Source organism: Temnothorax americanus, unplaced genomic scaffold (genome assembly GCF_048541705.1).
Source record: "Temnothorax americanus isolate GAGA-0224 unplaced genomic scaffold, ASM4854170v1 Scaffold232, whole genome shotgun sequence".
NCBI classification, from domain to species: Eukaryota; Metazoa; Arthropoda; class Insecta; order Hymenoptera; family Formicidae; genus Temnothorax; species Temnothorax americanus.
The window spans coordinates 274-71,731 of NW_027509374.1; the positions used below are offsets into that span (position 1 = coordinate 274).

A 71,458-nucleotide genomic window follows, 5' to 3' on the forward strand; every position below is an offset into this window, starting at 1 on the left:
GCAAAAGTTGAATTGATGCGACGCGTTGTTCAGATTCGATTTGCTCGTCGGATAACTCCATCCAGCGTTCTGCAGTTTTCTGGCTCGTTTGACGGTCAGCGACACGTAGTTCTTTATCGTACTGGTTATGCCAACGTTTCTACACCGGTCGATCTCCACGCCGTCGAGCTCGTATCGAATTTCGTCAAACATAAACGCGACGCAGTTATTGACTAATTTCGCGTATTGTTCCTCATTTGTCGCGCCGTCGTCGTTGAGTCGTCCCTCGACGTACAGGAAACTGTCGCACGGCAGCGTATACAGATCCTGCTGCTGTATGGGTATTCGTATCTCGTCGTTGTGTCCGAACGTCGTGTTGACGTACGGGTTATACGTGTGAATCTCGATTCCGACGATGCGCTCGTCGAAGATCGGCTCACCGCCGATACTCAGGATGTCGGCCATGATTTTTTCTCTCGAGGTAGAAACGGCTCGACGGTGACGCGTTTTTTACGGCGAGACCCAGCGATCGTAGGAACCTGACGTTGGCGTCGCTGAGAACGGCTCTCCTTCCTCCCCCGCCTCTTCTCTTCCCCGCGCTATCGATCTCGTCGTACAACGGGCTAGCTCGCTCGTTCGCACAATTCGCGCTAGATCCGTTCAGAACGAGCATCCCTCCTCTCGCTCTCTCTTCGGGGATACGCGCGCGCGCATACACACACACACACACACACACACACGCACACGCACACGCACACGCACACGCACACGCACACGCACACGCACACGCACACGCACACGCACACGCACACGCACACGCACACGCACACGCACACGCACACGCACACGCACACGCACACGCACACGCACACGCACACGCACACGCACACGCACACGCACACGCACACGCACACGCACACGCACACGCACACGCACACGCACACGCACACGCACACGCACACGCACACGCACACGCACACGCACACGCACACGCACACGCACACGCACACGCACACACACACACACACACACACACTAACCGTGACGACGACGTACGTGCAGTCTGATCGTTATCTCCTCGCCGCGAAAGTCGATCAAATGATCCTTCTGATCCACGACTCGCACCGTGATATCGGTAACGTTTTGCGCGACGATCGGAAGGTAAATGATCTGCGTCGGGGTCTCCGACAGTTTATATCCCGGTGGAACTTTCGGCGCGAATTCGTGTATCGCGTGCACCGAGCGTTCGTTGCTGTACGCTCCCGCGGTGATGCTGCACTCGATGCGAATTATGTTCACGCTCATGACGTCGACGGGTTTGTCGGAAACGTACCATTTGTTCGGTTTTAAAATACGATCTCTCGAGAAACCCAAGAAAGAATTGATGTTGTTCGGTTTTGTAAAATTCACTCGGTAGGCGCACTTTATCTCGCTCCTCATGGTATTCTCGTTGGCGCGAAGAGCGAGTACTCTGTCGCCACCGTCGTCGTTCTCGTACACGTCATAACCGTCACCGTTGTCGTCTTCGTTCTCGTATACGCTATAAACTTCGTCGTCGTCGTCTTCGTCCTTCTCCGTTCGGTTTTTTTCTATCGCCCGTCCGGCGTCGTCGGTCCTTGGTTTTCCTCCTTTTTCTTTAATTTTTTCCTTCTCGCGACGTTCGCGATAGAGAAGAGCGGCGCGCAGATATCTGCTTACGGCTCGCAGCTCGTACGATCCTTCCGGAACGACGATTCTCCGGTCGTCCTCGCCGAAGTAGAAGCGATTGTTCGCGGACGTAACGTTTAGTATCGAATTGTACGTCTCAAAAGTCGCCAAACCCAGCTCGTAATCGCCGTCGCTCAGATCCAAAGCGAAAAAGTGACTCGTTGTGAGAACGCTGCTGGTCCCGGTCAACGTGAAAGTCAGCAACATCGCGGGAGAACGTCGATCTTCCGCCGCTCCCCCAATCGATCTCGCGGAGAAATCGCAGGCACAGCTGCCCGCAGATTCTCTGATCGAACGTTTGAAACGCGCGACGATTGTACGTCACGATCGCGCTCTCGCCGCCACCGTCGTCGAGATACCGCGCGAGATCCCTCGGCGGACGGAGATTTCTAAAAGCGTCGAAGTAGATCGCCGAGTTCCTTTTTTCGCGTAAGCGACCCAGTGCGCGCCTGGGCCCACCGCGTCGTCAAGGTTCACGATGCCGCACTCCGCGCGTCGCACCCTCGTCGGCAGAGCGTTGCGCATAAACACCCCGCGCAGGCGACGCGCCGCTCGATCGAGCTGCTCGTCAGTCGTGACGCCGTACGGAGGTAGACGCGTTAACCTCGCCTTCTTACGCGAGGTTTTTTTTTGCCGACTTTCCTCGCGCCACCTCCGCGCTTCTTATACGGCGCGAGGTACAACCCGCGACCCTCCATCGCGCGATTGTGTCGCTGCAATTCGTCGAGTTGCTTCTGCGCCGCTTTGTTGGCGCTCACCGCTTTGGCCACGCCGGCCGCGCCACCGATCAAGGAACCAAGAGCGCCCAACATCGGTAGAAAGGGCAAAAAGCCGCCGCGTTTCGCCGTCGGAAGTATCCTCCGCTTCTTCCTCTCGCTCTTTCTTCCGGTTTTCGCTTTTCTCCTCAATCCCGTTCCTTTCCTCGTTTTTCTATTGCGTTCCATACCCATGCCCAGCTTCGTCTTCGCCTTCATAGCCGCCCATACGGCCGCCGTGGCAAGTCTCTCGCCGGTCGTGGAATCCATCGCTATGACGCGCTCGCGCGCCCTCTCGGCGAGCCGTCGATCGGCGACGTGTCGTTCGGCGAGCTCGCCACTTCGCGAATACGCGACGTCGTGCTCCCGACACGCCGCGTCCAACGGATTGATGCCTTTTTCGCCGCGCGCTAGTCTTTTCGCTAGACGCGTACCGGGCCCGCAAAACTGATATCCGGGTATGTGCAGCTCAAAGGGAAGAGCGTTTATCGCACGATTGAACAGACCGGTGCCGCGCATTTGGTCGCGGAGGAGGAGGATTCGCTTCTTTTTAGTTCAAACGGAAAGTCGATGATTCACCATTCACAGGGCGAAAACGATTGCACTCGTGGCAGTCCTTGATGAGCGGCGGCGGACCGTCTATGTGCGTTCGCTGCCACGGACGATTGTAGTGTCGCATGCACGGGCGATATCTCTGCACCTCGGGATCCGCTCGTATATGTTCCGGCAAACGGTCTCACAACAGGTGCACGTATCTCCCAAATTGACGCAACAGAAGGACCTTCGGAACATATTGCAACTCCTCCACTGTTAGATTGAGAATTTCGTAACCGTCCACCAGTATGGGAAACACACTACTGTGAGACATCTCGCCGATGCGCGCGAACGATTCGTTGTTTTTAGAAAATAATTTTTTTTTTCTACGGATACGGCGACACGCTCGCGCTACTTATACTCGCGCGCGAGGCGTTTGCGCACGCGCGACGAAACGAAGCGACGTCCGCGCTTCCCTCTCCTTTTGTTTTCGGCGATCGAGAGAGAGAGAGACTCATCGCGAACAAACCGAGCGGAAAAACCTGAGAGAGAAAGAAAGAGAGGGCAGACATGCGATTCGTGCGACAGACGGCGACGATAGGAGTCTCGAATCTGGATCACAAAACGTCGGCGGGGTCGGGCGCGACCGAGAAAGGAAACGGAGAATCGCGCAGGCACGGTCCTCTCCTTCCGAGCGTCGTCCGTTGCATCATCTGCGGTTCCTCTAATTGCGGCAAGACGAACGTTCTGCTGAGTCTGCTGGAACAACCGCACAGTCTACGTTTCGAGAAGGTATACGTGTACTCGAAATCTCTGCAACAACCGAAGTATCAATACCTCGAACGATTGTTCGAGCCTATGGACGAGATCAGTTATCGAGCGTTTTCCGCGACGTCGTTCCGCCCGACGAGGCGCTTCCCGACTCGGTCTTCGTCTTCGACGACGTGGCCTGCGACAAGCAGGACAGAATAAGGGAGTATTTTTTCATGGGTCGACATTCGAACATCGATTGCTTCTATTTCTGTCAGACGTACGCCAAAATACCGAAGCATCTCGTGCGCGACAACGCAAATCTGTTGATCCTGTTCAGGCAGGACGGCACCAATCTGCGACACGTGTACGACGATCACGTGAACATCGATATGTCGTACGACGAGTTTCGCGCCTTCTGTCGCGAGTGTTGGCGACGCACCTACGGTTCCGCCGTGATAGACAAGGACAGCGCGTTGCGAGGCGGACGGTACAGACGGGGCTTCCACGACTTTGCCGTGCTGTAAAGCCAATCAGTGCGCTTCGTCGAACGACGCGAGTATGAGCGCGATCGCGGAGGAGAGGACCGCGCGAGAAATAGCCAAAACGCGCGCCTCGATTCGCAGGAAGTACGCCGCTCTCAGGGCCGGAAAAATGGAGAGCGAAATCGATCTGGAAAAGAGGTACGAGCCTATCGTCGGACCTCTGAAACGACTCGTCGACGACGTGGAACGCACGAGTAAAGGACCGGGCAAGATCGACGACGACGACGGCGGTGGCTTTGCGTTCGCGATAAAAATGAAAGCGACAAAGAGAGCGAAGAAGGACAGCGAGAACGACGACGACGGTGGCGCCGATCTGGAGCGCGATTACGGGAAGGACGACGACGTTTTCGCCACGCCGATCAGGACGATGACGACCGCGAAAAAAAGAGAGCCGCGTGCGGCGCGGCTGATTTCGGCTCCCGCGACGACCATGACGAGCTCCACGCCGATCCGCGGCGATTCGATCCAGTTTTTACCTAGAGAACGCGAGATCGTCTCGGAGACAACGACTCCGTCTCCCACGTTGGAGAAGTCCGTCAGGAAATCTTTGAGTACGGCGGAAGGTCGCGACGCTCTGAATAGCCAACTAGGACCGTTAGGGCGGGAATACTTGGGCGCTCTTCTGGGCGGCGACAAAAACAAGGAGATCGACATCGTTTACGGAGTGCATTTTGGCAAGAAAGGCACGATGCTGGGCAACAAGCGATTCGACGTGAACCCGGATGACTCCATGGTCATCGACGGTGTACGGTACAAAGGCACGCGCGGCTTGTACGAGTTGATCTTCATGAAAAAACCCGACCCTAAAATCTACACGGAGAAGGACAAACTAACGTACAGGAGTATACTTTTCTCCACCAGCGCTTACAAACGCGTTGGCAAAGCCGACAATTTTGTCAAGGGTAACAAAGGACTGAAGTACAAAAATATAATAGCGCCGCTCGTAAACCCGTCTCACAGAGTTGGGACTACGAAAGGTGCCGGACTACCGTCGGCCATGCGATTGACCGACAACGCTGTCGATTACGTTCACTGGGACGATCCCAACGAACTGGTCGATAGACTTCGACTGCTGGACGCTTCTCGTCGGACCGGCAACGACGCTCACGACAATGAAATCCTGCCGATAATCGAGAAACTTCGCGAGGCCGGCTTCGTCATAAATTGATCGGTCGCGTCGGTCGCGACGTCAGTGCGAGTCGCGCGCCCACCAGCGCGATGTCCGTGAACAAATTCGGCATGTCTCTGACGAATCGGGGCAGCGGCAACGAAGTCGACGGGCGTCCGCGGTGAGATTGCGCTCCTCGATCGAGTCTCTGCGCAATTACGCGCGCAACAACGCGCTCTTCGTGAGCGAGGATTTTTACGACGCGAGGGAGCGCAAGATACGAAGAGTAGCCGCGCCGGAGATCGACACCAACGCGACGAACAGGAGTTACGTCGAGGACGCGATCGAACGGCTCAGGAAAGTCGTGACCGGTGAGATCGAGAAGAAAAACGCGACGCTGAGGAACGACGCGCTCCGTTTGGACGAGGAATCCTACGACGCAAGAGAGCGCAAGATACGGCGCTTAGCCGCGCAGAAGGTCGGCACCGACGCGACGAACAGGAGCTACGTAGGGGGCGCGATTGGGCAACTAAAAAGCGTTTTGATCGAAGAGATTAAAAATAACAACGCGATCCGAGAATTGGGGAACAAAATCGGGGCGCTGGAAAGCGTCGCGCTTCGTTTGAACGCTCAGGATTTCTACGACGCGTCGGGACGCAAGATACGACGCGTAGCCGCGCCGGAGGTCGGCGCCGACGCGGCCAACAGGAGTTTCGTCGCGGAGCTCGGAAAGACTTTGAGTGGCGCAATAAAAGAATTTAAAAAAGAGTTTGTTACTGTGACAGATAAGCTCGAGGTCGATCTTATCGCGATCAAAACCGTTTTACGGATTATCAAACAAAAATGAGCGTGGAAAAACGCAGACTCGTGGAAGAATTGCACGCGCCGGCGCGAAAAAACTTTCCTCGCCGCCGCGTTGTGGTGCGCGGTTACGACGACCTGTGGCAGGCCGACGTGGTCGAGATGCGCCCCTATTCGCGCGCGAACGCGGGTCACAATTACATTCTGACGGTCATCGACGTGCTGAGCAAGTACGCCTGGGCGATCCCGCTCAAGAGCAAGGGTGGAAAGGAGGTCGCGACGGCTCTTTGAAACATCTTTCGCGAGAACGCGCGACACCCCAAGAATCTGCAAACGGACAAAGAAAAGGAATTCTACAACGCCGACGTGCGTAAAATCTTTGACGAGCGCGAGGTGAATCACTATTCCACGTATTCGGTGATGAAGGCGTCGGTGGTGGAGAGATTCAATCGCACGTTGAAGAACGACATGTGGAAGCTCTTCACGTTCCAGGGATCGTACAGATGGATAGACTCGTTGCCGCGCCTCTTGTCGAATTACAATCGCCGCAGACACAGAACGATCCGAATGCGTCCGGCGGACGTGACGCCCACCGTCGCTGAAAAACTGCTGCGCACGGTGTACGGTCGCGCGAAGATCGCCGCGCCTCCGAGATTTCGAGTCGACGATCCGGTGCGCGTGAGCAAATTCAAAACGATCTTCGAAAAAAGCTACACTCCCAATTGGACCACCGAGATCTTTCGCGTAGCCAAAATACAAAAGACGTCGCCAGACCCTCGTCGCGTGCTCGTAGTCGCTCTCGCTCGCGGTCTCGTCGGTCAGGGAGCTGTAAAAGGCCTCGCGCGGCGGAAGCTCGGTCTCCCGCAATTTGTCCACGCTGTCGACGTACTCGTACGGAAATACTCCCTTGCGAGTGAGCAGATCGAGATCCTCCGCGCTCAAATCCGCGTACTCCGAACGCGTGATTCTCAGCTTGTCCTTGTTCAGATAAGATGCCAGGTTTCGATACTCGCCGCTAAAAATTTATACGAGTCGACGAATCAAAGTTTCACGTATCGATACCATCCCCCGTCGGTTTGCGTCTCCTTAACGGTTTTCGAGAAAGATATGTAACTTTCCTTCGTGAGCGGCAGCAGATCGATCCCGCCCTCGAACTCGTTCGCGATTTTCTCGACGACGAAGTGCGCGTCGTAACCCGACAGATTGTGAAAAAACACGGGAATCGCGTAAACGTTTCTGTAATTCAGATTGTAACGAGAATGCGCCGGACCTCTGTAGCGTCTGGTTAGGTGACAGTGATCCCGCACGCGCTTGTCTTCAAGTTGGAACGATTTCCCGCATACGTGACAGCGCGTCGCGAGCCGAAATTCGCGCTTCTCGTCCTCCGTAAGTTCTACCATCGCTAAATTAGTGGAAAATTTATTCTTAGCGCAATGCGCGAGAATGCGAAGCTCGTTCGCGAACCACGAAAGGCAATCCTCGCCACGACGACATCTGTACGCGGACGCGGTATCGTCGTAGGTGCTGCACAGATAGTAGCCCAGGCAGAACGGTACGTGACGCTGATAAGCGTATCTTTCCGTTCTCGCACCCCCTTCGACGTTTTCCCTCTCCCGTCGTTTGAGAACACACTCCAGATCCGCGTACACCACGAAGGGAAGTCGCTCCTTTCTGTAGTGATTGTCGAACGAAAGCCACTTGTCGTTCTCGTTCGGGAGAAGGATGGCGCAGTCGTTCATTTGGCCGCAGTCGACGCTGTGGGCGGCCAACTTTCCCTGCGTATAGAAATAGTGTATACATCTGCGAAATAACGTGCGTGCGATTAGTATGCGTATATAAAATAACACCTCGTCTTTTTTCTTGTTTATCGTGTATTTTTTTTTTATTTCATTTTATTTTATTTTTTTTACCTACCGATCGCAAACGTGCTTCGCGCACCGTTTCGCGGTCAATTGCAAATTCACCAATCGCGACAGATTTTTTATCCAGGCGAAATGGCCCCTGTTGACGCCGCGCAGCGTATCGCGCAGATACAACAGATTTACGTGCCTGTCCCTCTTATCGTCGGTCAACCGCAGAGGCACGATTGCGTTGTCGTCGGCGCCCCGTCCGAACTTAGTTTTTTTTTCAATTTCGTCCCGAGTTGTGAACACGTTAATCGATACGTCGTTCTGACGTTCGAACTTTCTGATTTTTTTCATATCAATGGGAAAATCGATTCCGTCGAGATTCAGCACCGTCGCGTAATCGGGATAAGAGTTGCGTCGTTCCGCGTTCCGCTTGGCAGGATAAAGAGCGGCGACCACCGCGCGGGCGGAACACGCGTCGTTCTCCGACAGCAGGTTGACAACCGCTTGTTTAAGTCTTATACCTCGCGGTATCTTCATCCAACATCCCACGCGCATAGGATTACATTTGTTCACGTTTACCATTAGGTTCAGTATTCGCGACAGCGCCCATCCGCTGTCGCGTTCCTGAAATTCGTCCAACCGCGTTAGAATCGCGTCGCGCACGTGTCTATCGTACCACTCGCCCAGATCGGACCCCGGGAGAAGCTGTTCGTTCCGCGTGGCGATACTCTTCACGTCGGTCTTAACGTCCACTACGAATTCCCCGTTGAATATGACGTTAATCTTCAGACACCAGTGTCTGGTCATATTATCCCGCACTTTTTCAAGCACGGTGCCCTTTGCGTCTTCGAGAAATCGCGCGGGTTCGATGTACGTCGAATTCGTCACAGCGCCGGTCAGTACGCGGCGTCGGAACGCCGTATCGATCTCGATTCACGAAAATCCTTCGCCGCCTCCGCCGTCCAAACCGGCACCCACGGCGCGTTCGAATCGTCGACGCAGATCCTCCCTTGAACCTTCCAATCGCGCTATTGGAGCCGCCGCTCTGGTAACGGCTCCCGTGTTTTCTCGCCTCCCGGAGCGTTTGACTCGACACTCCTCCCGCAGGAGTCGGAGACACTCGTCGCATCGCCGTGTCTACGCGCGGTACCCGTCCGCGTCGCGCAACTCGTCGCACTCGTTCCACCTCGCATCCAGAAGGGTTCGCCCTCGGGAACGTTGAATCTCACTCGAGCGAAGAGACGACGAGACCTGTAGGTTTGAATCCTACGTATCACCTCTCCTCCGTACAACGTCTTGCAATAAAGATAATACTCGACGGGCAAGCAGCGCATATAGTCGTTTGTCCTAGCGGAGTTTGCCACCGTCGTCTCTATCCACTCTCGCTCGCGAATACTTCGCGCTCCGATTTCTCTTCGCAGATGATGGGTAGCCAGATTCTATCGCGCGTCTTCTCTCACCACCAACGCGCGCGCGTTTGACGACGACGACGCGTCGACCCTCGCCGATTCGTCGTCCGATTCGGACGAAAACTTTGGCATGAGCTCGCGACAGAACAGGTCGACGTCCGATTCCGCGGACAAGTGATCGCGGCAATCGTTCATTTCCCAAATACGTGTCGCTGATGCTACCATTGCACCATTAACATGTCGAAATCTAAATACACATCTCCATTTACAGTCCGTCAAAAAAATGTTTCGGCGTAATTATGAGGATCAAAAAAACTCCGTTGAGATCGGAGATCGGCGATTCTGATTTCGCGACGAATCAGATATCTCGTTAAGTCGACGCGCCGCGGACCCCCGTTCCTCGGGGACGGATCCCAGTCCCTCGGGGACGGATCCTCGATCCTCACGAACGGTTCGCTGATTTTCACGATCGGTTTCCTGATTTCAGGATCGAATGTTGGTTTGCAAAGTTCCGCGTACTCGTCGCTCATATTACGTTAAGAGAGAAAAACACATTAACTTAGAATCCCCCGAGCAAATGGGGATACAAATATTGGCGGACCCCGTTTTATTTTATACTTTCCTCCACACTGTAAACAGAGCTCGTTTCCAATAGGCCAACGTCAGTTCTAATGATATGCAATACAAAATGCTTGAGACACCGCGTGTCAGTGCCAGGGAGTACGTTTTGAAATCCGACTTCTCTGCCGCAAAGCAAACGCACCATCGACGAGCAATAGCGTCCGTCCGTTCCCATAACGTATTTTTTTTTTTTACAAATATATTAATTCTTGACCGCGCTCTAGAATCCTCGTAGAAAATGACCGTTCGCCGCGCCGTTCGCGCGCCCGTTCAATTTATACCCCCCCGTTCGTCGTCTCAACGGAGAACGTACCCCTCTGCCGGACGCGCTCTTTCCGGAATGACGACAACCGCTCATCGCATCCTCCGACAAAAAAAATAAAAGAACAAACAAAAGGAGGAAACGACGAAAGCGACCGCGAACGAGTTCGAACGCGCGTTAAAAAAATCGCGAATCGCACGAATCGATCGAACGAAGAGACGATTCATCTCTCTCTCTCTCGATCTCGATACGTTGGGATGGGCGAAAAAACTACAAAACAAAAGAAGGAAAACCGCAAAACAAAAGAAGGAAACAACGAGAGCGACCGCGTTAAAAATAAATCATCGCGAATCGTACGAATCGATCGAACGAACAGATGAGTCATCCCCATCGATCTCGATACGTCGGGATGGGCAGGAAAACCACATCCTGCCCGTCGCGACGCGGATCGAAACGACCTTCGGTCCGAGAGTAAAATAAAAAAAAACACGACGACGACGACGACGACGAAGACGGGCGCGCGAGACCCCCCCGCGAAACAAACCACCTCGAACGCGTCGTTCTCCCTACCCCCCACCCCCCAAAACGTCCAGAGGAACAACCTCGAACGGGTTCGAACGAGTTCGGACGCGCCCGAACGTGCGCGAGCGACAACGCCGAAGAAGCAAAAAACAAAAAAAAAACAAACGAGAAATATATTGGCCCTCCACGATTCTCCAAAACGGTCGGTAACGGCGCGAGCGCCGCTCCGAGCGCCCCCTTGGAAAAAACAAACGCGCGCAAGCGACGACGACGAATAAAATAAACAAACGAACAAAACGTATATTTAGCCCGCGATTCTCCCCCCCCAAAAAACGATCGGTAACGACGCGAGCGCCGCTCCGAACGCCCTCTCGGAAAACGCCCCAAATCCCCGCAACGAACCCCCGTTGGCGGCCCTGCCACACCCAACCTTACGTAAAGTGTTCCCCTCGCGTCGCGCTCCCCCTCTCGCCCAGTTTTCTCTTCCCCCCGCATAGCCCCCCCTTCGGTGACCCTTAACACCGCCCCTCGATCCCCTCGCCCAACGCTTACGGCGCTCCCCCCGCGGCAGCAGAACCCCCCCCCCGACCCCGCTAACCGCAACCCGAGATCCCTGGGCTCGGAGTATCTATTGCTTCCCTACTCCTGCTAACCCAAGAAATTGTTTAATATTTTTCGAAGTTTTTTTGGCCTAGGAAATTGTCTCACGGCTTCTAATTTTTTTGAATCGGGTTTAATTCCATCGCTACTTATTATCTGTCCTAAATATGTTTAAATATGTTACCTCGGTTTTTAAAAATTTGCATTTATCGGACTGTAGTTTTAAATTAGCTTGGCGGAGTCGTTCCACTACTAAATTATACCTTCTTTTGTGTTCTTTTAATGTAAGAGCGGAAATAATAATATCATCCATATAAATGAATACACTTTCTATTCCTGTTAATATTAGATCCATTAGTCGTTGAAAGGTAGCGGGGGCATTCTTTAACCCTAAGGGCATTCTTTCGAATTCATAGTGACCATTAGGAGTCGTAAATGCGGTGTATGGCTATCTGCGGGGTCCATTTCTATTTGGTGAAACCCAAAGGCATGATCACATACTGTGAAATACTTTGCATTGCCTAATTGGTCGATAATTTCGACAATGTTCGGTAATGGGTAGGCATCGCCCACGGTTTTTTCATTTACGCCCCGGAAATCTAGTACCACTCTCCAACGTTTGTTTCCCTTTGAATCTTCTTTTTTTGGCACTATCCAAATGGGTGCATTGTAAGGTGACTGAGAAGGTTTTATGATCCCTGCCTCGAGCAGTTCCTTTACCTGCTTATTTATTTCCTCTTTGTGGATTTGCGGAAATCTATATTGTCGAGTATTTATAGGTCGATCATCTGTTGTCTGGATTTGATGTCGCAGTACATGAGTTGCTGTTAATTTTTCTCCGGGAATATGAAATCGATCTTGACTATTTCTTATAAGTTTCATAACGCTTTTCCTTTCTTCATTACTTAAATGCTCTAATCGTAGCAATTTTGTAATTTCCGTAAGCCTATCTTCCTTAGGTTCTCCGGATGATACGAAACATTTGCGTGAAATAACGTCATTAGTTAATGCTTCTAATATTAGCTGATGTTGCTTTGATTTACGTTGATTCCGGAAATTTTTCATTATTTCTTGGAATCGAGCTTGTGCGCATGCCAAGATTTTTAAAGATGGTTTACTTTTTCTGTAAATTCATAAATTCTTTTCATATTAGGATTATATGACTTTACTCTTCTCATAAGTTCTGCAATAGTAACCTGAGAGGAATTATTTTTATTATTATCACTTTTTATGGGTATTCCAACCCTTGGAGATATTATTTTTTTTACTTGATTTAAGGAGCTCTCACTTTTTGGCTCTCTTAAACAAAATTCTGTCGTATTACGTAGTGAGGTTTGGTTACTTCCCTCCTCGTAATCGACGGGAGTAGAATATACCAGAGGAGTCTGGAAACTTGCTTCTGCAATTCTAGGATTATTTAGATCTTCTGGAGAGGTTTGGTAACTTCCCCCTTCAGAGATTTGGGAATTATTTAATATTTCAGGAGGGGTCTGGTAACTTTCCCCTCCAGGATTTTTATCATTTAATAATTCGGGGGGGGGGGTTTGGTTACTTCCCTCTCCACGAATTTCAGAATCATTTATATCAGGAGGGGTTTGGTAACTTTCCCCTCCAAGGATTTGGGAGTCTAGCATTTCGGGGGAGGTCTGGAAACCTTCCTCTCAAGTATCTAGATCAAGATTTTCATTTAATTTTTTTTTTTTTCATAGCTTTATTTTCAATCTTTTCCTTTATTTCTTCTTTTCTTGCTTTATTTTGATTTTTATTTATAAACTTGTCCTTATTTAACTTTGTATGATTGTTATTTTTTATTCTGTCTTTGTTCGTTCTATTGAATGTTTTGCAATGAGTTTGGTTTTCTGAAAATTGAGGGCTAATTTGCGTAATTCCCTCTTGGGTGTTTTGCGCTTCTATATTCGATTCGTGTTCGTCGAATAATTCATTTAGTGGTTTAAGGAGCAGAGTTGGTACTTGAACTTTTACCTCTTCATCCAGCGTACTTATAACATTTAAATATGCTTTTCCGGAAATATTTTCTACTATAGAGTCTCCCAGATAAATTCTGTGAGATATCTTCAGCCTCGGTATATATCCTATTTTTACTTCCGGGTTTCCTATTCTCACATAAAACAAAGATTCTGCGCGTGGAGATGCCGTAATGGTTTCTGGTGAAAAAAAAGGTATATTAAATCCTGATACTTTTAGACATCTTTTCGCGTAATCTATCATTAAAGAGGTCTGTTTAAAAAAATCGTTACCTAATATCCCGGCTTGTGGAATTGGCAAATCGTTTGATATTACATGAAAAGTTATACTTGTTCTCTGAAAAGAGGCAAAATAATTTCTCCGAGAGTATAGACGGGATATTCATTTATGCCACTTAATTGTAAAATTTTTGTATAATTGACAGTTTTGAAAGAAAAATTTATTTATTTTGTTTTAATTAAATATTTTTATTTTGTACTGTTACTTCTTTAATTCTTTGTAATACGAAGATACCACTTGGGTTTTATTTCTTTAAAGTAGTTGCATAACAATCATCTTTCAAAGCAATATACATATTCTCTTTACATTTGGCACAATTTAATTTAAAAATTTCACATCTTTTTTGAAATACGTGTCACTTGAGTTAAGTTAAATAATATAATTTTGTGAAGAAGAAAATAAAGTTTTAACATATTTTTTTTTTAAGTACATGTCACTTGAGTTAAGTTAGGTAATATAATTTTGTGAAAAAGATATAAAGCTACCACTTAGGTTAGATACATGTCACTTAAGTTAAGTTAGGTAATATAATTTTGTGAAGAAGAAATTAAAGATTGTACATCTTTTTTTTGAAATACATGTCACTTGAGTTAGATAATATAATTTTTTAAAAAATACTTTTTAACTTCGACAAGAATAGGATCTTCAGAAGGAATAATGCTTGTATGTTTCGCAGCCAACTCCAATCGTAATTTTTTAACTCCATGAAGCTCACACGATTTATTAGGATAATCTGCTTATTTATTAGATGCCTATTATGAAAACGTAAAACTAAACATGAAAATCTAATTTATATATATCATAAAAATAATAACCTTATATTTGGTGATTAATATAGAAGCTGTTGCAAATATAAACTATGCACGTAACAAAGTTTTAGTCATAATCGTAGGGCCGTAAGAAAATAGACCAATCACACTCGATTATTCTTCGAGCTCAAGGAGAATAATCGACTGTGATTGGTCTATTTTCTTACGGCCTTACGATAATGACCTAGTTTACATCGTGCATTTGATACACGTATCAGGTACTATATTTGTACCAAAGTACTAAATATTTAGTACGCACGATGTAAACACTGCCGAATCAATTTGGTACGAGCGTATTAAATAGAAGTATCGTACTAAACTGATACGCGTACTAAATGATACAAATGACGATGTAAACGCATAAAACTCAGTTTGGAGGGAATTTAGTATTGAGCATAACCTCAATGCTAAAAACCGGTTACTTGTGACTTGTAGCTCTGTAATTACGTAAAAATGTCTTGTAAAAAAGGATTGAATTGGGGAGAAAAAGAAACCCGAACATTTTTAGAGTTATGTACTGACAGACAAATAATTGCATTAATGGACGGAAAAAAACATAAACATGTAGATATTTTCAACTTATTAGTAGAAGATATGGAAAAAAAAGGTTTTTCTAAAACAGCCCAACAGATGAAATTGAAGCAGGGTTGGCATGTTTTAAACAATTTGTTTAAAACACTGCAATTAAAAACATGTAATTATTTAGAAAAAATTGCAAAAAGAACAACAAAAACTAACCTTTTATTTAGTTTTTTTGTTTTTTTATCTATATTGTGATTGTGTAGCTTGTAGCTTAGCATATAAATATAAGGATTTAAAGATATACTAAAATAAAAATTAAAAATGATAAGATGGGTATAACTCTATTATTTTAGCTTTTAGCAGAATATTTATTTTTCGATATTAAATTAAATAACAGTCATCACAATAAACTAATAAAGTAAATAAAGACTACTTAACTTAGTAGACTAGATTAGATATTGAATGACTTTACATTTTTGATTTTAGTCATTTTTTATTTTTTAGTCATCACAATGCTTTCCTTTTTATCTAAAATCTAAAAGCTACAAACTATAAAAAAGTGAAAAAAGAAGTAACGGTATTCGGTGAACTTTTGAGATGACAAAACGGCAATTACACTGATCTATCTCTGAATTTAATGGCTTTCATGATGACAACGCATAATTAACATTATTGCTGCACAGAACTTGTATTTTAATCCGCAGTATCCGCAATTCCGCACCAAGTGTAATATATAAAATACCTAAACTAAAACAAGTACTGACAATGGAATTTGTAAAATTGTTATTATATAATTATATATTGGCTTAATAAAAAATTCCGTACACAGACGAGGGAGTAGACAGCATATTACTAAACATTTAAGTACAAAAAATGAAAAAATTATTGGTAACGCTTACATATTGCAATTGCATTGCAGTCATTGCATCAAATATAGTTTTATATATACTAATAAAATAAAAATAAAGAATAGAATAGTAGTTTTTTGGTTTTTTCTATTACTGTATTACTCAACTAAAAAATACTTTTTTAAAAGATTAGTTTATAATTATTAATATTAATTGTACTTATACAAACTCAGTCTCAATCTCACGTTCAGTTTGATTAATGTTAACTGTCCTGGACTATTGACTCGCGGTATCTCAACTCGGTCTCGAAACTTTGTCGCGGATGGTTCGTCGGTGGCTCGTAGGAGTTCTCGATTCGGAGATTAATAATCACACGAGGGGTCGGTTTTCCATTTTCGTCTTTAATTAAATCACGCTGAATACACTTATTGGAAATACACTCGTTTCGGGCCTCTGCCCTACGCTCTTAGTTCGCGCTCGCTCGTTAATCTCGCGTTACTCTCTCGTCTTTCACGCACCTTCTTAACTCCCTGACTATCTCTAACTCACTGACCCTCTTACACACACACACACACGCTTACCAACGCTCACGCTCTAATGCCATCTCGGCTCACTCCTTCGCTCGCTCATTGGCTGTCGCCATTACTCCCTATAACGCTCCGTCTCATCGTCTCATTCGCTCGCTTACAATCGCTATCGTTATCATTAACTTCACCTTTTTTGTTGAGTGCCTTCAAAATTGTTACTAATTTTGAAGCTTTTTCTACGCCTAATCTGTTTCTCAGTTTTGTGTGCACTAAACCAAAAGCTGAGAACAGCCTTTCTATGCCAGCAGAAGAAGCAATTGCTGTATGGAGTTGTGTTACCAAGTCAAACGTTACATTATTGACATTATTTTTTAGCGCAAGCCACCATGTTATCGGTTTAACATTATTAATAGATTCCTCAGAAAAAAGATAATTTTTGAACGGAGAAGTTTTTGCTCGATAAGACATTACGTCAGGCATAGCTGCAGGGTGGTACGAATTGACGTATTCCATTGCTTCATCTATTTGTTCTTCGCTTAACTGAAGTCCTCTAAATCGATGATCTAGCAAATTTGCTAAATAATGTGCAGGCGTCATTGCCATTTCGAAACGCTGCAGAACACAATCAAGATCAGACTCAGACAAAAAAATGTTCTGTTTAAAATGGTTTATTATTTCTATCCAAATTTCTGTGGCTTCACCAATTGTACAGCAATCTCGTTGAATTTTGTCTAAAGCAACTGAAATTACTTTTAGTTTTTCCAAATAATCCGTTGCTTTGATTTTTAAATCCATATCGTTAACATTGGATGAAATATCCGAGCTAATTGCTACTCGATTATCAGTGCAAACTTTAGACAAAATATGCCAGTTACTAATATATGACTCCAGACAATCGGCCAAGGTATTCCATCGAACATCTTGTGGCATCACTAAAGCTTTTCCACCTGCTTCTTTATACTTAGCAGCGGCGAAATGTGTGTTTCGAAAGTATTTCATAATTTTTGACGTAGAACTACGTCTTTCTCCGCGGTAAGGGGGGTACCCTCGGATGCAACGATGCAACGAAAATATGTCACACTTTGAACGTTTATATCTTCGAAACTAATAATCGTAGAATAATCAATAACATCTCATTTTAAAGGATAAGAAGTCCCATTTATGATAAATCCAAACCCAACTCTCTATTTCTTACTGTTTCGATATAGTAGTGTTTGAAAGTTTAGCAAAATTTCTTGTAGATGCAACGAAAATATGTCACACTTTGAACGTTTAGATCTTCGAAACTAATAATCGTAGAATAATAAATAACATCTCATTTTAAAGGTTAAGAAGTCCCATTTATGATAAATCCAGACCCAACTCTCTATTTCTTACCGTTTCGATATAGTAGCGTTTGAAAGTTTAGCAAAATTTCTTGTAGATGCAACGAAAATATGTCACACTTTGAACGTTTAGATTTTCGAAACTAATAATCGTAGAATAATTAATAACATCTCATTTTAAAGCTTAAGAAGTCCCATTTATGATAAATCCAGACCAAACTCTCTATTTCTTACCGTTTCGATATAGTAGCGTTTGAAAGTTTAGTAAAATTTCTTTACAGAATATCGATTTGCTAGCTTTGAATGAAAACTGGTTAAACAATAATGAACGATTGAACATTGAAGGTTTCAAATGGATAACCCAGTATAAACGTAAAGATGTGAGAGCAGGTGGGGTTGAAATATACGAAAAAAACGAATCAGAAACGATGGCAAGGCCTCACATACTAATGAAAGGTGATGGCGAAAATGAATTACGATTGGCGGATGCAGACAAATACGGAGAAATATGCGCAGTACAGGCGAAAATAGACAATAAAAAATGTTTATTGATGTCTGTTTACATAAATCCAAACGTCTCAATGAAGAACATAATAGATTTCATTTCACGAAATTTACATGCTTATAGCCCAAATGTTTGTAAATTAGGTTCAATATTATTTGAAATCCTCTTTAGGTTTTTTATTTCCGTGATCCGAATTATGCTTTTCTTCCATTTTTCGTTTTTCAACTTGTTCGTTTTCGTGATCCAAATTATGCTTTTCTTCCACTTTTCGTTTTTCCGCTTTTCGTTTTTCCGCTTGTTCGTTTTCAAAATTTAATGCTGCGTTTATTAAAATTTCGTCACAACCGTCATCAAATACTAGAATTTTAAAAGATCAAATTTATTCAATTTATATTTATATTAAATTTAAACATATGTATATAGATAAATGTAATTTTAACTTACAAATCTTATATTCTTCCATTACTTAATTATCTTCTTTCGCTTCTCATAAAAATATATTAAAAATTGATATAATCTGGAAATTCACTAAATGACATATGAAATGTGAAACTTGCAACCTATGAAGTTTACTACAGATTGAATTTTTGATCGATTGAAATTAAATTAGCGCCAAACAGCTGTGCTTTTATGACATGCTTTTGACATGTTATTGCTAATTTCGTATTGACGTAAAGTATTATAAAAAATATTATAAAAAAGAAATAAAGGATTAAGAGAAGCATTCAACACGACTTATTCGTAAGTATATACAATTATATTAATATATATATATATATATATATATATATATATATATATATATATATATATATATATATATATATATATATATATATATATATACACTATATATATATATATATATATATATATATATATATATATATATACACACTAAAAAAGTTGCTGATATTATAAAATGCGTTTTGTTTACAGTTTTATCGTGATAGTAAGAGAAACGTGGAACAGATTTTTGGAAAAAGTGCAAACACTTTCCTCAAGCAGTCCCCGATTTATTAGAGTTCTTTCTCGTATTATTAAAAACTTAACATACTGGAAAACATTCTGCACCTCATTTATCCTGCGATTATCCTGCGAGCATTCTGTGCATCTTTCATCGAGCAGTTTCCGAAAAATTTTATTTTCCTAGACGTAAGTTTCTTAAAAATAAAAATTATCTCTGCGAATTTCGGTTTCCTTTTACATTCGAATTGAGGATAAAAAACGAAATACTTTTATTATATATATATATATATATATATATATATATATATATATATATAATAAAAGTATTTCGTTTTATATATATATAATACGGTAAAAACTTTATACTACCGCGAAAAATTTGGAAAGATTCAACGAATTAGTTAAGATTGAAATTTAAAAATGCCGAGAAAATCGAGAGAAAATTACTTTAAGAACCGACGAAAATCAAAGAAACAGCTTGAGAGGAACAAAAGTGATAAGAAAAGGAATGCTAAGTCATCAACTGAAAGATCACGCGAACATAGGAAACGTCAAAAGGAGAGTGCTAAGTCATCAACTGAAAGATCACGCGAACATAGGAAACGTAAAAAGTCATTTCGCCAAGATGAATTTAAGCAGAGTTCGACTCAAAAGGAAATTGATATATCTATTTCGAATTTAGACCCACAACCTTCTACTTCAAATTTTCAAAAAGAGTCTAATAATCCAGAACAGATGGAGATTGATGTCAATGAATCACAAGAGTATATTAGGCCAGAAAATTATCATGAAATTTATATCCAGGCAACTAATGAATTTGAAAAATTGTTTTTGAGGAACGATTTTGGACACGTATGTGATGTGTGTGACCGGATATGGTATAAACAAGATTTATCTAAAGTTTATCAGAAACATATAGATATTCTAGAACGAGACTTCAGCGAGGAGCATGATCGTATAAAAGACTTTAAAATTTGTTCAACATGTAGACAGTCATTGTCATCAGGGAAAATTCCTACGCTGAGCAAATCAAATGGCTATAAATATCCAGATCATCCGCCAAATTTACCGCCGTTGGATCCAATTACAGAGCGTCTCATATCACCAAGACTACCGTTTATGCAAATACGTCGACTACGATACGAAAGCGGTACCTATAAAATAATAGGACAGGTGATTAATGTTCCGGTAGAAGTCGATAACATGGTTAAGCAGTTACCACGACAACTTGACGATGATTACGTAATTAATGTGAATATAAAAAAACATATTATACATAAATCGTCGTATTTGAGTGGACAAGTTAAGAAACGAACTGTTAAAGAATGGCTACGTTACATGGTAACAACACCTTTGTATAAACAATACAAAATTTGTTCTAATGAACGTGATATGAATATCGATAATGTACATCGACCAAGTACGAGTAAAGCATGTGACAGCGGGAATGATGACGACACAATAGAAATAATTGATAGTGATAATGATAAAGAATTATTGCTGGGACATCAACATACAATGCTATGGAACGAAAGTAAATATTTAGACATTGCACCAGGACAAAACAAAATGCCATTAAGTGTCATTTACGATATGTATGCAGAAGAATTATCATTTCCTGCAATATATTACGGTCATCCAAGAATTTATAAAGAGGGTATCAGAGCAACAACATTCAGCATGGCCAATAGCGAAATTAGACGAAGAGACAGACGCGGTGTGACTCCACAGCATATACTTTATATGGCTGTAAAAATTTTACGATTGAGAGTAAAGGAGGGATTGCATTCAACTTTTAAAGTTCATGCCGCTGCAGAGAACATTACTCGACGAATGATCGAAGATAAAACATTCATCGATGAGTGCGTTGAGAAAAATCTCGCATTTCTGAAGTCAATACCTAATTCAATGCAATATTGGAATACACGTAAAAAAGATTTGTTTGCTATGATTAGACAAATTGGCAAACCAACAATGTTTCTGACAATTAGTGCTAATGAGATACGTTGGCCTCACCTTCTTAAGATACTGTATAAATTAAGTAGAGAAGGTAACGGTGTTGAACTTAATGACCCAATGAATGAATTACGAGCGTTACAACGAGCTAGTCTTGTAAATGAAGATCCTGTAACATGCTGCATATATTTTAATAAAATTGTCAATGTAATTATGCGCATTATATCATCCCAAAAGCTGTATAATCCTTTTGGAAAGTATCGAGTTGTGGACTTCTTTAAACGTATAGAGTTTCAAAATCGAGGGAGTCCACACGCTCACATCTTGGTATGGTTAGATAACGATCCAAAAGAAGTTATATCAGAGAATATGCCCAAAACCATCCAACTTATTACAGACTTGTGTTCAGTGTCAGCCACAGATTTGCAAGAAACATACGCTAATCAAGTGCACAAACATACGTTCACATGTTATAAAAAAAATGATAATAAGTGTCGCTTCAATATACCATATTGGCCTATGGATCGAATACGTATCTTGCTACCCATTACTAAAAACGATGGTCGCAGAGATGCGTTGAAAAAGAGAGCTATCAAATTAAATCAAAAACTGAACGAGAAATCTTACAATACACTCGATGAGTTTCTGGAAGATAACAAGATAACAATGAAATACTACTTGGATGTGATCAGAGCTTCAATACGCAAAGCAACAGTTATTTATAAAAGAAACATGAACGAATTGTGGACAAACACTTTCAATCCATGGATAGCTAATGTGCTTAACTCAAACATGGACTTGCAGTTCATTATTGATGAATACTCGTGCGCAGCATACGTTGTGGAGTATGTGAATAAGAGCAATCGTGGAGTGAGTAATCTGCATAAACAACTAATTGAATTACAGACAGAACATCCCGATCAAGATTTTATTGGATTAATGAAGAAAGTGTGCATCAATTTATTGAATACAGTAGAAATGTCTTGCCAGGAGGCAGCTTGGTACTTGTTGAGACAATCCATGTCTGAAGCAAGTAGAGAGGTGATCTTCGTTCCTACTATGTGGGCAAGCGAACGTGTAAAATCATACAAGAAGAAGAAACAGATGGATATGGAAGAGTTAGACGATGATTCGACAGACGTCTGGACTTTGAATGTGTTACAAAAGTACGAACAACGACCGAGGCAATTGGAGGATATTTGTTTGGCAGACTTTGCTGCATGGTATGTAATAAAAAACAATAATAAAGATTATAGAAGGAGACAACATGCTAGAATCCTGCGCTACAGCAATTATGACATGGCTGAAAAAATGTCAGAATACAAACGAGAAATGGTTACGTTGTTCGTTCCATTTAGATGTGAGCACATTGAAATTACTGATCATATGAAGTATCTACAGCTGTTCGACGAACACCGTGAAGCTATTATGAGAAAGTTTGAAGAATATCAACAGGTTGACATAAATAAATATATCGAAGAGTATAATAGATTATTTGAGGGTCTACAGGAAGAGTGTGATGAGATTGACGCAAGACAAGAGCTTGGTGTACAAACGATGGCCACTACCGATGCCAATAACGATGACATTAACAACATTAATTTTGGGAATTTGACGGCAGTTGTGCGACAGCGCACTAACGTTTTGACAACAGAGGAGTTTTGTGAGAAGATGCGCATGACCAATCCAGAACAACGAGACTTCCTGCTTACCTTGCTGAATGCATTGATAAATGGAGACAAAAACGTGCAAGTGTTTTTTACTGGTGTCGCAGGTAGTGGAAAAACATTCACTCTAAACTTGGCTAAAGAAGTGACAAATAGATTTGCTCAAACACATACTACAAGAACCAATGCGTACGTGGCATGTGCTTCAACAGGTAAAGCAGCAGTAGCGATAGGAGGAACGACCGTTCATTCTGCTTTTAGGATAGCAATATCAAGACGAATTAACGCAGGATTGAATAGAGAGACAATACAAACGTATCGCAACGCATTTGCGGGTGTCAGAGTTGTGATCATTGACGAAGTGAGCATGATAGGTGCCGACATACTTGATAAGATACACAGTAGAATGTGCGACATCACGGGAAACTTTGATGATTCATTCGGCGGAATGAATGTCATCTTCTGTGGTGATCTTAGACAACTTCCACCTGTAAATGCTACACCAATATTTAAACCATTAAGAAATTCTCTAAACAGTGCTGCTCTTTGGCAATCGCTTAACTTCTATGCATTAACAAAAGTAATGAGACAAAGCGATGTAGTCTTTTCCACAATACTTACCAAGATCGGTAACGGAGAAAGATTGAAAGATGATGAGACAAAGTTGTTGGAGAGTCGTTTCAGAACAGTGGAATGGTGTAACGAACATGTTCCAGGGGCCATACGCCTCTACCATCGCAATTGCGAGGTTGAGAAATATAATGTTGAAGTAATAGAATCGACGTATATTAGCGAATGCAATGACATAATTCAAGGTTATTGTAGCGACCAAGAGTTGGATAGTGCAAAGAAGAAGCTGTACAAATTGAGTGTCACTGAGTGCGGTGGATTGCCATACATGTTAAAACTATGCGTAAACAAGCCGTTTATGGTAAACAGTAATATTGACGTAGAAGATGGAATAGTGAATGGCGCAATTGGTGAAATAAAATATTTGGAATACGACGAAGAAGACGAGACGAAACTCAACAGAGTGTGGCTTAAATTTGAAAATAATGACATTGGAGCGAAGTTGAGAATAAAATCTAGACCGTTGGTTGTCAGCAAATCAGGAGTGTTGTCTAATGAGTGGACTCCAATAACAAAGAGACATGCAACCATCTCCATTACAACAAAAATTAAATGTAAACGAATACAATTTCCGTTGTCACCGGCATGCGCAATGACTATCCACAAATCACAAGGAGGTACATTTAACGAAATCATTTACAATTATCACAAGAGTCAAGATCAACAGCTCGTGTATGTCGCTCTGTCGCGAGTTACATCTATCAACGGATTGTATCTGACGAACAATACAAACGATTATAAATTTTACCATTATAAAGAGAATAACTCGCCAAAGATAATAGACCTCAGGAACGAATTGCAACGTTTGGGAAACTATAAACTCACAACTGTTTGCGAGAAAGCTAAACAATTTTTGTGTAATGCTATTAATTCAATAATGAGCTATAATGTTCAGAGTTTGAGAGCACACAGTGCTGATTTAGAAAGAGACACTATTTTACAGAATATCAATTTGCTAGCTTTGAATGAAACCTGGTTGAACAATGATGAACGATTGAACATTGAAGGTTTCAAATGGATAACCCAGTTTAAACGTAAAGATGTGAGAGCAGGTGGGGTTGCAATATACGAAAAAAACGAAGCCGAAACGATGGCAAGGCCTCACAGACTAATGAAAGGTGATGGCGAAAATGAATTACGATTGGCGGATGCAGACAAATACGGAGACATATGCGCAGTACAGGCGAAAATTGACAATAAAAAATGTTTAGTAATGTCTGTTTACATAAATCCAAACACCTCAATGGAGAACATAATAGATTTCATTTCACGAAATTTACTTGCTTATAGCCCAAATGTTTGTAAATTAGGTTCAATATTAGAAAAGAAAGATTACAATGATACACCCATCATACTAGCTGGTGATTTTAATTTGGACGTATCCAAGCGTGAGAACGAAAAGTTCTTAGAGTTGATGCGAAACAAATTTGGTTTACATTTCTTATCAAACAAAGAATCTACAACAATGGGAGGATCTTGTATTGACATGGTGTTCACGAGACATGTAGATAACTTAAGTTGCTATAGATATATTTCTTACTTCTCTTATCACAAGCCAATAATAGCAATAACTACTAAAAACAATGATAATACGCATTGAAATTCTACTAATATTAATTTAGAATCAGCATTAATATCAATTTAAAAAATAATATATTTGAAACATTTTGTTTAGAGTTTTCGTGCATGTAACGCGGAGAGCCGACTTGTAGTTAACATTGCAATGGAGAAAATTAAAATTGATAGATTGCGTAAAGATTGTTTTTTGCATGGACAATTATATGTAGGATTATCAAGAACAGGAAATACAGAAAATAAATTTATATTAATATCAGAGAGTAAGAAAACACATACATTCGACAGAAATGCATTCTGCGATTGGCTTATACCGAGGGTGGGGGCCGGGGGAGGTTTTTAGCCGGTGCAAGCCCGGCATAACCCTAGGGACCGGCCTTAGGGTATGCATTAGGCATTTTCCTCCTCCAACGAAAAAAAAAAAAAAAAAAAAAAGGCCCAATATCTCAAAATTTACGGATATTAAAAAATTCACGTTGAAAAATTAAAACTTTGTAAAAATAAAAATATATATATTTAAATTAAAAATTATTATTAAACTGAGAGTAAAAAAATTAAACAAGCACAGTAACAACTGTGCCGCAAACACGTAGAACTACGTCTAATGCACAGTAACAACTGTGCCGCAAACACGTAGAACTATGTCTACTGTCATTATAGGACATATCTAACTGAAACTATGTCTACTAGAACTATGTCTACTGTCACTATTATTTCGCGAAAGACAGTTGACGTAGCCCTACGTCTACTTTCACTCGCTGAATACTTTACCCTGAAATAGTGACAGTTGACGTAGTTCTACGTTGTTGTTGTGCGGCACCTTTGTTACTGTTTCAGTTAGATATGTCCTATAATGACAGTAGACATAGTTCTACGTGTTTGCGGCACAGTTGTTATTTTTACGTGTCCTTTGATTCCTGGAATCTCAATGTCGTGTGCAAGAAGATTTAAAATATGTGCGGAGCATCCATAAGTAATAATGTCAGGCATGCCAAGTTCTTCACACGTTGCCAATTGTTTTCTCATTTTACGCGCATATTTGCTGCATTGTCAGTTACAAAGCTTCTCACTATGCAACCATGTTTTTGGCAACTTTTGATTGAAAGTACTGCCAAATTTAGCAAATACTCCGCGGTATGGCTATTACCTTCAGTATCAATAGTATCGCACAAATGCACAGTTTCCTCAATGATATCTGTCGCTGCTATGCACACTTATTGAATCATTGTGAATATTACTCCATCCATCCTGAGCCATACATATAGTTTTTCCATTTAAACAGTCTTTTATTTTTGCCAACTCTGAATCAAATACTTCATTTAATAGTTTGTTTGCGATTTGACGTCTTAAAGGCGATTTATATCCAAGATGCAACAAGTTTATTAATTTTATGAATTCTGGGTGTTCTACATGTCTGAAAGCCGAGTTTGTAGCGTAAATAAATCTAGTTATTTGTATGTCAAACTTTTTCTTATCTGCAATTGATGTTCTAACAATAAATGATTCCATATCTCTTGACCTCAATTTAGACTTTGTTAGCGTAGATATTGTAGATCTTGATGTTGATGATGAAGCATGTGCGACTGTATCTAACGCTGACGTATCTGTCGCTGTAAACAAAATATTCAAAACTGTCAGTCAAAAGTCAAAAAAAAGTCAAAAGTAAGGCTTTTCTGCCACCGATATCTCGCTCGCCTCGCTCGTCAATCCGCCTGCTATCAAGTTGCAATAATTTTCTACAGACTTCTATATGTTCCGCTAGACAACTCAGATGTAAAGGTACGTTGCTGTGCGTTGCGTGTAGCCGGAAACGCAGCGCTTTCCAATAGAGATGTCGTCAAAGGTCGCGTTCAGCAGACCAAGCCGCTGAGTAGCAGTCGAACGTGATTGGCTCTTACTTTTAGAACCAACCAATCAACGCAGAGTGTTGATAAGACGAACTCAACAGTTGTGTCTGCTGAACGTGGCCAAAGTCGTCAAACATCAAAGCTATCAAGTGTTTTTTTTTGCTTGTTTAAAACATGTTTTTTTTGTTTAAAACATGTTTTTTTTATACCTTAGTTTAAAACACAAATAAAATATAAAACATTGTTTTAAACAAAAAAACAATGTTTTTTGTTTAAAATAAAAAAAACATGTTTTTTGCCAACCCTGAATTGAAGTTAAAAAAATTTAAAACTAGCTTATTATAAATGTAAACGTGAAAAGTGAAAATAATGTTAGTGGTGCAGCAAAAAAAACCTGTCCATTTTATGAACAATTAGACATTTTGTATAGTACTCGGCCAAATGTGCAAGTTCTTAACGATTCTTCAGGAATCGACACTGCTAATGTTCAAAATGAATCATGTAAGTATCATAATTAATTTATATATAAATGAAATTAGCTAATTTATGTGAAATGCTTTAAATTCTTGAATTCTTTATCTTTGAATTTGTACTCAAAACCTAGATGATACAAAGTACATATTTTTCTGTTTCAAAATCTGTAATAAAAACTAATAAATAAAAGAACGTAAAACATAAAACTTAGTTAACGTAGTATAACATCCACTCAGAATCCTTACTCCTGAAACGTTCGATAGTGTACATAATCATTATTAAAATAAAGAAATAATTAATTAAATATGATTTCAGCATGTGTGAATATACAGAGGATTGTTCAACTATAAATGACAGTGACATCCCAGAAGAAAGCGAGTCTAGTTCAACTATCAGCAATGAACCTCCTAGAAAAAAGAAACGTGGATTGCTTTCAGGTATAGCGCTATTAAATAATATCAGATGTTTCTGGTCAATTAGCTGCAATTTTAATGTAATACCAACTTAAAATGTATAATGTACTGTCACGACCTTTTTGCACTCCCGAACCGCTCCGGGACGTGGGCCGGATCAAAAGAATTTAGGAGAGCGGGATGGTTGGCCTCTCCAGTGATTTCCTCGCACCTCCGATACTCCACGAAATGTTCCGAATGTTGGGCGCCAGACGCGTAACTTTGCGTCCACGAAATCGCGAAAACCTAAACGAGACGCAAAACGAAGTGGGGAGGTGCGTGGAATCGGCTAGCTTGACCTAATCACGGGCGGGGTTAATGAAGGGCGGTGCGATATTCGGCGGGGTGACACGTTAATTTCATACTCAGTCAGATAACAAAGAAAATAACATTTATTGAGTACTGGTTGTCGAGAATATAACAACGTTTATCCATCCGGTTTCGATCAAACACAAGATACATTCAATAAATAAATCAAGAATAGCCGGTGGCGGGGTGTCTGGATTCATCTAACAGAAATAATATTAAAGCGGACGCGAGACACCCACGGAGTATTAATTGAGTCTCTAATAAACACGCCGAAGGCGCTATTCTCAAACAATTAATAATTCGAGTCGAAAGTTATGATACGCAAGATTACTACACTTAACATCACTAATAAGAGTGAGGTTCAACGAAAAATGTCGCGAAATAATGGTACGTCACGCTTGGATTGCGTGAAAACCACGTCCGGAACCGTACGAAAACTCTGTCGCCACGATATCTTAACCTGACGCGAGTGATTCTCTCGGGAGGCGCCGAGTCATTTAACCAGGCAAAGAATACGATAACTAACGCAAAATACTGGATTAATGCGGTTCTCCAATGATGCGGAATACCGGTCAACGCGAAATACTAGAGTCGCGATATCGCTCATAGCCACGGAACGCCATGAAGAACTACGCAAGTAACATCTAAACGCACGAAGCGTGTGAACGCCGGTAATTTCTTAACGCGAGTACAAGTCTAACATAAGTAATCAATCGGCGGAAACGACATTCGGCCGCAATTAACAATGCCATCGACATCCCAACGCAAAATTCGAGGTTATCGCGAGCAGGGACGCCATAGGACGTAACGCAAGTAATACCGGACGCAAAGTTCTCAACGCGAGAGCAACCTTACGCGGTCAACCCGCAATGACGAGATCCGAACACACATCGACACGCTAACCCCGATGCTCGAACACAAGAATTTCCCGACGCGAAGAAACGGTAACGCAATTCACGAAGTACCGGCCCGTATGCGGCCGTACACCAAGGTCGCGAGGACAACGCAATATGCTCGCGATATCGAACTCATTAACGCCTATCGCGACCTCCAGGGATTCGCCATAACGCTTGTACCACGGTCCTGCGGCCACGATACCATCTCGAGGCCCTTCGCTCTCGTTATCGATCGCGAAATTACACTCGATCTTAACATGCGTTATCCCGAGCGAGAGCGTGCACCAGAAGGCGGTGTCGTGGCTTTACATCTCGCGATTTACGGGCAACCCCACCGGTGATACGCCTCCTCCTGGACTCCTCGCCGTCACCTTCCACCAACGATCCTCGATCCGCCAGATAAAGATCGAAATGCCCGACTCGGGGTGGCTATCGCGTATCTTAGCAAAACGTATTATCTCGCCGACGGACGACCAAAGAGTGAAACGCTAAACCCGCTCGAGATACGGTACCCCTTCCTGAGGGGCGCGCGAGCCAATCGGGCGCGAGCTTGCAAGCCCGCGGTGTCCCGGCGCAGTGCTGTCAATACGAGGTCCTTCGGGGGCGGGCAACGGTCCTTCGGCGGCGTACGACTCCTCAAATTTTGTCCTTAGCGGCGGACGGAACTTCGCTCGTGCCGGTGCGCCTCCGGTTTGACCCTGGGGCGGTGGCCAGCCACCCCGTGGGTCGGTGTTTTATGGAGATCATTTGCTGAAGCCGGGTGTTTACCCAAGCGCTTGGGGCCCCGCTGTCGGCGGCCTCGTCCGTCGCTGCCGTACGTGCCGCCCGCCTGCCGCGTTGCTCTCGCCAGCCCGCGATCTCTGCTGCTTTCGTGTTTGCCACCCCTCCTTGGTTATCGATTGTCTTTGATTTTTTTCGCCAAGCACTCCCTCGAAGGTTTGCCGTGGTGTGGGTGAGGTGCCGCGCGTATTACATTGCATAAAAACAAAAGAAGGTAATCAGAATGCGGAAACGCGATTAAATACGACCCCTGGAGATCTCGTCGTTGCCTCCCTGGTCCGTCCCTGGGCGCGAAATTCCGCGCCTTGTGACGGCGGCGGGGCGCCGCGACGGTGCGGCGAGCCGCAACGTCACAGTACATACATATATCGTTGATAAAATTCTACATCATATAATATATATATATTATTGTACATCAATGTTATGTAATATTGATATTAGCAGATAAATATAAATATTAATATAGTTATAACAACATTACAGGTAGAAAAAGCTACGAAACTATTCTAGACAAATATACAGAGAATCTGATGCTATCACAACAACAACTTTTATCAGATATTATTGTAAAACAAAATGACATGCAGAAAGAGATGATAAAAGTTGAAATGGAAAACCAAAGATTATGGGAGAACGAAATAATAGAGAAGGAGCATGCATTTCAAAGAGAACAGATGCAATCTTTTGTGCAAGCGTTGCAAGTAATAAATTTAATAGTAAAGATTGAGGAAGAAATTGATTAATTCCGTTAAATATGACAAAATTGATCGTTTCTCTTCTAAACCATTACAGTTGAATTCGTTAAGTTTACGGATATAAATCACGTTTTATAGTAATATATATTAATTACTGTTGTGTGATTACGTATGTTCGAATAACCGCGCGTATTAGAGTTGCGGCGCCACTACAGGCGCGACCAATGAGTAGCGTAGGGCAGCGTTCGTAGGTTGGTACCTCGCCGATTACCGCGCGGTAGAACAGAGACTTCCGGTAGGCTCACGAGCGAAGACACACGTCGTGCATGCTATTCCGAGATTGTATGCGCCAGCAAATAAAGAAAGTGTTTAGAAGCATCTTCTGGCCTTTATTACCAGCATCCTACACTACAAAGAATGGCGACGAGGATGGGATTGCTGGCAGCAAGCTGGTGAGAAGAGTACGCCGCCGTGTGCAAGAAGGACGAGGCTGGTGAGAAGAGTACGCCGCCGTGTGCAAGAAAGACGAGGGCTAAATGCGTTACACTTACGTACAACGTGCGGCAGCAAACATTGTGCGTTGTTTTTACCTCAAAAATTTCGTGCCTCTGCCATACATACGTGCCTGCCTATATTCGTGCTACATACGAACATACATACATACGTGCATACAGACTTCGATACAATTCGATACGTGATTCGACAAAATGGCGGAAGTGGTGATGCATGGAAGTTTCTCGATCGACACCTTCGATCCAGCAACCACCGAATGGAATCGCTGGCTACAGATATTCATAGCCGCGATTAAAATTTTCAAAATTCCGGACAATCAGAAAATGTTATATTTATTACACTACGTCGGGTCAGTAGCATTCGACGTGATCTGTAATCGGCTGGCGCCGACGGATCCATATACAAGTACATTTGACGAATTGACCGCCAGTTTCGGTGAGTTCTACGCGCCTCAACCTTTGGAGATCGCGGAGAATTTTCGTTTCTACCAGAGAAAGCAGAAAGAAGACGAAACGATCAAAGAGTACGTGGCTGCGTTGCACAAGTTAAGTGTACACTGCAATTTTGGTGCGTACTTGAAGACAGCACTGAGGAATCAGTTTGTTTTTGGCCTGGCGAGTCAACGAGCCCAGTCGAGACTGCTGGAAACGAAGGATTTAACCTTCGATAAAGCCGTCCAGGTTGCAACAGCGATGGAGTTGTCAGAAAAGGACGCTCGTCAACTACACACCGGGACAGCGGCGATCGAATATCTGGGTGCCAAGAGCAACAAAGGAGAGAAGAAGCAGCCCCGAAAAAAAAGCCGGCAAAGAAGCCATTCAAGGATAAGAGCGAAAATAATACAGCTAATGTCGGTAAACCTAATGTTCAAAAACCTGTTGTAAATGCAAATACTAATATTTCTTGTTATAGATGCGGTGGTAACCATTTTGCGAATAAGTGCTCTTTAGACCGTAGTATTAAATGCTCTAACTGCGGGACATCAGGCCACCTGCGGAAAGTTTGCTTTGCAGCGAAACATGCGACTACGAATATAGTAGAGGAAATTGCGTTACTGGAACATACAGAGCATCGTGAAAAATATTACGAGACATTCAGAATTAAAGGTAAATTACTACGTTTCGAGGTAGACAGTGGAGCGGCAGTTTCGGTAATCAGTACAGATACCGTACGAAAGTATTTTCCGCATAAAAAGTTACAACCTACAAATGTACAATTAATTAATTTTTGCAAAACCTCGGTAAAAGTAGTTGGGATAATTACAGTATCGGTCGCGTGGCGTGGCAGTCTGGTCAATCTAAATTTGTACGTCTCTACCGTGAATCGCGAGCCTCTAGTGGGACGTGAATGGATTAGGCAATTACAATTGCAGCTTACAAATTCGATTAATACAATTAATGATACATGTGCTATACAAACTAGATTACAAAAGATATTACAATGTTATCGCAATAAATTACATACGGAATCTACAAAAATTAAGGGTTTTTAAGCTAAACTGACAGTAAGGAGAATACAACTCCTGTATTTTTGAAACCACGAACTGTGCCTTTTAAATTATTACCGTTAGTAGAGAAGGAATTGCAAACACTAGTGCAAGACGGAGTACTTGAGAAAGTGAATACTTTGCGGTGGGCTACACCCATCGTGCCCGTACTTAAAAAAATAATAAAATACGCCTGTGTGGTGATTTTAGTGTAACGCTTAATCCTAACCTACTGGTGGATGAGCATCCTCTTCCTACCACTGATGAGTTATTCGCATCAATGGCAGGGGGAGATAAATTTACAAAAATAGACTTGAAACAAGCCTATTTACAAATGGAAGTCCGTGAAGAAGACCGCGAGTTAATAACATTGAATACACATAAGGGTCTTTACAGAAGCACTAGGCTCATGTACGGTATTGCATCTGCGCCCGCAATTTAGCAACGCGAGACAGAGAATATATTACAAGAAATTGACGGTATTTCAATTCTTTTAGATGATATTAGGATTACCGGGCCTAATAACAAGATCCATCTCAACCGTCTCGAACAGGTGTTGCAACGCCTAGCCAATGCTAATATACGTATCAACGAGGAGAAATGTGAATTTTTCAAAGATAGCATAGAATATTGCGGATACAGGATCGATAAAGAAGGCATACATAAAACGGTTGGAAAAATGCAGGCAATTGACCAGATGCCACGACCCAAAAATGTAACAGAGTTACGTTTCTTTTTAGGAATGGTTAACTATTATGGCCGTTTCATAAATAATTTAAGTACAATTCTTACACCGTTACATACCCTTCTACAGAAGGATATTCCATTCAAATGGTCACGTGATTGCGATCGAGCCTTTCAAGAGGCTAAGCATCATTTTAAAAGCGACACAGTATTAGTACATTTCGATACGAAGTTACCGCTCATTCTTGCTACGGACGCGAGCCCTTACGGTGTCGGGGCAGTCTTATCGCATCGTTATCCCGATGGCAGTGAGCGTGTTATACAGTATGCGTCACAAACTTTAACGGATACACAGAAAAAGTACGCGCAAATAGACAGAGAAGCTTATGCGATAATATTTGGAATCCGAAAGTTTCATCAATATTTATACGGGAATAAATTTACCCTTTACAGTGACAATCGGCCTTTGGTGCAAATTTTTTCACCTTCCAAGGCTTTACCTACGTACACAGCATTAAGAATGCAACATTATGCAGTTTTTGTACAAGGATACACTTTCGAAATTAAATACAAGAATTCTAAGTTTAACGGAAACGCCGACTGTCTATCACGCTTGCCTATCGGTTGCGAATCTGCTGCAAAATACGATGTAGTGGATATTTTTGAGTTGGAAATATTACAAGATATGCCAATCTCGGTAGACAAGTTAGCACGCGCTACTAAAGAGGATACACAATTACAAGAGATATTAAATGCGTTACGAAATAAACAAGACATTCCTGCAAAACTACGTTTCAATATTAATCGGCTGCGTTCAGCATACAACAGGACATACTTTTATGTAATGGAAAAATTGTTATACCGAAATCAATGCGTGAACAAGTACTACGAGAACTTCATAAGAGTCATTTTGGTATTGTCAAAATGAAGGCACTAGCGAGAAATTTATACTGGTGGCCTGGTCTCGACCAGGCTATTGAAGAAATAGCGAGAGCTTGTAGTATTTGTAATACATACCGAAGCGATCCACCTAAAGTGGAGGTACACGAATGGGAACCTGCAAAGGCATCTTTCGAGAGAGTACATGTTGATTACGCGGGACCTTTTATGAATACGTACCTGTTCGTATTCGTTGATGCTTTTTCAAAATGGCCTTTCGTGTATCCAGTCAAGGATATGACCGCGAGTACGACTATTCGAGTATGCAAGGAAATTTTTACAGATTTCGGGTTGCCAGAAACAATGGTAATGGATAACGGACGTAATTTTAGATCGTCCGAATTCCTAGAATTCTTGAAAACTTGCGGAATCAAACCTAAATTTACAGCACTTTATCATCCGTCTACCAACGGACAAGCTGAACGTTTCGTGCAAACTGTAAAGAGTTCCTTACGCAAGATACTTACCGATCCGAAAAATAGAGGACTAAATATAAACGATGCATTGCGTATTTTTCTCGTACAATATAGAATATCCCCCCATTGCGTTACAGGGGTGGCTCCGGCTGAACGAATGTTCAAGCATCAAATGCGTTCACGTTTTACAGTTAACTTGTCGGAACCAAAAACCGTTACAAGCGTTAATGTAAATAAGAAGTTTTGTGAATTTTCGGTGGGGGAAACGGTGCGATGCCGCAATTACAGAGGTCCATTAAAGTGGAAACGCGGCGAAATTATATATCGTACAGGGAAGCTACACTACCGAATTAGACTTGATGACGGCCGAATTTGGGAACGGCATGTAGATCAACTTCTCCGTTCGGGGGAGTACAGGGATCACTCGGGAGAACCGGGAACAGAAATGGATGCGAATCCACCCGACGCGATGGAGGACCGTGAAAACGAGGCAATGCCGCAAAATATTGGCGATGCAGAAGTACCGTTGCCAGCCGAACCGGCGGAAGATCCACCAGTTCAAATAGAAGAAGCAGTAGCTCCAGAGCCTGTGCCAAGAAGGGTACTTCCGGAGCGAAATAGGAGGCCGCCAGCGTGGTTGGCATATTACCGTTAGTGCGAAAACGTCCTAGCGTATAACTTCTCGTATAACTTCTTTCCACGGAGGGAAGAGTGTTGTGTGATTACGTATGTTCGAATAACCGCGCGTATTAGAGTTGCGGCGCCACTACAGGCGCGACCAATGAGTAGCGTAGGGCAGCGTTCGTAGGTTGGTACCTCGCCGATTACCGCGCGGTAGAACAGAGACTTCCGGTAGGCTCACGAGCGAAGACACTACACGTCGTGCATGCTATTCCGAGATTGTACGCGCCAGCAAATAAAGAAAGTGTTTAGAAGCATCTTCTGGCCTTTATTACCAGCATCCTACACTACAATTACTTACATAATATAACATCTTGTTTAATAGATAAAAGAAGGAAGTATCATTGGGTCAAGCCAAATAAATAAATCAATGGCGTCAACATCCACATCTTCTACCAATAGACCAATGGCGTCAACATCCACATCTTCTACCAATAGACCAATGGTGTCAACATTCACATCTTCTACCATTACTGAGGAGAACAACAACGACAATTCAAAGGCATGAAAATTTTTTGAAACATACTGAGCAATACAAAAATAAAAGTATATACATATAAGTGGATATATTATATGAACAAAAAAGTGTTATAAAACATGTTAAGTTTAAAATTTTAACGTACTGAAACCAAAGGATATAAGGGAACGGTACCAATAGTGAACATGTACCTATATCCGAATACCTTTATTATTTATAATTATAACGCGAGTTAAATTCAAAGATAAAAGTATTTTTTCTTGTAGTTTGAAATTTCAGTTATAATATCCAAACGTTTATTTTCATGAATTTATATTTTTTTAAAGGTATCCGGACACAGATACGTGTTCGGGTATTGGTACATTTCCTATGCTTAAGTGTTTGGGTATTGGTACCTTTCCCTTATACATATAGCTATATATAATTATAAGTAGGCATAAGATAACTATAAGTAAGAATATAAGTATATATATTATAAGATGAACCAAAGTGTTATAAAATATATTTAGTTTAAAATTTAATAACTAATGTACTGTGAAATCAAAGTATTATAAATATTAAGTTTAGTACAAGACATTTAGATGCAATAAGGTAAAATGTTATTAAAATTTAAACCTGTTCAAATGCATATAAAAAATATTAAATAATATAAAAAATTTACATATATAAATAAATAGAAGTATTGATTAATATTTACATTTATTTTATATACATATACACATATTTATTAACACACATTAGCTAAGAGTAGAACTTCAACAGACAAAGTAATTCCGTTTTATAATACATCAAAGACAATTGTTTATCTTAATAGTGTTTTTCGAAGAGGAAAGTTTGCGGTTAAGTAATCTTTTAGACATTTTCGTATAATAGTAGAACGTATATTGTCTCGTTCACAATTTATTTGTTGTCTTGGTTGTACAAATACTTCATCTAATTCAATAACCGGTTGCAACCACTCTTGAAGAAATCTGTCTTTATTGTCTTCACAAAAATTGTGCAGCACACAACATGCAACTATAACTTGAGGTACAAATTTATAGTTACAATCCACTTTTTTCTGTAATATTCTCCATCTAGCTTCCAAATGCCATTTCCACTGAAACCCTTGCGGAATTGAGGTAGACATTAAATGATTCTTCTTCAGGTGAAAGAACCATAATAACTTTTCATTAACCATGGCAGAAGTAGATAGGCTGGATCTCCAACTATCATGAAAGGTATTCCTTGGCCGTTTACATGTTTTTCTATCTATAACAAAATGAAAGTTAAAAAAAAAATCAGTCTCATATATCAACATATATATATATATATATATATATATATATATATATATATATATATAATATACAAACATATAAAATTAATAACAAATATGACAAATAGTTTACAGTTATTTAAATTGAATTATATATTATTATCTACAATTTATCAGTTCCAAAATGTACAAATAAGAAAAAAAATTTATATCGATATGAGTAGACTTGTCAAAATAAGCACTAAGTACAATAATCAATCAAAATTCATTTCAAAGTCGATTCTACTGACAAGAATCAAATACATAATTTATAAATAACAAAGATAAAAACCTGTGGTATTATTTCTTGTGAGTGTTTGTATAATGTACTATCTGTGAAAACTGCAGCATCATGAACACTACCAGGGTGCTTGGCAAAGACATTACGAAATCTGTAAATAATATTGTAAATGTAAATAGACAGTTATTTGTATATATTTTCAGAAAAGACATTTTCTTATTAATATCTATATTTGTATCATTTCAATTACCTTCCATTATGATCAACTATTGCTTGAACATTGTAAGCAGATGCCCATCCTTTTCTATTTACAAAATCTCTATAACCTTCTTCTGGTACTGTAATAGGTATATGTGTTCCATCGATGCAACCAAGTATTTGAGGGATATGAGAGCAGATGTTTTCAAATTGCATTGTAATATATTTAGTTTCATCTTGATTTGGCATATTAATATAAGCGGGAGCTAAAACTTCATTAATTGCTTTCACAACTCTGTAAAGGTATTTTTTCACTGTTGATTTATGTACACCAAATACATTTCCAACTACTCTGTATTCAGAACAACTAGCAACTTTATACAAAGCTATAGCAAGTTGTTTTTTTTACAGATACAAGCTCCCTAGCTTTCAAAAGTTGCATTTTTGGTTTTAATGCATCTTCCAGTAAATCACGCAATTTAAAAAAATTCATTTTTGACATTCGAAAACTTTCGACCCATTCAGAATCAGTATATTCATTTAATACAATAGAGTCCCAAAATTCGTAACTTCTTTTTTTCATCCATATTCTTCTGTATTGTATGCCTGTCGTAATTAGTTGTGAAGGTATCGGATTGTTTATTATTACTTTCCACATAAAAATTAAATTAAATTTTTGTTCCAAACATAACCTTAGTAGACGTTGTAATAAGGCTCGCCGTTTTGCTCTTATTATTAGCATCATGCGTCTTCTTCGAGTATATTGTAAATTTTGAAACATATAAAAAACCTGGCCATACACTTCGACACACTATTATTATTCATATTTTCTTGTTTTCATTCAACTAAATGCTACATCACTTACGAAATAAACTTAATTTGCTATTCTCAATACCACCAGTAAGAGGCAATCAACATGAATTAAATTCGTATTATTTTTTTCCCTTAGTACTACATGCTTAGTACATTCGATGTAAACGCGCCCGTACTAAAGCTTTCATGCGCACCAAATTTAATACACGTAACCAACGTTTCGACGATGTAAACTAGGTCTATGACTAAAACTTTGTTACGTGCAATGGCCTTTATATATACTAGGCTTAATTACAATATTATAAGCCTAGATTTTGTAAATCTAGATACTGTAAATTATTTAGACTAAGGTATTGCTTACATATATTATAGTTTATAAAAACTATAATAAAAGTTATATATAGCTTAATGGACAAAATTCTCATATACACTAATTTTTTAATTATATTAAAAGTATAAATTAATTCTATATAACATATAATCAAATGGAACTGAATATGGATATATATTATTAAAATATATATTTAATTATATTTATTTTTATTTTATATAAAAACAATGTCACATATATATTAAAAATACCTCAGGAGATTACTGCTTGTCTGCGAGATATTCAGCAATACCTCTAACACTTTGAAGAGTTGGATCTAGAATAAGTGCTGGCCGCGAACATGAGTTTCATGAATTGGAAATCGCTTTTTTATATTTTGTACAAGTTATTTTACTACGAATGAATCGTATTCATTTACACACATACTACTCTCGAAAATATTAAAGAAGTAATTGATACAGCAACTATTAACTCAGGTTTTCAAATTTGGTGGCGCAGGGGTCTACGAAACGCTACGCTACAGTATGTACATACACTACTGCTGTTCATGGAGCTCGCATTCGCTAGCGCTATCTAGAGTCCTATATTAGTAGAGAGACGCTTAAAGGTCAATCCAGACAAATTTGCATAGCGCATAAACATAAGCATAAGAGAATTGATTGGTCCATATGCATGTGCATAAGGAAATAGGCCAATCCGTTTCTTTATGCATATGGTTATGCACCTATGCAAGTTTGTCTGGATAGACCTTAAACAGGGAGCACACACTTCTGCACAACGCATAATACGTAAGCATAAGAAAATTGATTGGTCTATTTCCTTATGCACATGTGTATGGACCAATCAATTTTCTTATGCTTACGCATTATGCGTTATGCAGAAGTGTGTGCTCCCCACTTTAGCGTTGGTATGCGGTAGCGAGCTCCCCGAACGCACCCAATGTCGCTGTCGCTATCGCCTATTGTGCAAGAAGGGGCTTTATGTTTACGTTTTACTTATGGTTATGGCAATTCGTATGTGAAAGCCTGGGGCTCGATTGCGTATCTTGAAACAAGGTAAAAATTACAAAAGTGAGGAAATTCGCTAAAGTATCTACAATTTTATTTGTCAAAATCTAGTAAATCTGTTCATTTTTGTAATTTTCACCTTGTTTCAAGATAAGTATGTACATACACAATCGACTTCCTGGCACAGTATATACAGTAGCGCAACTCTCTGTCGGTAGAGTCCTATATTAGTAGAAAGACGCAAACTTGTTCCTCCTTCTGATTGGTCGGTTATAGACCAATAGACAGCAAGGCGTACGATCACAAGATGGCGGCGGCGGCAGAGTGGGAATGCCCGCATTATATATACAACTGACAGTGTTGACTAAAGTTTATAAATACATATATATTATTATTTCTTGTGATCAAGGTAAGTAGAAATATCTTTTCTGTGTTGTTAAATAACTGCATTGGGAACTTTACTGACATTGTGGGTTGCTTATTTGTACCCTGCACACATATATGCAGCCTAATCTTTTTATCTGTGTCGGATTCTCATTATAATTCGTTTATTTGATCTATTTCAGATGAGGCACTGTTCAGTTAGTGGCTGTAATGTAAAGGAAAAGCAAGGCCTTATATTGTTTAAATTTCCAAAAGAACCAAAACGGCGTGCAAAATAGATTTCATTAATGAACCGTCCAAATTGGCAACCTTATGCAAATAGCACAGTTTGCGAAGTATGCATCACTATGTGTTTCTACTGCTGTTAATAAATTTTCTGTTAATAAATTAATCGTACCCTTTTTTCAATGTTTAGATGCATTTTGGCTATATGCAGAGTATATTATTTATGTTATGCTCTTTGGCAGGGTATTTTTATTTTATTTTTATTTTTACATATTTTAAGACTGATAAACCACTAATGTAAATTTACATAAAATAAAGAATATATTGTGAAAATAATAATTTATTTCAAAATTAGAACAATTATACAATTTTATATGTATATGTATATAGTGATTTGCATTAGTATTCGGACATTTCACAAAACATATATTTTTGTATAAATTACATTTACATAGGAATTAAATTACTATAACTTTAATAGTTCAATATTTTGTAGGGTATTATTTTGTGCTTCAACTTACTAAAAGAACAACATTTCTTAAATAAATATACGAATTAATTTTTTTCAAGTATTATGATGTCCGAATATTAATGCGTGGCACTGTATTATTACATTATAAATTATAAATATACAATTAGTCCGTTTATAATTACGTTATAGACAGAACGAGCCCAAAACACTAAGACTCTTTATAAACTCCTTTATAGCTCAAAACTTTTAGCAAGCGTTTGCCAACGTATAGCTCTTGCTTCATTAGGTGTATCTCACAAACCATTTTTTCAAAAGTAGCAAAGTCACTGTTATACTTCTCTTGAAGATTTTTTAATTTTTCTTCCACTATTCTAGTCTGGAATTTGAGATACTGTATTTCATCCGCCTTAGACAATGGAGCAGAGATGAGATTTAAATTGGAGCTCTGCAGAAAGACCAAGGTTAAGTAACAGTACTAGGGTCGACGGATATTTGTAATTTATTTGAGATAAAAAAAACTGAATTTACCTCACACATATTCAGGAATGGACCAGCAGGTTCGCTGATATGACAGTGAAACAACTTGCTCTTTCTTCTTGCACAAAAGAAAATTATTGAAAAGCGTAAAACTTGGTAGGAGCCTAACCTCAAATGAGCAACAAGTCTCTCAATATTCGAAAATGTCACGTTCGATGCATTTCATCATTTCACTTCTTACATAAAAATTGATGTAATGTCGATACAGGTATTGAACTGCAACGAAGAATAAATACTTACTTTAGTAAAGAGCACTGATTGCGCTGGCTAAAAGTAGAAACACCATGGGCTAGATAGTGACGGCAGCATGGTGGGGGTACGATCATAAGATGGCGACGGCAGCAAAGTGGGGGTAAAGTTTGCGTCTCTCTACCATTAGGAATATAGGGATGTAGTATAAGCCCAGAACATAGGTGAGGGGAGTGAAGCCGAAATGCGGGGGGTTATGTGCCTAAATTTCATTGGTTACAATTGTGCGCATGCTCAGTATCTTGTGCCGCGCCAATCGTCACCGGCAGGTTAAAGGTAAAATTATAAGATATACTTAAATTCTGCTGTAAAAAAGTTAATGATAAAAATATTATATAGTGTTATTGTATATATATTATGAATTATAAACATATTTATATTTGTAGGACGCGTAATATTTGTAATTGTAATTGTAAAATAAATACTACTAATGAGTTTAGTCTATACTGTAAATAAAATATAAAAAATATTACATTAATATAAAGAATGGCATTTTATTATACTTTTTTAATTATATTTATAATCTTCTACCTACTTCATGAGTCATGTCAAATAGTAAAAACGTAAATTGATTGTAAAAGAATTTATATCAAGGTATTTATTTTAAATTTGCAAGAAAAACGGTTATCCAAAAATGGCCCATAAAGTAGCATTAATTAAACACAAACAGAGATAATAATATAAAAGTTAAGTATATATATATAATTACGATAATACACACGTATATTACAAAGCAATACAATTTATTTCGAATTGTTACAAAAGTTAAAACATAAAACAGAATAGATATACTAAATTATAGTTTATTATATTATTAATGAACCAATACTGTATTATATATAAATAAACAAACAAATAATTACTTACCTTTAAATAATGTAAGTTTATTTAAAAAATGACGTCGACTTTTTTTTTTATTTATCTTTGTCAATACTATTTAAAGTAATATAATGCAGACAAATTTTGACATATTTCTGTATGATAGTTCGAATTAAATGAACAAAATATTTTACTAATACTATATTATTTTATACAAATACTATATTATTTTATACAGAATTAAAAATAAACCTAACCTGTGAAATGTAATCTTCCGATTTTTATCAACGTTTATTTGTTTCCAATTTTGGCAATTGGATCGATTTTTACAATTTGGCACATAACATTGCACCATTTTGCTTTTTTTTCCTTTTTGCTAACAAAAAAAAGAGTATATTTGATGATTGACTCACTGCAAACAGTCTCACTGCAAACAGTCTCACTGCACTTGCGCACCATTACAGCCAATCAGATTTAGGCACATAATACCTCGTCCCTTCGTCGCGCAATGGCTTCCCCCACGTGAACTCATGCTCCATCCCTATATTCCTATATTCATGCTCTTTACTAATATAGTTGATGTTAGCGTGGATGAAAATGAACTGCACATGCGCGTGCAAGGTATGTAACCAATCAGAACACCGATAATCTGTCTCACTTTCTCTCACTGTTATAAGTCTCTCTCTCTTTCTAATTTATCGTTGCGTGTCAGACGCGCGTGTTTTGATTGAGATAATGTATGGAGACGCATGTTTGACGTGCGTTATAACGCGCAGAAACGCATGCATAAACAACAAGGGTTACATTTGGGATAGAAATAAAACATGATGTACAACCAGACGCGCGCTATATATTTATTTATTGGCACTATACATTTTTTAATTATATATATATAGGTTAGGTACATACAAAATACAGATAAATTTTAATAATTTGTATAGCAATTGTACAAATGTGCCATATTACATTTTCGTGTTATACACGAGTTGTATAACACAAATCAATAAATTATTTATGCTATCAATATTTAAACGGTCACAAAAGAAAATATCAAGGAAATATTAAGAAAATTATATAATATAACTTGTAACTTAATTTTATCTAATTTTTTTTATTCACAATGACAACTATGTATATGTATATAGGTATATGTATGTATAAACTGTCAAGTTACATGATTTCTGCAATAATAATTGCAATAACAAAGTAAACGAAATAAAAGAACTAATAAAAGTTAAATCTGTTACATGCCCGTTTAAAAAGCGGATAAAAAGTATGTAAATAAGTTGATGACTCGTGTTGGCAATATTCCGTAAAAAAAAAGAAAAAATATATATAAAAATTATGAAATAATAAAAAATAAACAAAACATACACACACAGAGACTTAATTATATAAATAATACAATAATATATATGTAAATATCATGCAAATTAAAGAATAATAAAACAAAATAAAAAATAATAAAAAGTGCATAAGATGTAAAAAAAATGTAAAAGAGAATCATAGATAGCTTACACCAACCAAACACATAGTAAATCTTCTTCTCCCTTTATAATGGCAGCTAGCCTCATCGGGACTAATGCAGCCAGATAGAAAACATATATTAATATATTAATGTAAGTTAACAAAGTCAGTTCCAAGCATACATATATAAAATAGAAATTTTATTGACAAATATTAATACATAAAAATAAAAAAATGTCATACTAAATAAAGTTAAAAATATACAATAATAAAAATATGCAATTTGTGTAAAACAAAAAATGTCTTGACTCCTAATATTCCTATGCCAAAATATATTTATTAATTTCTTGTGTCCAACTCAATCATTAGTCCATACTTCAGTTACTCGATCCACCTCAGTGTACGAACCAAAGAAAGAGTGGGAAAGAAAGTAACTTAATATATTTACAGTTAAAACTTTAATATTTAATACTTATAACACTGTGTATGTAACTATGAAATCTATTTATTATAAACATAGCATGCAAAAAGAAAATAAAGATAAAGAAAATTATAAGTTGTTATTACCATGACCATAAACTGTTATAACATAAACACGTGAAAGTATATGCTAGCAAATACAATGTCACAATCAGTCATACACTTAAGAAATATAAATTAGTAATGGTGTATAAAAATAAAACTGTCTATATATATATATGTGTGCGTGCGTGCGTGCGTGCGTGCGTGCGTGCGTGCGTGCGTGCGTGCGTGCGTGCGTGCGTGCGTGCGTGCGTGCGTGCGTGCGTGCGTGCGTGCGTGCGTGCGTGCGTGCGTGCGTGCGTGCGTGCGTGCGTGTGTGTGTGAAATAAAGAAAGCAATATATATTGCATATAAAAGAAAAGACTTATAAATGTAAAATATTCAAAAGTTTTCTGTTTCTTTTACAAATACGTTTACATGCCTTATTATGTTGTTTTAAAGTATAATAAATGCGCATACGAAAAAATAATTTTATTAAATAAATTGTTGGGAAATGTGGACACGGCGCTTCAAAAGTTACATTCTGTGCAAGTTGAAATAAATAGATACCAATGTTTTTTTTAAAGCAATTACTTTCAAACGTTTTCACAAATATTTCCTCTAATTGATGGATATAAGCACAAAAATTATTACTTGGTAAATTTAATTTTCTAAAAGGATTTTCCTCTGTATTGTAAGCTCGGAAAGAACAATACAAAGCAGTATCATCTAAGACAGTCATATTTTCATTTACATAATCTGTACACGCTTCACACGTATGCATTTCTGTACATTTTTTTATTAAATATCCGCAAACATATTTTTAAAGGCATTTACTTCTGGTAGTTCTATGTTATGATAATCGTGATTAGGAATATCTAAAATTACACGTGCCGTAGATGGAATAAATTCTGAGGAAGTAGACGGATTCGAACCTGACATATACTAACTAAACTTAACATGCAATCATTATCCGCAGTACAATTTTGCGTATCTGAATGTTGTAACATCTTCATACTAAATAATTTTTTAAAGGCACGACTAAATTGTATCGGTGTCGGATTTATTGTTGTCTAACACAGCCAAAGAAATTTTCTAAACAATCTTGATTGATTCTTCGTGTCCGAATATGTGAAAAATTATGACATTTTAATTTTTCCCAAAGTTGCATCATGCTGTTGATAGTTATTTGCCAACATTCGAAGCATTGAACTTTTACACAAGATCCTTTGTCATTAATTACCTTAATAGTTTTAAAAAAACATAACATTTCTTCTAAAAATTCAATTTGTTTTTCGCTTCCTGTAAATACTTGCGCATATTCCTTTGGACTATTTAAAGTGGAAGAATTTAAAATATCGAATAATTTATCAAAATGGTCGATAAAATCTATTGTTCCAACTGCTGCGCTTGGAAGAAGGCCCAAGGACAAGTAAGTGCACATACCTGCACACATACAATTACTGAGAACTTGAACAGCGTATGGTACTCTCATTTTATCAAAATTACTTGGCTTGATATGCTTTTGAGTTAACTTTGGGGCCAATTTTATCCACTGTTTACTGTCTTTGTTATAAAATTCAATAATATCATTCCATGAAGCAACTTTGTTATTTCCAAATTGTATATTATGTTTCAACAAATTATCACGAGTTCTTTTCATTAAATGCGGAGTATCGAATATATATAGTACCTCATGTCCGTCAACTAAAAAGATTGAATTTTGTACAGAAATACCGAATTCTCGGGATAGTTGTGGAAAGTTAGATCCCATGTCCGAAATTAAAGCATGCACAGTAGCACCGCAATATTGTAATTTACGTATAACATCAAATATAATAGGTTTCAATACATTAAATTTACATGCATTCTCGACAAAACAAAAGCAAAGAGGAAGTTTCCAATTCCTTTCAATGCTACGTGCCATAATAACTAAAACACTTTTTGCAGGTAACGGTTCTTTCTGATCATTACCGGTATCTTAAAAACCGGTGAATTATTTCATCTTGTGAAACATTGTAAAATAAATGAGCTTGTAAACTCATTTCATCTATGCACAAAATGCAATGACGTTCTAATAGTGGCAATGAATTTAACTTTACAGCTAACAGAAAGTATATACCTAAAGCAAATTGTTTAAATTCGGAATTATACCGTCTTCCACGTTTGCTTTTAATTTGTGCATCAATTTGGGCAGATAACAATCGTGCGAAAGTCGGAGAAAAAACTTACAGCCTAATTGACGTAGAATCTCGTGATCCTTAAGCTTCTCTTTTTCTGCTTTCTTCTTCCTTACAGTTAAAATCTTCACTTTCTTCTGAAGCCGTCTGTTTCTTTCGTCCAGTGTTTTTACTCTTCCTTGTAATCGTACAATGCGTTCTTGCAATTTTTTCTTCCGCGGACTTTTTCCTCTTCTTATTGTGCTGCTGGACGTGCTCCTATACATAACATATACATATATTATAGCAAAAAACAGATAGTAAACCTGTAGAAAGAAAGTTGAAGTATTAATTACAATTTTAGAAATGTCAATAACGAAAAAATATAAAAATAAAATAAACCAAATATTTATTATAAACTCTTAAAAAACTTATTTGAATATTAAAATTAAATAGATATAGTATTGATAACCTTATTTATTTAAAATTATCTTATATATGTGTGTGTGTGTGTGTGTGTGTGCATGTGTTCCTTATATGTATATGCAGACATGTTAAAATAAGACAAATGTTTTTATAAATACACGTACTCTCACGTAATATTATTTATGTCTTGTTATATTAAATGCAGAATGCAATTTTTAAAAGAAAAGAAACATAAAATGGACTGTAATAAGTTGTAAGTTTAAATCAAAATCTACAGACTGATTATAAAAAACTGTATAAAAGAAATAATAATTATAAAAACACATATGTATAAATATAATGTAAATACAAATACGTACGGCTTATGGACATCTTTATCACATTTTGGCATCTGCTCTGTTATAGGCGGGAATGATTTCGACTGTAAGTCACTGAAACATACCATTTTAGTGTAATATTACTTTTTATTGCTAAATAAAAAATGTCTAAAAAAAGTTAATTATAAGAACAAATAACTATCTATAATAGAAAGATAAATACATTTTCAAATATTTAAGTACCTATTTGTTTCCTCTTGTTGTAAAATATAAAGATTTTCTTCTTCAGGTAGCTCTTCATCCATCTTTTCATTTACTGATGTTGTAATACATGCATTGCTATAAATTATATGCAATATATCATTAATTATAATATGTATTATATTATCAACAATATTGTTTGATATTGTTTAAAAAATATACAATATACTATTAAATATAAAAAACCACATTATTTAGAATAGAAAAGATTATACATTATAAGATGTGTATGGGCTTACTTTCTTCCAAAAAATATTGTTGGTACAGCATCTAGTTAAAGATGAGCTCTACTCTTACTTATCTTGTACCACTTTTCTTCAAAATGTAAGTGGCACAATCGATAATTACGATGGCCATATTCTGCACCCATTGCTTCCAAATCTAATCTTTCACAAGCACGTATCCATTGCAACCATCTGTAAATATTATTCAAATTTGTAAATGTAAAGAAATATTTTAATAATATATACATATGCGCATGCACATAATAATATACATACGTTTAGAAATATCAAAATAATATATTATAATATGTAAATTTATACTTGTTTTAAAAAATAATAATTAATAAATAAAATAAAATCATTATACCTTTCATGTTCCTTTGGAAACCGAAAAAAATGTCGTTTTTCCACAATATTTTTGTTGCATTCCCGAACAACACACCACGCGCTTGATTGATGGGCCATTTTTTTTCTTCCAGATTTTCCCTCTCAAGATTTTTTTACAAATACCTGCAACAAAGCTAAGACCAAAGTGCTTTTCCTTTATAAGAGAATCGAGAATCTGTACAATTTTTGTACAGATTAACTATTCTCCGTAAGGAAAATAATTTGTTCTCGGTTTTCTTGCACCGTTTATTAAACAACTGTACACTATTCACTGAGGACTAATCACTTCACCACTTTATTACTTTATTATTTCTCGCATCAGATCACATCAGATGTCCGTTGCCGCCACTTTCTACTGAACGGCCATTTAAAGGTCCTGCCCTGCATGGAGCATCTCAACGGTGCTGACAGAGAGCGAAAATACAGAGAGGAAGTGAGCAGAAGTGAGACAGAATATCAGTGCTCTGATTGGTTACATACCTCGCACGCGCATGTGCAGTTCATTTTCATCCACGCTGAAATCGGGAGAGTTGCGCTACTGTATATACTGTGCTCCTGGGCTGCGTTCCAAAATTCACTCTAGTTAACTAAAATGCTATAGTGTACGTGACGTAAACTATAGATTTTAGTTACCCAGAGTGAATTTTGGAACGCAACCCTGGACACCACTCTCTTTCTCTCTCTTCTCTCTGCTGGAAAGCATCTTATTTACGCACGCGCACACAAACACACGACATCGGGTGCGTTCAGCCGATACTCCGCTAGCCTAGCAATCGTGAGCAGTCGCTCGTTATCGCTCGTTTCCTCTCCTTTGACCCAATGGATTAAAAGGAGAGGAAACGAGCGAAAACGAGCGACTGCTCACGATTGCTAGGCTAGCAGAGTATCGGTTGAACGCACCCATCCACTCGCGCGACACACACACACACACACACACACACACACACACACACACACACACACACACACACACACACACACACACACACACACACACACACACACACACACACACACACACACACACACACACACACACACACACACACACACACACACACACACACACACACACACACACACACACACACACACACACACACACACACACACACACACACACACACACACACACAGAGAGAGAGAGAGAGAGAGAGAGAGAGAGAGAGAGAGAGAGAGAGAGAGAGAGAGAGAGAGAGAGAGAGAGAGAGAGAGAGAGAGAGAGAGAGAGAGATACACACAGATACACGACACCTACACTCGTTGCTTATGCAAAGCCACGGATCACCGCCGATCACGGATGACCAGTATCACGATCACGTATCACCACGGCTGACCACGGATGATTTGGTGTTGCATGCGGAACTTTTAAGGATCGAAAACGATCGTCGTGGATTCAATAATCACACAAAAGAATCAATTTTATCGCTTTATCGAAGACAAGTAAGTAATTATGGCGCAATTGCGTTATCACGACACGCTATCGTGACCGAAACGTAGACCGAAACAGGGCGGGGATGTTGTTCGCGCGCGCGCGCGCGCGCGCGGGATGTGCGTCAAATTTCGCAATCGGCATTCGCAAGTTGATTGACTTAATACGGACAACAGTCTTCGCCACGAAATCCATCGTTTGTTTCATCAGGCGTACATACACTACAGTCTGATTCGCTCGAGTTTCACGTTCTCTACTGTTTCGTTTTTCTTTTGTGCGTGAAATTTTACGACCAAAAGCTACAGCTGATCTCAAGCAGCCATCGACGAACCCCCTTATCGTTTCTCTTAATTTTTCGTTGTCCCCGCATTGATTTATATTTTTAGCATTGCGCGTCACGTCTAAAATATAACGATAAACAACGCTATAGATCACTTTATTATCTAACATGTACTACGTTTACGCGAGCGTTACTTCTGTAGTAACTTACGATATATCACTCGTTTACGCGGAGTAAATTATCGTAAGTTACTACAAAATCTCGTTTACGCGAAGGAAAATTTCGTTTACGCGAAGAAATTATCGTAAGTTACTACAGAAGTAACGCTCGCGTAAACGTAGTAATGGTCTTTTGTTTTCATGTCAATGTCAAATTAAATCATATAAATTGAAATACATCCTCACCTATCTAGATTTACATGTACTGTTTTAACGTATTATTGCAAAATCTTGGTACTGCTAAATTAATAAAATATGAAAATCCTTGAATATTTGGGCGTTGCATCATATCAAATTTCTCATATTGACAGCTAGAAGAACATCATGCATAAGAATGGACCGCCGCCACCTTATGAACCACCACCTTATGCACCGCCTGCTTACTCCCAAAATGTGGGAGGCGTTCCTCCAGCTAGTCCGTTTACACCTGCGCAAACTTGTATGTTGAGAAGATATAGAATTTATATTAATTAATGAAAATTACTTGATTAACTGATGAAAATATACATGTTACTAATTGTCTTCTCTGTGCTCTGTATTTTACAGATGCAAATGGGCCTACTATAGTCACGACTATTGTTCCGCTTGGACCACAGTCGACTCATACAATCTGTCCACATTGCCATGCTGAAATAGATACAACAACAAAAACTGAACCTGGCATGATCGCCTATATCTCAGGTGTTATTATAGCATTGCTAGGGTAATTATGATTAATATTTTGAGTTACATTGCGTTATATTTATAATTTATTGTAATGCACAATTTCCTGTTTTCTTTTATATTAGATGTTGGTTTGGTTGCTGCTTGATTCCATGTTGCATCGACGAATGCATGGACGTTCATCATACCTGTCCAAACTGTAAAGCTTATCTGGGGCGTCATAGAAGATAAGTGGATTGTATTAGCATCCACGTGTTGCATTTGAATGTTGAAATATCTTTACGGTACTACTAATTTCAATGGATATACTAAACTTGATTTTGACATTGTACATTATTTTGACGGACAGCTTTTTGGTCAGAGAGTGATGATTTATAAAAGATGTAGCTCCAATTAGATCAATCTAGTTAAATCTTTATAACGAAATTAGTGGAAGGATGCACAGTATCTAAGTAATTATACAGTTCTATATAATTTTTTAATATCTACAAGATAACATTGCACACAATTCATTATTATAAGGCACGGATTTTGTAAGAATATTTTTCATGTTTTTGCGTGAATTGCAGAATTATGTGCAATTATGTGTAAGATTGTGGTAACTATGCAGAGATACGGACCACTCTTCGATTACTTTGGCCTTGATGTTGTCAAGGAGGAGTTGGGCGTATCTAGGGGTTGTACATAAAAATTACTCCAGAAATCTGACTCAGTTATTTGTGTAAGGTAATGAATTTAGACAAAAGCTGGGAGCTAAACGATAGAAGAAATGGCGAGACGTACGGTATGAAGATTGATCTCCAGAGACAGTAGAGTTTAAAAATTATTTAAAAATTTTAAAATATTTAAAATAACTTATTATAACATATTTTATTATTAAATTTGTCAAATTAAAATTGACATAAAATGTCGAATTTTATTTCTTACATATTTAGATTAAATTAATGTGAAGCCCTGCCTGATGCTCTGATGAAAATAAAAATCAGAGCATAAGAGGAGAATGATAGATAAGTAAACGAAACTTATAGAAAACATAAATTGGAATGCATTTTTATGTTTCACTTCCAACTTTTACATTTCCTAGAAATTTCATTTACGTTTTTGTCACTTTTCGCTTACATTTGACTTACGCTCCGATTTTTATTTTCGACAGGGTGCGAAAAATATTTAATTAAAACAAAATAAATAAATTTTTCTTGTAAAAAAACTTGGCGCTGCTAGACTTCGAAAAAACATTAAAATTTAAACATTAGTACTAATATTTTTAATTGAATAAAAACAATAAACATAATTTAGGGAAGAATGCGACAGTAGTAAAAAAACAGCGCCAAGTTTTTTTACAAGAAAAATTTTATTTATTTTGTTTTAATTAAATATTTTTATTTTGTACTGTTACTTTTTTAATTCTTTGTAATTAAAATGATTTTTCGTAATATTAAAAATTTGTTAAAGAGAATTAAGAAGCTATTATCACTTGGGTTTAGAATAGGAAGACCCTTGAATAGGAATACGAAGATACCACTTGGGTTTTATTTCTTTAAAATAGTTGCATAACAATTATCTTTCAAAGCAATATACATAGTCTCTTTAAATTGGCACAATTTAATTTAAAGATTTCACATCTTCTTTTGAAATACATGTCACTTGAGTTAAGTTAGGTAATATAATTTTGTGAAGAAGAAAATAAAGATTTCACATCTTTTTTTTAAATACATGTGACTTGAGTTAAGTTAGATAATATAATTTTGTGAAAAAGATATAAAACTACCACTTAGATTAGATTTTTGAATTTACAAAATACATTGCGTGTACTTGGCACTTTTTTTACCTTTTTTGAAAAAGGTAATTTTGTACTGATATCATCTATTTTGTAGTGTTAAGCAAGGACCTGCAAAACATTTTTATTTTTTATTTTTTAATTATTTACAAAATTAGCAATAACAACAAATATATAAAAATTAATAATATTTAAGTAAAAGTAAATTATACATTTCTCACAAACATTGAAGAAACACTAAATTTATCTTTAAAAATAGGCAAAATTCAAGTAGCTGTAACTTTGTTAAAAATGAATAAAATTTAAATTTCAAGCTTCAAACCTCTACTTTCGAAAGGTTACTATTATTCGTCCAATTTTTATTATGTCTAGACATAATTTTAATTCAGCGAATTTTTATTATGTCATGACATAATTTTAATTCTGCTGCTAGGGAATTTTTAAGTCGATTCTTATGAATCAAGCTTGAATTCGATGTCTAGGTGTCCCAGATTGCCGATAACGAGGTCCACATAGTGCGCGCCATAGTTTTCGGTGTCCAGGTGTATTAATACCTTGAATTCGATGTCCACGTGTTCCAGGTTGCCGATGACGGGTTCCAGATAGTACGCTCCATAGTTTTCGGTGTCCAGGTGTAATAATACGTTGAGTTCGATGTCTAGGTGTCCCACGTAGCCGATGACGAGGTCCACATAGTGCGCTCCGTAGTTTTCGGTGTCTACATGTATTAATACCTTGAATTCGATGTCCACGTGTTCCAGGTTGCCGATGACGGAATCCAAATAGTGCGCTTCATAGTTTTTGGTGTCCAGGTGTAATCGTACGTTGAATTCGATGTCTAGGTGTCCCAGGTTGCCGATGACGAGGTCCACATAGTGCGCTTCGTAGTTTTCGGTGTCCAGGTGTAATAATACGTTGAATGCGATGTCTAGGTGTCCCAGGTTGCCGATGACGATGTCTAAATAATGAGCTCCGTAGTTTTCGGTGTCTACGTGTATTAATACCTTGAATTCGATGTCTAGGTGTCCCAGGTTGCTGATGACGAGGTCCACATAGTGCGCTCCGTAGTTTTCGGTGTCTACGTGTATTAATGTTCATCTATTTGTTTTTTTATATAATCCGTCTCTTGTATTGTAATTTCTGTAGTCTCATGTAAAAATTGAATTCTGATTAGTCTGCAGAATCTTGGAGAAGAAGGTCTTGGGTTTTTCCAAATAACAGTTGTTTCATTCGTCACTTTATCTGTATGTATGAGTTGCAGTAGCACAATAGAAGTGAATAAAATACTTTCATCTGTATTTCTTTCATCATCAATGAATTTTTGTTTATATCTACTGTGCCCAGAACTGCCATCGCAACCCCATTTACAAATTAAAGATAAATTTTTACGTTGTTGATCGGTTAAACATTTAGTTACATCCAACTGAGTAAGTAAAATACGACTAATCGTGTGATCTAGTAAAGGTTGTACTTGTATTTCTGCACCAGTTTGAGTTAAAATTATTTCTGCTTTAGGATAACAATTTTTTTTAGACTTTAATATTTCTTTGTATGATAGAAAAAGTTTGGATCTCTTTTGCAAGCAAGCGTTTCGTAATAATTGATATTTATTTCTTGAAAATTTAAGTTCAATAAATAAAGAAAAAGCCTCATCAGGAGTAAAATTATCTTCTTCAAGATACTGAAAATTTTTTCGATACCTTTTTGCTTTACTTGGACTGCTCGATGTCACATGCTTTATTATTTTTGCTGCATCTACTTTTCCTTCTGCTCGCAAATTCATTTGGGCTGCGTAAGAAAGCTCTTTACTACTTGATTGTGTACGCAAATTTTTTGTCTATCTTTGTTTACTTCTCTCACTAGAATCTTCAAAACTTGTTGATGGTCGACCTCCTTTATCGGTTTCCTTATTTTCTTCTTTGAGTCCAAATGAAATAAATACTCTTAACCATTCACTATAGGTTTTAAAAAAGATAGATTCCGTTCTCTTACTTTTCTGCCATTTGTCTTTTAAATCAAAAATTAATTTCCGTATTGGTTGTTTAGCGTGGTCAGGTAAATTATACGGATGTTGTAATTTGCAAGACATTAATTCTTCAATTTTTGCGTATGCTTCTGTAGCACTTGTACTTAAATTATTTCTTATTAAATTAAAAACTTCTTTTCTTGTCAGACTATTTTTATCGGGCATTTCTGAATTGGAACCTAAAAAAAAGTTTTTGTTTAATATATAAATTAGTTACACTTTAATTAAATTAATAGTTATTTTTATTTCAAGTTTTCAAAAAATTATATAAAATGAATTAGTAAATAATAATGATTATTTAATGTACTAATCTCTCATTTTATAAGTTTGAATTATATTAATATAATAAAATTTGCATTTAATTTTTATACAACAAATTTGAAGCACTGTATATAAATACATATAACATAAATTTACTCGAATAAAGTACAGGCTTACATCCCGCGCATGGAATTTAGGCATGAAATTTGAGTTTTAAAAAGAAATGTTTGCATGTAAATTCTAAATCATCTTACATATACATCATATACGTTCAAAAAAAGTTGAAACAATTATTCAAGTGGACGAAAAAATTATTTATTCCTCTTTTAGTTACGCTAAAATAACATTTTTTTTTTTTTTTTTTTTTTTTTTTTTTTTTTTTTTTTTACAAAAACCTGCATAAAAACTCGTTAGGCACTTAAAAGCAGCTGAATTTTGTTTTATTTTATAGATAATAGTTTCACCTTTCATGTCCAATGTGTTAGATAACAGAATTCTGCAGAATTATTAAACTTTTTTCTTCAAAACTAAATTTCTTTTTAGTTTTATAACGTAAAATTAACGTAAGTTTATCACCTTATTACTATTTTCTATAAAAATATTGAGTATTCTAATAAACACAATTATATTCTACTTACTTTCACGAGTTGATTCCATTTTGTTAAAGTTAAATCGGTAAACTCTACGAAATTTTATAACTCTTCAAACACGAGCTTGTTTTTTCTCCTGCGTGCGCGCCAGATGTTGCTCGAGCGAAGGTCGCCTTTGTATTGATTTTTGAAAGCAGCTATAAGGGATTTGACGCTAATATTAACGAATTTTGACACTTGAGATATTTCTCCAGCCAACCCAAAAGTTCAAATTCCTAAACTAGAAACTTTATTTTTGGGGTTTTGGCCAGCTTTTGGGGATTCTGCCCCACTGTGCAGCGGTGGTAACGATGTAAGGATACGAAATCTCTCCAGATAAACATGAAGCAATTGACTCAATATATATTATATATATATACCTAATTTACCTAAATAGAAATCTTTCTCCTGACCGATAAGTCTATCGACAATTTAATTTCTAGATCGATCGAAATACGCGCGCGATTTCGAAACTGGCAATACCTGCGCCGCCAGCGTCGAAAAAGTGAAAGTGAAATTTCTGATTATATATATGTCATAAGACGTCGGCGTTAGAAGTAGAAAGTATCTTAATAAAAAATTTTTACATTTGGACTTTGCGTTGCAATATCTCCGCTCGTAGGGCACGTAGCGGAATATTATAAGAGAACCCCCCCCCTCCCTAATTGGACCCCTAGCTATCGATCAAGCTTACTTAGAACTTGATTTGTTCACTCGTTATCGAGATCTCAACATCTCGGGTACTCGCAACTTGTCGCGTCGCGTAAAAGAGTCACGGTCGGTCTCGCTCCGCGTGTACTTGGCACGAGACACTTACTACGTTTACGCGAGCTTTACTTCTGTAGTAACTTACGATAATTCCTTCGCGTAAACGGGATTTTGTAGTAACTTGCGATAATTTACTCCGCGTAAACGAGTGATATATCGTAAGTTACTACAGAAGTAACTCTCGCGTAAACGTAGTAACTACCATGTCTTTTGATGATGTTTATGTTATGACTTTGACGGGTATGACTTTATGGTTGTTTACATTACTTGAGAGCTGTTTTGGTTTGTTTCGCGTGGAAAATGTATGCGCGGAGGCAGCAAGTTAAAAATGTTAAAAAGTTGCTAAACTTTGGAGTCGCAAAAAATCCTTTTGGTATATGTGTTTTTTATCTAAAAGGAACCTATTCGCAAAGTTTTACCTAAATCTGAACATGGACGTTTTCGGAAGTTTGGCCCGAATTCGCTTTAGCCAAGGCAAGAAAAATAAAATTGTAACTTTTATAAATTTGTATATATTTATAAGTAATGTTTCCTATCTAAAAAAGAAATGTTTCTTCCTTATTTTTCTTTAAAAAAAAGGCATGTTAAATCGATACTCGCATCTCTCGAAGTCTTCTCGAAAGTCTCGAAGTTTATTGTTGACTCTTTTCCGCGATGCTGATTGGTTCTCTTGCTGCACTAACTTTGTGAGCGGCTGTCATAGCATAATTTTGACAGTGTGTATCTGTTGCTAAATAGCGCGCGCGTAGCGCGCGTCTGTGATGTCTGTGATGTCTAGTATACATTAAATTAGATGTTATTTTTTCTGGGGGGGAGGGGTCGTCGATACAGATCTTTGCTAAGGGCGCAAAGGATCTTAGATACGCCTCTCTGTCAATGTCACCCATCTGAGTAACCTGAAGGTTTTAGCGGTCGGTCATTGTTTATTAAAAAGTTATAAACAAAAAAGTTAAAGAAATCTAACAATTTGTGATATATGTGTGTATAGACAGTACACACTTATCAACAAAGGGTTACCGTCCCTCCCCCACAAACAGAATAGGATGGGGATAGAACTTGGTTCGCGTAGAAAGTTGAAAACCCGAACTGTACATACAATGATATATAGATCTCGGTTTGCGTAGAAACTTGAAAACCCGAACCGTACAATGATAGACCTCGTTTCGTTCTGTAAGCAGGGGTGGGGTGGATCTCGCTTCGTGTGGATGATTCTCTGGACAGCATTGTACTTTCCACGCAAAGCGATCTCCACTCCATCCCACCCCATCCCTGCTTACAGGGCGAAAAAAGGTCTATCAATGTACGCTTTGGTTTTTCAACTTTCCACGCAAACCAAGGTCCACTCTCACCCACTTCCGCCTATATGTGTATTGTCTATACACACATATTAGCAAATTTCTTTACAGACGATAGACCCTCATTCCGCGTACACGTGTGGGCAGGGAGGAGCTCCACCGCCCACCCATTCAATAAATAATATTTACAATTATAATCATACAATTATAGTTAAAGCAGAGAATACTTTGTATAGTTTGTATTCATGCTTTTTAACATATAAAATTGTATACAGGGTGTCCCATTTTAAATGACAACCTCAAATATCTCTTGAACGACACATTTTAGAGAAAAATGTTTCATAAAAAAGTTACAGAGTTCAAAAGGGGCCAATAAACGATCTTACCAGATTTTGGGTCCTGGCCCCGTGTTGGACTCAGCAGGGCCCAAGTTAAATTTTTTAAATAAAAACCTCTATTTTTTATTGTGCGATCTTTTTCTACTAATTAAGTTGAACAACTTTTGTCTGAAACTTTTTTATTTGCCTAATATTTTTTGAGATATTTTCAAGGCAAACTTGGTAACTTTTTCGATATTTAGCTTACGATATCTCGATAATTATTTGTTGAAAGGAAAAATGATACAGGACTTTTTGACTTAATTTGGTCTGAAGAATAAGCTCTTTCAACAGTACCGCAACTTTTTTAAATACTTGTGTACCTATACATGAAAACTCTAAGGAGATGTCTACACGAGTATTTAAAAAAGTACTATTGTAACAGCATATTCTTGAGACCAAATCAAGTCAAAAAGTCTTGTACCACTTTTTTCCCTCCGACAAACAATTATCATAAACTAAATATTGAAAAAATTACCAAATTTTTCTTGAATATCTAAAAAAATATGAGGCAAATAAAAAAATATTTTAGACAAGTTGTTCAAATTAATTATAGTAAAAAAGTGATGGTACAATAAAAATGGGGGTTTCCATTTAAAAAATTTAACTTGAATTCTACTGGGCCAAACACGGTCCCCGTACCCAAAATCTAATAAGATCCTCTAGTGGCCCCCTTTAAAACCTGTAACTTTTATCTAAAACATTTTCTTTTAAAATGTGTCATTCAAAAGGTATATGAGGTCGTCATTTAAAATGCAACACTCTGTATGTACACAATTAATAATTTAATTGACTATACTAGCAATGATACTGGTAATCGTTACCACGATTATAATCATTGCCAGTATAGTCAATTAAATTTTTAATTGTGTGAATTATTGAGTGGCGAAGTAATTGTTACTTATTCACTTCGTATATACTTTTCTATACCAACTATTTACTGCTTTAACAAAAAGACTGTTCAATATATTAACGATTCACTGCTTTAAATAACTTTTCTTCGTTCATAGATGTACATATATTGTTTTCACATACGTATTAGTTGGTTTATGCCTTTTAATACTCAAAATAACTACTATATTTTTCAAACTTTTTTTTATTAATAATAAATTTTATTAATAACTTTTTAATAAACAATGACCAACGGCTAAAACCTTTAGAAGGTCACTCAGAAGGTGACCTGACGACATATCAAGGTCAAGGTCATCGGAGGGTGGTCTGTATCTCTGCATAATTATCAAGATTTTTAGTAACAGAAAGCGTGTTCAAAAAACCTTGTGTATAACTCGTGAAAAATTGAGACTTCCATATCAATTTATGCTTCCAATATTAATAGATTTATGACTTTTATTAATTTCTATTATTAATATAGATATGTACTGTAAACTATCTGCAGCATTGATTTTTAAAGATTAATTTGTTATTAATCGTGATTTATGCCAGTTTTTGGCTCAAATGTTATTGTTTACAACAAAACGTTAAGGTGACTATAAAATTGATAGGCAGCAATAATACACGCAGCTATCTTTACACATTGAACTGTCCAACTCTATAAATATAATTAATGATATCGTACGCATTAATAAATTTTTTTAAAAATATTATTTCGGTAAATTTAAACTAAATCACAACACAGTGGAAACCACTCCCAATTTTTTAGCGTAATTTATGCTAAAATACTTAGCTTACTGTTAGATTAGTTAGATCTTGATTTGAAAAGTCTTGATCTATTTCGTATACAATAAATCTATCTCGTATACAATATTTTTATCATGAAAGTACACACGGCGACTCTCTGATTTAATAACTACCGTATACTATCCGATCCAAAATTTTCCTTCTTTTGATCATAATAATTATTTTAGATATGAGTTTTTTCAAGTAGTTTTTCAGTTAGTCAAGTAACAGTCCGTCATGAGGTAATTGAAAACAAACAGTGACAAACATTACACAACATCCCAATAATTATAATAATATAACATGATTTTACACGCACGATTTAATCGTATTTAATTATTTACTAATAAAAATATCACAATAGTAGTGCGGTTGGACTCGATTTAGGTTAGGTTGTAACCGGACGGTACATGGGAAGACACGAATCAACGCGGGGTGTCCTTGAATTCAACGGTCGCCACTCGGTTTGACCTCTGATATACCGAGAAGGTAAGTATCTATCGAACTTTCAATCAGACTAATTATTCTTCTTTTCGGGTTCCTGCCACATGAGGATCATCGCCGTCGCCGTCCAGGATCGCCGCTGCCACCGTCTTCCAGGATCAACGAGGGACTTCGAATGATCGACGCCAATGGATCAGGTATGGTACAGAAGGTAAGTCCAATCGAATAATTTTCAAGAATTTTTTGACAAAAGATTGTATCATTTATTCAATTTGACTGCTTTTCATTCACAGTTGTTCACAAATATCAAAGATACACAATCTGTCGGACGATCGCACGTTCGGGCTGACACGCCCCTTTTCGTTACGACGCACAAGATTTTTCGGCACTAATTCGCCGTTCGCTTTGGTAAAAGCGATAATTAACGCGTTTCGCGGGCGTTCCCGGTTGTTATGGAAGTTACGAGATTACGATTTGCGCACTCGAATTACGATCGCGGGACTTAGCGCGACAACGAGAGTGTATGCGAAATTACGTGTTGCTCCGTGAACTATCCCCGAGAGACTGCCTCGAGTGGTCCGTCTCGCTCGGCCTCCCTACCATCGGCTATTCAGCCCCCACTCCGGCGCTCCCTGCGACTTTCTCCTTCGAGAAGTTTCCTAACTGCGCAGTTTGTCTCGGTAATTTTCCGCTCCGGTGTTTACGCGGGTCTATATGGAAATTTCCACGGGCGTTGCGCTCGCGATGCCCTGCCGTCCCGATGCCAGGGTAGTGGTTTTCCACTATTCCGAATATGCGTCCGCGGTTGACGCCGACCTGTGCGCCTATGCTAAATTCGCACGCCTTTTATGATTCCGGGCGACTTCCCCGGGGAAGACGTCCGGGTGACGAGCACCACGTCTGCCGACGTCGGCGACCTATCCTGACGTGTTCTTGGGACCTGGTATCCCGCTTTCCGAGGTCTTTCCTCGGCGATGACGTCCGTGTCGCAATCTACCGGACGGTACCCTATCTCGCGACCCGATCGTCGGAATTCGACGGCGCGTGGTACGGCGCTTATTTAGCCCCTCTCCGTTCGTCAGAGCAACTCAGTTCCCGGAGATGATGCCCCTGGTGCGAGTTCGCGGACGGTAAGCCAACTTGTTTACCGGTAGTCGGATTTCGACGGCGCGCGGTACGGAGCCTAATCAGGCCCTCCCCTCTCGTCAGGGCTATGCAGTTCCAGGAGATGACGCACCTGGTGCGAGTTCGCGGACGGCACGCCAACTTGTTTACCGGTCGTCGGATTTCGACGGCGCGCGGTACGGAGCCTAATTAGGCCCTCCCCTCTCGTCAGGGCTATGCGGTTCCAGGAGATGACGCACCTGGTGCGAGTCTGCGGACGGTACGCCAACTTGTCTCCCGGTCGTCGGATTTCGACGGCGCGCGGTACGGAGCCTAATCAGGCCCTCCCCTCTCGTCAGGGCTACTCAGTTCCCGAAGATGACGCACCTGGTGCAAACTTCCGGACGGTACCCTAACTCGCGTATCCGTTATCGCATCGCTCCGATTTTCGGCTACGTGACCTTCTCGTGTCTCGTAGTTCTGTCATGCACCGCGCGATATCACGCCCCGATCGCTTTCTCGTAGATTACGGACGGTCCGCCATTTTCTATTCCCGCGGTCAAAATGCGATCTTTTTCAGCTACAGCTGTTTCCCGGGCTCCCCGATTCGATCCGGGACCGTTTATTGATGCGAGAATCGTTAATCAAGCGAAATTGCGGACGGTCCGCCATCTTGGCTCCCCTTGGTCGGCCCTCGTCGCTGCTGCGCCTTGCCGTCCTTGATGGTCTGGTTTGTCGTCAGGGACGGCTTCCACGCCGTACGGGCATCTGGTTCGCTATACTTAAATCTATAATCGCGTCGGATTGTATTATGTAGGTAATTTTCGCGCCTGAGTTCGCGTTCCCCTAGCCATAATTTTAATAACGCTTGGGTCCCAGCCCAGTAGAGTTCCCCCTCCTTGGAACGCTGTGTCGAAATCTTAAATCTAGTTTGGTTTTCGTTCACCGTTGTCTCCTTCGGGTCGCTTGGCAGTCCCAGTGAAGCATACGGCTGCAAGGTCAGGCATGACAATACGAGTAAGGGCCAAAGCACATAACATGACGTAGCGATATACGACAATCGTAGTCCTCGACCTGACAGATCAGGATACGCCAAAGCTTGTGCGTTACTTACGTCCACGACTACGACTGTCATATGTGCTTTGGTCCTAAAGCAATATGCGATTGTATCCACTACTTATTTAACCTCATATATCAGAGCAAAACATTCGGCAAGCCGAATGATACCTTGTTATTTTCAAGGTATGTACGAAATCCGGAAACTTCAGGGAATATTTTAAGACATGAATAATGTATTCATCTGATCGCTAAGTACACATGTATTATTTGTTGAAAACCTCGGCCGTGGCAATTTGCATCATTCTATCTTTCTCGTTCATTAGATGTAAACAAGGATAGAATGACAATGGCACGCTCCGCGAACGCACATTTAGAATGACTTATTTCTTGTAAAGTGTCGGTAACCTCACTTGATTTTTCGTACACATGTCTCTTATTACAGTATATTTAACATATATCAAATTTAGGTACTTATCTAATACTTGTTCTCACGAAAGGACCACCTTAAATGTTTAGAGTATCAAAATTGGTTCATATTTAAATGATCGTTATAATTAGAAAAGAAAAAATTTTGGATCGGATAATGTACGGTATAAGCAAATTAAAGAAAAATGAAAATTTAAAAAATGGCGTTCTCGATTTCTGTTGCGCAGTCGCTAAATACTTTTGCGCATGCGCACAATTTCTTGATATCCCGCAATATGCATAATGGAATTATTTATGTTTTCCCTAATAAATACTGTAGATAATTAGTTTTTAAAGGTGGAGCAAATTGAAACAAGGGTAATTATGCAGTATAGGGGAAGCACCTCCGATGACCTTGACCTTGACATATGTTGTCAAGGTCACCCTCCTGAGTGACCTTCAGAAGGTTTTAGCCGTCGCTCGTTTTTTATTAAAAAGTTATTAACAAAAAAAAGTTTGGCGACCTCACCGATTTCAATGACCTTGATATATGTTGTCAAAGTCATGACCACGAGTGACCTTCAGAAAGTTTTAGCCGTCGCTCGCTATTCGTTAAAAAGTTATTAACAAAAAAAGTTTGGAAAGTATAGCATATATAGGTGCATATATAGGTTAGTTGACGCGCTTTAAACACTTAAATACTTTTAAAGCGCGTCACTAACCTACGTAGGTACGATTTACTGCTTTAAATGTTGTGTTTTGGTAAAGCAGCGATTTTTTCACAAAATAATGTATTCTCTGCTTTAACAAAAAAATTTCAATTTATCAACAATTTACTGCTTTAAATGTTGTGTTTTGGTAAAGCAGCGACTTTCTCGCGAAATAAATTATTCTCTGCTTTAAAGAAAAACGTAATACTAGTCGTTTATGCCTCTCAGTACTTAAAATAACTGCTATATTTTCGAAACTTTTTTTGTTTATAACTTTTTAATAAAAAACGAGCGACGGCTAAAACCTTCTGAAGATCACTCAGGAGGGTGACCTTGACAACATATGTCAAGGTCAAGGTCATCGGAGGTGCTTCCCCTATACTGCATAATTACCGAAACAAGAATGGAGCAATTTGTCTGTGCCTTGAAAATGTACAAATTTTAATGGATTGATAATTTTGATATCTCGCAAACTGTATAAAGCAAATTAAAGAAAAATGAATAATTTAAAAAATGGCGCGCTCTATTTCTGTTGCGCAGGCGCTAAATACTGCGCATGCGCACAATTTCTTGATAACTATTTACGTTTTTCTTAATAAATACTGTAGATAATTAGTTTGTAAAGGTGGAGCAAATTCAAACAAAAAGGGAGAAATTTTTCTGTAGTACCTTGCAAATCTACAAATTCTAATGATTTTCGCTTATATTAACATTTACATTGTTATTAACTTTATCATTTATTTATAAATAAAGTAAAATGGAGCAAATTATGAAAAATGCATATTATGAAGGAGCAAATTAAGCAGATTTTTTTCATGTATCGTAAGAGTTTCATTACTGTAGAGGTCGCTGGCTGGGAGCTGGTATGTTTTCCTGCTGGATTGCTTGCGATCTAGTAAATTAATTTATAATTACACCACTAAAGGTCTAGGGTGCGTTCGGGGAGACGCTATTAGCGCTACCTAACGCTACTGGCTGTTCGCGGAGCTCTATAATAGCGCTACCAGAGAGAAACCTGAGAGAGGCCATCCCGGCCTTTTCCGTGTGTTGCATTTTCCGACGCGCCGCCTGAGAAAGTGCGCCTCAACTACGTCGTTTCGCTCGGTAACTGCATATGGTTTGCGTCCGTGCTAATGGTTCGTGTCCGAACTAGCCAGCTGGAGGGGAAATGCTGGCCGCGGCGGACGCGCTCGCCCGGCCCAGCGCTCGGAAAGCTTCGAGCGAGAAGAGAAGGACAGACATACGATCTGCTGCCTCGGCTGTCTCTTTCTCTCTTGAGCTCTGACGTAGCCGCTTTGGCACGCGCTGGCTATGCGACGTTGCCACGATGCCACGCATTTCGGGTATCGCGTACGGTGTCTCGCCGAGTGCCGAATCTCGAGTTGGCAAATCGACGATGCCGCTACGTTACATTTATAAATATTTATTTAAATATATGTATATATGTATGTATGTATGTATGTATGTATGTATGTATGTATGTATGTATGTATGTATGTATGTATGTATGTATATATATATATACAAAAATTGTAAATAAAATGAAAGAAATATTTATAAACATAAAAATTAAAATTTGTTAACATAATATATAGAAATCCCGAGTTTTTTATTACTATTTTCATTGACTAACGTTTATAACATTGATGTTATAACTATAACTACTGACGTTAAATGCCGTGTAAACACTCTTTTACGACGAAGTTACCACATCAATGTAATAACTTCGTCATAAAAGAACAGACGGCATTTAACGTCAGATTATAACATCAATGTTATAATTTCGGTGTAAATCGAGCCGTGTAAATGTAGTCAATGAAAATAGAAATAAAAAAATCGGGATTTCTATATATTACGTTAACAAATTTTAATTTTCATGTTTATAAATATTTCTTTCATTTTATTTACAATCGAGCCGTGTAAACGTAGTCATTAATTCAGGAAGGAAAGGATTTTTAGGGGTCAGAGGAACAGCTACGCATAAATAAAATATATTATATATATTGATTGTTATTTTATTTAAAAGTGAATCAATTACCAAACGTTTATTATATCAAAGCATAAAAAGTATAAAAAGTATGTATTATCTGAAAGAATTTTATTTAGGATAGTAGTATATGTTTATGCCCGAATTTTTTTTTCTTCTCCGGTTCCGGCTCCGTCTCTGCCTCTGCCTCTTCCTCTACCTCTACTTCTACCTCTACCTCTACCTCTACCTCGTCTTCTTCCTCTGCCCCTGCCCCTGCCTCTGCCTCTGCCTCTCCCTCGCATCGCGGTATACACAGCCCGCACTATGGAGCCCAACGTTTCAGGCTGTAATAAAAAGTAAATGTTTTGAGTACATTGACATATTTTCGTATCAAGAGACACGGTAGTGTCTCGCGCCAAGTACACGCGGAGCGAGACCGACCGTGACTCTTTTACGCGACGCGACGGGTTGCGAGTACCCGAGATGTTGAGATCTCGATAACGAGTGAACGGATCAAGTTCTAAGTAGGCTTGATCGATAGCTTGGGGTCCAATTAGGGGGGGGGGGGGTTTCTCTCATAATATTCCGCTACGTGCCTTACGAGCGGAGATATTGCGACGCAAAGTCCAAATGTGAAAATTTATTTTTAAGATACTCCTCCTAACGCTCTCATTCAATATTATTATGATTATCAGAGAAACGTCCCTTTCACTTTTTCGACGCTGGCGGCGCAGGTATCGCCAGTTTCGATATAGCGCGCGTATTTCGAAATTAGGTCGATAGACTTATCGGTCAGGAGGAAGATTTCTATTTAGGTAAATTAGGTATATATATAATAAATATTGAGTCAACGGAAAAGAAGGTTCTCTATGCTTGGCAGAAAGTGCCGCTAGGGAATTTTTAAGTCGATTCTTATGAATCAAGCTTGAATTTGATGTCTATGTATCCCAGGTTGCCGATGACGAGGTCCAGATAGTGCGCTTTATAGTTTTCGGTGTCCAGGTGTAATAATACGTTGAATTCGATGTCTACGTGTCCCAGGTTGCCGATGACGAGGTCCACATAGTGCGCTCCGTAGTTTTTGGTGTCTACGTGTATTAATATCTTGAATTCGATGTCCACGTGTCCCAGGTTGCCGATGACGGGATCCAGATAATGCGCTTCATAGTTTTCGGTGTCCAGGTGTAATCGTACGTTGAATGCGATGTCTAGGTGTCCCAGGTTGCCGATGACGAGGTCCACATAGTGCGCTCCGTAGTTTTCGGTGTTTACGTGTATTAATACCTTGAATTCGATGTTCACGTATCCCAGGTTGCCGATGACAAGATCCAGATAATGCGCTTCATAGTTTTCAGTGTCCAGGTGTAATCGTACGTTGAATTCGATGTCCTAGTGTCCCAGGTTGCCGATGACAAGGTCCACATAGTGCGCTCCGTAGTTTTCGGTGTCCACGTATCCCAGGTTGCCGATGACGAGGTCCAGATATTGCGCTCCGTAGTTTTCGGTGTCTAGGTGTAATAATACCTCGAATTTGATGTTCACGTGTTTCAGGTTGCCGATGACGAGATCCAGATAGTGCGCTTCATAGTTTTCGGTGTCCAGGTGTAATTGTACGTTGAATTCGATGTCTAGGTGTCCCAGGTTGCCGATGACAAGGTCCACATAGTGCGCTCCGTAGTTTTCGGTGTCTACGTATATTAATATTTTGAATTCGATGTCCACGTATCTTAGGTTGCCGATGACGGGATCCAGATAGTGCGCTTCATAGTTTCCGGTGTCCAGGTGTAATCGTACGTTGAATTTGATGTCTAGGTGTCCCAGGTTGCCGATGACGAGGTCCACATAGTGCGCTTCGTAGTTTTCGGTGTCCAGGTGTAATAATATGTTGAATTCAATGTTTAGGTGTCCTAGGTTGCCGATGACAAGGTCCACATATTGCGCTCCGTAGTTTTCGGTGTCTACGTGTATTAATACCTTGAAATTGATGTCTAGGTGTCCCAGGTTGCTGATGACGAGGTCCACATAGTGCGCTTCATAGTTTTTGGTGTCTAGGTGTATTAATAACTTTAAATCTGAATGGGTGCGTTCAGCCGATACTTCGCTAGCCCAGCAATCGTGAGCAGTTGCTCGTTTTTGCTCATTTCTTCTCTTTTTAATCCAGTAAGTCAAAAAAGAGGAAACGAGTGAAAACGAGCGACTGCTCACGATTGCTAGGCTAGCAAAGTATCGGCTGAACGCACCCAATGTAGGACACGTCGATATCGAATTCGAGGTATTAATACATGTAGACACCGAAAACTACGAAGCGCACTATGTGAACCTCGTCATCGGCAACTTGGAACACGTGGCCTTAAAATTCTAGGTATTAATACACCTGGACACCGAAAACTATAGAGCGCGCTATGTGGACCTCGTCATCGGCAACCTGGGAGACCTAAACATTGAATTCAAGCTTGATTATAAAAATCGACTTAAAATTTCCCTAGCGGCAGAATTAAAATTATGTCATGTGAGACCGACGGCTACGGCCACGGTAAGCCCGGGGGACCAGTCGGCGGCTGGGACGCAGCGGGACCAGGCGGAGGCTACGGCGAGCGGTGGATGTGACAGCGAGCGCGTGCCCCGCGTCTCGCTAACTAGGTTGGAGGACAGCGAGGGTGATGGCAACGCCAGAGCAGGCCAATAGGCTTGCCATCATCATATGTTCATAGTAGTTAGTAAGGTTAGTAATTAAGCCTAGGGTTAAGCATAAAAGATAAAATGCCAAAAAAAAATATAGTTGCAACTTCTGCTGCCGAAAAGGTAAAAAACGCAGTACGCGTTATAAGTACGTTGTTTTGTAGGCGCAATGCGCGTAAAATTGTTTGTTTTGGCTCGTTTGCCGCATAATAGCGAGCACTTAGTTTATCACTCCCGAGTGACATCTGCGTGTGTTTACGTTGGTCAGGAGGAGCCAACACCGTGTCATTTGTGTTCCTGAGTAACACTACGTTTAGTTGTTTACATTCTCGGATGACACTTTTGTTCATTTACATTGGCCGGGTGGAGCCAACACCGCTTTGGTTACCTTCCCGGGTGACAATTTAGTTTGTTTACATTGGCCAAGCGTCAACAGCACTCCGTATTTACATTCGCGTGGTACGCACTGTTTACGTAGACGAAGTGTCAACAATTCCGTTTGTTTACGGCACCGCGTGCGCATTGTTTGCGTTGACGAAGTGTCGACAATTACGGCACCGCGTACGCATTGTTTACGTTGACGAAGTGTCAACACTCCGTAGTTACATGCGCGTGGCACGCATTGTTTACGTTGACGAAAAGTCAACAACTCCGTTTGTTTACCACACCGCGTGCGCATTGTTTACGTTGGCCAAACGTGAACAACACCCCATATTTACATTCGCGGAGAACGCACTGTTTGCGTTGTCCAAGTGTCAACAACTCCGTTTGTTTACATCGCCGCGTGCGCATTGTTTACGTTGGCCATGCGTCAACAACACCCCATGATTATATTCGCGACACGCGCAATATTTACATCCGCGAGGTTCACAATGTTTACATTAACCGGGCGTCAACAACGAGCGTGGTTTACATTCGCGATTTGTTTGTTTACGTCGGAAGCAGGTGCGTTGTTTACGTTGTCCAAGCGTCAACAATGTCCTAACAGCGGCGCTCGTTGTTTATGTTAGCGGCGCGTATGTTTGCGCCGACCACGCGGCGCCGGCGCGGCGTAATTAGAGCGCGATTGACAATGTTAATTGACCGAGGGACGCAATGGCGAGTGCGTCTATCCGCGCGCGCGATGACCGGCGGTGACGTGGCGTGTTTGGCGTCGAGCGTATGTGGGACGAGCACTAGCGTCCGCTGTGCGGCGACTGTGTATCTCGGGGATTTGCGGAGGAGCGTGCCGACTGGAAGGAACGCGACGAATCTAGAAACGACGTTCTAGAAGCGTCCAGACGGAGCTCGGTGTATCGAGAAGCGAGCGAGTGCCGCGGGTACGAAGGTATCGCGCGGCCTGCGTGATGGAATGCGGATGAGAGCGCGAGCAAAAACTTGTTTGTCACGGTGCGAATAAAAGGGCCACGTGACGACGCATGGTAAGCCACGGCGGTCGTTCCCGACTTACGCCAGGAGTGGGGAAGCGACACAGCGGCGGGGCAGCCCAGCATCGGTGTGGACTCAAGGAGTTCTTCGGGAGCGTTGGCACGGTACGGACGTAAGCCAGAGGCGGGCACGGAAAAGAACATAGCCGCGCGAACGAGACACTAAGCCGAGCACCGAAGAGCGATCCCGCGCAATACACGGCGCGTAATAAACGTTTATAACAAGTAATCCCGAATTGAACACGCGCTTTTGACAACGCGACATCGTACACGAGTAGCGGAGCGTAATTCTTTTCGACGAACCGAGTGCGGTTTCCTTTTCAATCCATGTATCTGAAACAAAGAATATACATTCTATTACATTTGTTCTCGTAAACTGCGAGTAATAATTATTCATCTATCCTACCTAAAATAATCCTCAAAGATTCATACTTACCCATTCCCAAATATACTTACCTGTTGGCGTTCCTAAATCTCCGACGAACGGCGATCCTGAGGCAGTCCAGAGGCGTGCTGATCCAGCAGGGGCGACGAATCCAGCGGTGCACAGCTGAAGTCCCGACGACGGTCCACGACGCAGAGGCGTGAGTCCCACGACGATCCCGGAGTCCGAGTAGAACCTGAAACAGAAAGAAGGAGAGGAATTAGTGGGAAGTCACTGAAATCAGGGACGGTAGGTGGTCATTGCATATCCTTCTCGGTGGGTTATGAGGTCAAACCGAGTGGCGACCGTTTGAAGTATAGGGCCGATCCATAAGAGTGATTATAACGATCCTCCGTTCGGTCACACATGACATAATAAAAATCGCTGAATTAAAATTATGTCTAGACATAATAAAAATTGGACAAAAATTATGTCTAGACATAATAAAAATTGGATGAATTAAAATTATGTCTGACGTAAAAATAATTATCAAAAATATCGATACCTGGAAGATATCGGTACGTATACAGTTGCGAACAACATTCAGTAAGACACGCAAATAAAAATAAATAAAGAATTTTACAGTTAACGACTTATTAACATTAATCATGCTTTATTGCGATTATGTTTTATGTTGAAATTGAAAAATATATACAAGGTGTACAACTAAAAGGGTTACAAATTATTAGTTTAAAAAAACTGAGGAAAATATTAAATTGTTGTTTTCTTTAGAAATAATAGTCCGTAACACTTTTAGCTTCATACCTTGTATTATATACGGTTTATGAGATTATAAGATATATTGTTTATAAGATTAAGATGCGTAACACTACAAAAAGGCGTGATATTTGTACAAAATTACCTTTTTAAAAAAAAGGTAAAATGAGCGCCAAGTACACGCATAATAGTGTATATGTATTATGTTGTTACCCTGTTATGTTGTTACCTCGAAAAAAACAAAGTGGTAGTATTATACCTCCAAATAGCTTTATCCTGTACATACTGTTTATACAATGCGTAATATACTACAAAAAGGCGTGATATCCGCACAAAATTACCTTTTTTAAAAAAAGGTAAAAAAAGGCGCCAAGTACACGTATAGTAGTGTATATGTTGTTACCAAAAAAAAAAAGAAAGTGGTAGTATTATACCTCGAAAAAACCTAAGTAACAAGTGGTAGATCTTTATATCTCGAAAAATCTCGAAAAAATCTAAGCAGTAGTATTTTTATTTTCGAAAAATTATAACCCAAGTGATACACGTCACAAAATTATGTTACCTTATCAAAAAGAAGAGTCGCGCTTCAAGTGATCTATTACAATTACAAAAAAAAATGATATCTCTTTAAGTTAGAGCGCCAATTACAAAGAAAACATGTATATTGCCTCAAAAAATAATTGTTGCACTACATTGAAAAATCTTTACATTGTGTCAATTAGAAAAGAATGTATAATAACAATTTTATAAGATTAAAACATTTTATTTAAATTTAACAAGGAAATACAAGATATTTAAATACAAAGTTATTTACATGTGTATTTTTTAATGGCCACAAAGAATTACAGAAGTAACAGTACAAAATAAAAATATTTTATTAAAATACATAAATTTTTCTTGTAAAAAAACTTGGCGCTGCTAGACCTCGAAATTTTAAATAAATAAATAAACTTATTCTATACTTAATTATAAGCCGCATTATCCGCCGTCCGCGTAGTCACGCACACCCATATCACTCACTCCCACATCCACGCTGATAATCATTTAATATTACTCCCATTGTATTCTTCTCTGAATTATTTTTATTTATTGTTGTCCTTATTTATTTAAA

At 39.2% G+C, this 71,458-nt stretch overlaps 7 protein-coding genes and 3 long non-coding RNA genes across 18 annotated transcripts in view; 5 read left to right on the forward strand and 5 right to left on the reverse strand.

Moving 5' to 3' along the window:
- LOC143898523 (uncharacterized) overlaps positions 1-444 on the reverse strand; it is a gene marked incomplete at its 3' end in the record, with an annotated part of 450 nt that extends 6 nt beyond the window's left edge. Inside the window, exon 1 of the mRNA XM_077408084.1 lies at positions 1-444. This exon is cut by the window's left edge and continues 6 nt beyond it. Within this exon, the coding sequence (XP_077264210.1) occupies positions 1-444 (444 nt within the window).
- Positions 445-6,580: 6,136 nt separating this feature from the next.
- LOC143898524 (uncharacterized) lies at positions 6,581-8,836 on the reverse strand. The gene is made up of 4 exons (XM_077408085.1): positions 8,094-8,836; positions 7,242-7,979; positions 6,894-7,194; positions 6,581-6,706 (listed from the first exon to the last, which is right to left on the reverse strand). Exons 1-4 carry the CDS (start codon positions 8,834-8,836, stop codon positions 6,581-6,583), a joined length of 1,908 nt encoding a protein of 635 aa, XP_077264211.1.
- Positions 8,837-18,291: 9,455 nt separating this feature from the next.
- On the reverse strand, positions 18,292-18,788 carry LOC143898532 (uncharacterized). Its single transcript, XR_013257237.1, has 2 exons — positions 18,689-18,788; positions 18,292-18,601 (listed from the first exon to the last, which is right to left on the reverse strand). It is a non-coding gene; the product is annotated as an uncharacterized LOC143898532 (long non-coding RNA).
- A 2,750-nt stretch (positions 18,789-21,538) lies between these two features.
- Positions 21,539-25,066, forward strand: LOC143898525 (uncharacterized). Its single transcript, XM_077408086.1, has one exon. It carries the CDS (start codon positions 21,539-21,541, stop codon positions 25,064-25,066), a length of 3,528 nt encoding a protein of 1,175 aa, XP_077264212.1.
- Positions 25,067-27,198: 2,132 nt separating this feature from the next.
- Positions 27,199-27,802, forward strand: LOC143898531 (uncharacterized). Its single transcript, XR_013257236.1, has 2 exons — positions 27,199-27,389; positions 27,678-27,802. It is a non-coding gene; the product is annotated as an uncharacterized LOC143898531 (long non-coding RNA).
- Positions 27,803-30,532: 2,730 nt separating this feature from the next.
- LOC143898526 (uncharacterized) lies at positions 30,533-36,340 on the forward strand. The gene is made up of 3 exons (XM_077408087.1): positions 30,533-31,857; positions 31,920-32,113; positions 35,539-36,340. The coding sequence occupies exons 1-3, from the start codon at positions 31,202-31,204 to the stop codon at positions 35,577-35,579; spliced, it is 891 nt and encodes a 296-aa protein (XP_077264213.1). The 5' UTR covers positions 30,533-31,201; the 3' UTR covers positions 35,580-36,340.
- Positions 36,341-40,635: 4,295 nt separating this feature from the next.
- Positions 40,636-47,776, reverse strand: LOC143898528 (uncharacterized). 6 transcript variants are annotated; one of them, XR_013257233.1, is made up of 6 exons: positions 47,635-47,776; positions 47,378-47,473; positions 47,177-47,248; positions 46,465-46,670; positions 41,188-41,412; positions 40,698-41,104 (listed from the first exon to the last, which is right to left on the reverse strand). XR_013257233.1 is itself a non-coding variant. In XM_077408091.1 (5 exons), the coding sequence occupies exons 2-5, from the start codon at positions 47,437-47,439 to the stop codon at positions 43,779-43,781; spliced, it is 405 nt and encodes a 134-aa protein (XP_077264217.1). In that variant the 5' UTR covers positions 47,440-47,473; positions 47,635-47,776; the 3' UTR covers positions 42,499-43,778. The 6 variants fall into 6 exon arrangements, 4 of the variants coding, with proteins under 4 accessions (XP_077264218.1, XP_077264219.1, XP_077264217.1 ...); XR_013257234.1 differs by having other exon boundaries at positions 41,188-41,565; XM_077408091.1 differs by lacking the exons at positions 40,698-41,104; positions 41,188-41,412 and adding an exon at positions 42,499-43,843.
- Positions 47,777-48,081: 305 nt separating this feature from the next.
- On the reverse strand, positions 48,082-49,406 carry LOC143898530 (uncharacterized). The gene is made up of 3 exons (XR_013257235.1): positions 49,265-49,406; positions 48,487-48,566; positions 48,082-48,410 (listed from the first exon to the last, which is right to left on the reverse strand). It is a non-coding gene; the product is annotated as an uncharacterized LOC143898530 (long non-coding RNA).
- Positions 49,282-59,333, forward strand: LOC143898529 (LITAF domain-containing protein). Of its 4 annotated transcripts, none has more exons than XM_077408094.1 (4): positions 49,282-49,449; positions 50,248-50,375; positions 50,483-50,639; positions 50,725-59,333. In XM_077408094.1, the coding sequence occupies exons 2-4, from the start codon at positions 50,261-50,263 to the stop codon at positions 50,828-50,830; spliced, it is 378 nt and encodes a 125-aa protein (XP_077264220.1). In that variant the 5' UTR covers positions 49,282-49,449; positions 50,248-50,260; the 3' UTR covers positions 50,831-59,333. The 4 variants fall into 4 exon arrangements, with proteins under 4 accessions (XP_077264220.1, XP_077264222.1, XP_077264221.1 ...); XM_077408096.1 differs by lacking the exon at positions 49,282-49,449 and adding an exon at positions 49,534-49,650; XM_077408095.1 differs by lacking the exon at positions 49,282-49,449 and adding an exon at positions 49,577-49,712.
- Positions 59,334-70,408: 11,075 nt separating this feature from the next.
- LOC143898527 (uncharacterized) overlaps positions 70,409-71,458 on the forward strand; it is a 3,510-nt gene continuing 2,460 nt past the window's right edge. Inside the window, exon 1 of the mRNA XM_077408088.1 lies at positions 70,409-71,458. This exon is cut by the window's right edge and continues 576 nt beyond it. The gene's annotated coding sequence lies outside the window, so the exon portion shown is untranslated.

What these genes read in the sequence shown, in the direction of transcription:
- LOC143898524 (XM_077408085.1), bottom strand. Translation starts at nt 8,836, where the DNA reads ATGACCAGACACTGGTGTCTGAAGATTAACGTCATATTCAACGGGGAA. An exon ending in GCGAAGCACGTTTGCGATCG is followed by an intron (nt 7,980 to 8,093) that starts GTAGGTAAAAAA and finishes GTTATTTCGCAG; the next exon opens with ATGTATACACTATTTCTATA. An exon ending in TCGGTGGTCCAATTGGGAGT is followed by an intron (nt 6,707 to 6,893) that starts GTAGCTTTTTTC and finishes TAATTCGACAAG; the next exon opens with AGGCGCGGCAACGAGTCTAT.
- LOC143898525 (XM_077408086.1), top strand. Translation starts at nt 21,539, where the DNA reads ATGCCCAAAACCATCCAACTTATTACAGACTTGTGTTCAGTGTCAGCC.
- LOC143898526 (XM_077408087.1), top strand. Translation starts at nt 31,202, where the DNA reads ATGGCGGAAGTGGTGATGCATGGAAGTTTCTCGATCGACACCTTCGAT. An exon ending in GCGAAAATAATACAGCTAAT is followed by an intron (nt 31,858 to 31,919) that starts GTCGGTAAACCT and finishes TTCTTGTTATAG; the next exon opens with ATGCGGTGGTAACCATTTTG. An exon ending in CGAGACATTCAGAATTAAAG is followed by an intron (nt 32,114 to 35,538) that starts GTAAATTACTAC and finishes CTTGTTTAATAG; the next exon opens with ATAAAAGAAGGAAGTATCAT.
- LOC143898528 (XM_077408089.1), bottom strand. Translation starts at nt 47,439, where the DNA reads ATGGATGAAGAGCTACCTGAAGAAGAAAATCTTTATATTTTACAACAA. An exon ending in CAACAAGAGGAAACAAATAG is followed by an intron (nt 47,249 to 47,377) that starts GTACTTAAATAT and finishes GGTATGTTTCAG; the next exon opens with TGACTTACAGTCGAAATCAT. An exon ending in GATAAAGATGTCCATAAGCC is followed by an intron (nt 46,671 to 47,176) that starts GTACGTATTTGT and finishes TGTTATGTATAG; the next exon opens with GAGCACGTCCAGCAGCACAA.
- LOC143898529 (XM_077408094.1), top strand. Translation starts at nt 50,261, where the DNA reads ATGCATAAGAATGGACCGCCGCCACCTTATGAACCACCACCTTATGCA. An exon ending in GTTTACACCTGCGCAAACTT is followed by an intron (nt 50,376 to 50,482) that starts GTATGTTGAGAA and finishes TGTATTTTACAG; the next exon opens with ATGCAAATGGGCCTACTATA. An exon ending in GTTATTATAGCATTGCTAGG is followed by an intron (nt 50,640 to 50,724) that starts GTAATTATGATT and finishes CTTTTATATTAG; the next exon opens with ATGTTGGTTTGGTTGCTGCT.